Raw genomic sequence first — 72089 nt, forward strand, 5'->3', positions numbered from 1 at the left:
ATATTTGTGTATTGTGTTATTTGCATGTGGTTCAATATAATGATCAAATATGAAAAATGAGCTTCACACATCGGGAAATACTATGATATCTATTTTATTTCTGCCTTTAAGAATGCTCCATTTAGTTGTCTGTGTTTCATCCTAAGATCCACTCTAATGTCATAATAGTTATTTTATACCTTAAACCTAGAGACTCAAAACACAGATGACTCAAACAAGTATTTTATATCAAGAAATTATCAATTACTGAATTACTGTACAGAATAAATGAAGCATAGTGCAACCCTCAAAACTCAACTCTAAAAGTAAGACCTTAAACTAAGAGTATTCAAACAATAAGCCAAAATGAAACTCTAAACAAAAAATCCTAACAGAGAATGATTTCTTATTCTAACCATCATTTCTCGCCTAAACTAAGAGTATTTGAAAAATAGATAACAAAGGGGGAATGAGTTCAAACTCTAATAAGGAAATATTGATATAAGTTCATGAATAAAAAGTTTTCTATTATGAATACAAATCGGAGATACAATTTACTAATCATTTTTTTAAAAATTCCTTAAAGTGCAAACATGCTAAAGGCATTAAATTTTTCAACCAATATTTCTTATCTCAATAACAATTTCATATAAAATAAAAATAAAAAATCAATGATTTTAAAATACTTTTACTTTGGTTATTAGATATCAAATGGTGTCCAAGTAACTAAGATTTTACAAATGGGTGGCTAGTCTAAAATATTATTCCTTAGTTTTTAAGGTGAACGAAATCAAACTCTACTAGTATTAATAACCTATAACCAAACTCCTACAAGCTAGTTCAATGCAATTAGATTCTCCACCAAAGAAATGTAAAGGTCTACAATAATTCCCTTTTAACTAGGGTTGAACAACTTAAAGTCAAATAATTTTGTTTCATTCTTTTTCAACTTACAAAAAACATAATATCTTCATACTTTTATGTTATAAATAGTCTAAGATGGTTTAACATATTTTTTATGCAAAAATATATTTGATCCATGTAGGGAAAAAAAATAATACTTTAAATAATTCAAAATAGCATATATATATATATATATATATATATATATATAAAGAAATGTTTTCTTTTACAAAATTTATATTGATTTAAGAACAAGAGTTCAAGTTCCTAAAGAATTTAAATCTTGAAGAACTTACTCATCGCCTAGTATAACATAAGTAAAAAACAATTATGATTATTAACTATCTATTTAAAATCATAATCTAACATTCATAGTAATATTTTGTGTTAATGTTATGATTCTTACTAGCATTATTATATTTATTAACCAATTTCAATTTAAGTAACGAGTTTTTCAATTCCCAATTTAGGTAAAACTCGTCATCTCAAAGTTTGTTTCTCTGAATTTTCTCTTTTCCTTTCAATTCCCAATTTAGGTAAAACTCGTCATCTCAAAGTTTGTTTTTATGAATTTTCTCTTTTCCTTATATATACACACACACACACACACACACGTGTGTGTGTGTGTGTGTGTGTTAGGACATTGAATCTTATACTTTGTTTGTTAGCAATTTTGTTCCTATTTATCTTAGCATAAGAAACTTTTTAGATAGTGACTTACTCTATATTAAAGATTCGATGTTGTCGTTTACTCAATCATAAAGTCATAGATAAGTTTAAAAAGGTTTGTTTAGTGACAAGTTAGGTGATTGAATAGTTGGAGTGGATCAATTATTTTTTAGCTAAAATGCATTATTTCAAGTTGAAGTGAGCATCATATATTGAAAACTTATAAAGAAGAGTTTGGTATGACATGTGCCATAAAGTAAATGTTATTTACAAATTTTAAAAATAAAAACTTTCTAAAATAGTAAACATTAAATGTTGAAAACTATTATAATATATGAAAAGGTATAGTCAAAATCAATTATTAAAATTGATGCGATCGAAGCAATGATAGAAGGAATGTAATTTTTTAAAGAAATGGATTGTGGCTATTTCTTATATTTCCTCAAGTATTATGACACAATTTATCAAGCAAAAATTGAAATTGAATAATTATAAATTATAAAAACTTAAAAGAAAGGAATTTAGCGAGATTCTTAATTATAATATAAATGAAATATGCTAAAAAAAATTAAATTATAAAATAAAATAAAATTGAAATATTTTTTTTAAATATAAGTGAAATATTTGAATGAATATAAGTGAAATATTTGGAGAGAGAGAGAAGAAAAAAGAATGAGAAAAGAAAGCAAGTGGGGAGCCTTGGTGAGATAGATTGTGATGATGGACGAGAGGGGGCTCTGGAACCACCAGAGGAGAGAAAAGATTGTGGCCTCGTGAATTTGTATCTTTATGGAGAGATGATGAAATAGTGGAAGGCAATTGTTTCATGGGAAAATTATAATCTTCCAAGTGGTATAATCCTTTAAACGGACATGAAAAGTTAACATTTCCTTTTATAATTTTTTTTCATTGTTTTTTTCTATTTTATATAGTATTTACTTTATTATTTACAATGTTATTATTAAAATATTAATCTAAATATTGTTTTTATTTTTAATAATAAATAATTATTTAATTATTTATCTTATTTAAATTATAATAGAAATCATGATAGATATATATATATTGCAATTACATTACATATAGTATATATTTATATAAATTTTATTCATATTTCTTTAAAAATAAGTGATTATTTACAACAATACATCAAATAATAATACTAATATCAAATGTTAATAAATAATAATATTAAAAATACTAATATGTATAATAAATATCTCATGATTGTGTTAAAAAAAATACTAAAATGTTCAAATAATAATTAATAGAAATAGTAATCTTAATAATAAATAAATAAATAAATAAAAAGAATAAAATAAAATGGTAAATAAAAATTAAGAAAAGAAGAAAATGATAAAATAAAGAAAAAGGACAAATGAATGATATTTTTGTCTTTTTATCCATCGTTTTTTTTTTTCTTTTTTTCTTTTTTTCTTTGTTATCATTATTTTTTTATTTTCTTCCATTTTTCTTGGAAGAATTATGCTATATTTTATAAGAATCCAAATTTCATATTTTAACCAAACACATGATATGATAAAATTATTCCACAAATATGCATTTAGTTATAACGAAATATTTGAATGCAATGTTTTTGTGAGGGATTTTTTTTTAATTGTGAGACAAAAATAAAATTAATAAATTTAAATTTTGTCATTGGCAAATGTTGTTCTATTTTAGCAACAAAAGAATAGGAAGAAAACCTACAATTCTAATTTTTGTCCAAATACCGAACAAATCTCAAGAAATGGTCAATTTTCTAGTGGTACCTTTCATAATTCTAACAATCAGAATTTAAAAACAAAGAATTTGGCTACTAGATAGACCATAAACAATAGTGGTACCTCCTTTGGAACTTTCAAGCCTCAATGTCAGATTTGTTCTAAGTTCAAGCACACTGCTTTATAATGCTGGTATCGGTTTAACTTTGATTATCAGCCAAAAGATTCTAAACATTCCACTTCTAATGTCAGATTTGTGACTCTTGCTAATTGGCTAAAAGCCATCGTTTGCCATTTGAAAGGTCCACTTTTAGAGCAATAAAACCATTTGGTCTCATCCATGACGATATTTGGGGTAGTGCAGCTCCTATAGTTTCTGTTAATGGTGCTCAATATTTCCTGTTGCTAGTTGATTATTTTAGTACATTCTCATGGTTGTATCTTTTGAAAACTAAAGATGAAGCTTTATATGTTCCAACGTTTTCAAGTCATGGTTGAAAGATAGTTTGATACTAAAGTTCAATGTGTTCGGTCCGATTAGGGAGGGGGGTGAGTTTTAGGCTTTTAAGAATTATTTAGCTACAAATGGTCTTCTTCATCAAGTCTCTTGTCCTTATACTCCTCAGTAAAATGGAAGAGTAGAAAGGAAGAATCGTCATGTTGTGAAAGTTGATCATTCTTTGTTAATACAAGCTGGTATGCCTCTCAAATATTGGTCATTTGCATTTCAAACTGCTATTTTTCTCATAAATCGACTTTCCTCTAGTGATGTTTCAAATTGCCATTTTTGCTAATACAATGTGATTGATGTCCAATGCTTGGCTAAGCTTGCTCCATAGTGGTTAATTTTGGGAAGGAATTTTATACAAGGGAGTTGTCTTTGTTAGAATAATTATGGACTCACATATATTAATAATTGTTTATGATTAAGCTATATATATATATTCAATTATTTAGTTATAAAGTATGGGTCACGTTGTGTGTAAAACCTAAGTCACATGTGTCTTACATGATGGGCCTAAGACACATGTGGCCCAACAGCCAATGGGTATGGTCCCTAAGGCATAGATGAAATTAATAAAAAGGACAATGAAACTGAAGTTGTGTGTCTTAAGTTTTCTTTTCTGAAAATACGAAACGTTTCCTCTCCTACCTCTCATCACAAGAGAGAATGCAGAAAGGTGGTTTCCTCCTCTATTGCCTTAGAAGAACCATACTTCTTCAAGGTCGAAAATGGATTCAAGTTTGTCCACGTTCTCTCAAATAATTGACATGTTTTCTTTATATGATTTAACATAAGATTTTATTTTCTGGGTTGATAATGGACTTGACAACAAGTGGTATCAGAGCCACACATGTTGAATCATTAAGAAATGTCTGTTGATTCAAAGATACATTATTTTTCTCTCATATGGTGGATTCAGGGCAAGAAATTTCTTGATAGAATATGGGAATTTTTTCTAGGTTCATTTTCTATATATATATAAGGTTGTAACATGATAGGATTGTTTGGCAATTGGAGAAGCCTGCAACACCCTTTTTGGCATTCATTTGGTGATCGAAGAAGATGATTTCGATCCAAAAGATGATTCTGATCCTCGGCGTTCCCTACGACGCCGTTTTGACGTTCGTTCGGTTCGTTTATTCGTCGAGGTCAGTTGCCATCTGTTTTTGATTTCTCACTTGTTGAAATGTCGGTCGTCAATTCGATGACTTCCGTTTTCCGCCTCCACTAGTCCAACAGTTGATATGATAATGTAAAACAAACTGTAAATAAAATTTCAGAGAAGACATATTGTTGATGTTTTGATGCATGTTAGTTTTAATGCATCATACAATGTGTTGATAAAAGAGTGTGCCACATTATTGTCTAACTAATAATTGACATAAGAAACTAAGGCAGGCAAATTGTCCGTTACTAATGATCTCTGAGCTTTACTGCAAAATGATAGTGTTTCCTAAAGAGTCTAGCAACTAAAAGGAAACACAGTTCTTAATGTTCTTCATATATCCTCGACATTAAAAAAAAAAAAAAAGTTGTAACATGACAATGAACATCAAATACACTGATGAATATCCTTATTGGTCGATACTCAAACCAACCAGAGAGCAGATTTCTGTATTCCATTCTGTGTACCACATTAAATAGATGGATTTAGCCTTTTCTTGCTACATTTGTGTTTAATATTTTAACCGAACACATGATATGATAAAATTATTCCACAAATATGCATTTAATTATAATGAAATATTTGAATGCAATGTTTTTGGGAGGGATTTTTTTTACTTGTGAGAAAAATAAAATAAATAAATTTAAATTTTGTTGTTGGCAAATGATTTTCATTTTTATTATCTTAAAAAAATGTTGTTCAATTCTTTCAATCTTGTTCACAAAAATAATTTTAATTTTATTTATAGAAGATAAATTTAGTTTGACCTTCTTAAAAAAGAAAAAAAATTGATTTAAAGTATTATAAATTGATATTCTTAATAGGTGGGACTGACAAAGGACTACATCAAAGTTTAATGTAGAGTTTTTACGATTTTAAAATACGTCTGTATACGCATCAAACAATTCTTCTCAATACCTACTAACAATAGAAATGAACATCATGCATTGAAAACTTGTAAAGGGTCTAGCATGACATGTTTTATAAAGTCAATATTATTTAAAATTTTTAAAAAAATTAAAATAGTAAACATTCAATGTTGAAAAGGTATAATCAATTATAACATGTTAAAAAATATATATATATTATCAAGAATTCTCCAATCTTGTTGTTCCACCGTATACTTTTCATACCCTTTTCTTACTTGTTTTTTAATTTCTACCACATACTTTTCGTACTTTTTTCTTATTTTTTTTCTTTCTAAATGGAGCTAAAGCTAAAATTAAGGTAAAGCAAAATCAGCTGCCAAAAATCTATTGGATTATGATTTTAGGTTTTTAACCCAGCTATGATCAATGTTAAAGAGAAATTTTCCCAGACCCGAAAGAAAGGTGTGACTATGATAATATGTGGTATTGCAATTGCAGTTGGAAAAATGGAACAAAGAAGTGAGGTTGTGTTATTAGCTATGATTAATTTCATTGCCTTGCTAAAAAAACAACTAAGCTCTTCCCGGTTTCTACGACCATCCACCAGGTATGCTATTTATGCCATTAATAGTACTAGTTTAGATACAAAACATACACTTCTTGTCTATCTATTACTTTTTAAATCGAAGAGAATTGAACACCAATAACAGGGAGAAGATAAAATTGAAGACTTTTATAACATTAATGGGTCTGAACCGTCTAATCCCCCTTCAACATAATACTAACACAGGTTTATTATAAGATGGGTTCATGAACATGGAACAAACACACACGCTTGTGTGTCTATATATCTATATGTGGAACTTATGCAAAATGACTAGTAGAAAGTTCTATATATTTTTTCAAGCAAACTAAAATCTGGTGACGTCTTCAGTTGGCATGAACTCGCTCTCCAGTGAGGCTGAAAATGGTCCAGAAATCCAAGGCTCAAAGTAATCTCCCCCGAAAGAGTGATGGATAGTCTCATCATCACTCAGAAGATATCCCCTGGAAATTCTGGGTAGGCTAATTCAGAAGTGGACCAAGGGTTGACGATTTCTTGTGAGGCTGAAACTGGTGTAGGAATCGAGCTTAAGCTTGTGTTTGGATCAATATTGTGGTTGAGATGAAAGAGTTGTGTGGCATGTGGGCGATCCCTGGTGCTACTTTGTGGGTCAAGAATATTCTCATCAGTACTTCTCCAAGGCTGCTTCTTCAAATGGCTGTACCAGCGGTTCTTGACATCATTATCGGTTCGCCCTGGAAGATGAGCTGCTATACTTTCCCAGCTGCAACACAACACAAACTGATCAAACTATCATATCATATGATAATGGAAAAGTATGAGGATGATTCTCATTACCAATTCCCATAGAGCGACTGGAAGCAGATGATGGCGTCGTCTTCCTCTTGGGAGAAGTTCCCTCTCTGGACATTAGGATCCAGATCGTTATTCCACCTCTCCCTATAACTCTTACCACTCCCGCTCAGCCCTGTCAGCGTTGCGATATCTGGCCAATGTAGATCGGGATTTCTGCTTTGACATTCAAAGACCCTCTGGTCTTCTTCTTCGGTGGTCCATCGCGGTGTCTGCTCCTCTGGTATCATGGATTTCCCTGCAAAGATGGAAGAAATTAACCCAATAAAATTTTCATGAAACATACTACAAGAAAAATAAATACAATGACTGCTTAAAAACCAGGGAAGCGCCATTGAAAAGCAAGCTGTCAAGAGGAGATTGAGACCTTGAAGAAACAAAGTGATTGATATCCAATGCTTGGCTGAGCTTGCTTCATAGTGCGCAGGGAAATTTATAGAAGAGAGTTGCTTTCATGTTGTCAGTTTGAGACAAACTGAAGTGAAATTTACAAAAGAGAGTGTTTCGTGTTATCAGTTTGAGACAAACTGAAATGAAATTTACAGAAGAGAGTATTTCGTGTTATCAGTTTGAGACGAACTGAAGCGAAATTTACGGGAGTTGGTTTCGTGTTATCAGTTTGAGACAAACTGAAGTGAAATTTAGAGAAGAGAGTTGCTTTCATGTTATCAGTTTGAGATAAACTGAAGCCATCTCATTGAGGAGAGATGCCTTTAGAACAGTTTTGAGTTGAAATTTTCTCATTGCACATGGATGGGATACGCCAAGACAATGGGATCCGTTAAGAGCATGGATTTAGCTCAAACTGACGCCAACCCTACATGGTTTTGAACATGCAGCTACAAACATTTCAAATATTTAACAGAAGATTTGTTCTCAGGTCAGATTGAGACAAACTGACGCCAACGGACACAGTTTAATCAATCAGATTTGTTCTTAGAATTTTTCTCTTAGTGATTAGTTATTATAAGTTGCATACTAGAGTTGAATATACAGTAGTATACCATCTTTCTCATCCAACGGGCCTTGTTAGAGTTGAATATACAGTAGTATACCAAAATTAAAGCAAACTCCTTCTGTCGTTTCTAGAAAAGCTAGCAAGCAAAAAAAAAAAGTTAATTTCCTATCTCCAAACTGATTTACAACTTTCCTTTCACAAGAAAAAATGGAGAAATTAACTTAACCCAAGGAGAAGATCAGTTCACATGTGGCAGTTTTCGAAGCTCTTGCGAATGGAGGATATGACAAACCCCATCAAAGACATGTGTGCTTTTAAGTCAGTCATGAGTTTAGCTCTCTAGTCTTTTTCAAGGTTTAAAATATGAATAAACATAATATATCGGTAGTTAAATTTTATCGATATATAAAAAATTAATAAAAATACTTAAAAAAATTTCAAAAAATTGATAAAATAAGAAATAATACACATATTAAAGTTATTTTGTAAGTTTAATGGACATAAATACGATTAAAGATAATATTTATCAAATTTTTATAAAAAAATTAGTCTACATTCCTTTAATATATTTATATTCATTTATTTTAAAATTTTTAAAATGCTTTTATTAAAATATGTTTTATTATATTTTAAATGAAAAATTAAATTAATTTATACAAAATATTTTATTCGAGAACAATTTCTAAAATTTTATTAAAAATATGTGGTAACAATTTTTTCTATTAATATTAATTTATTTTAATAATTTATCTTATCAAATTAATTTTAATTTATAAAATATTATAACTTCCTTAATATTTTTATATTATAACAATTTTTTGGGTAAAATTATATTTTTAATATTTTAAAATAAAAACATTTAAAATTAAATAAAATTAAAAGGATAAATATAAAAAAAAAAAATTTAAGAGTGAAGTGATAATAATTTTGAAAAATAGGATTAATGAGGTAAATATGAAAAGTAGTTAAAAATAAAAGGATAATATTAAAACACGGGTGAAATATGGGTTATTGGATTGTCAAAAAATTTAAATTTGACAGTTGGATCATCAAAAATTTAAAAGTTCAAAAAATAAAATAAAAAATTGGAAAAAAAATCAAATTTTCAGCCGATATATATATATATATGGCCGTTCGGCCATTTTGCCCATTTTTTTTGTCCAAATTCCTCTCAACCGAGGCCAAAATTGTTTCAGCCACCTCCAATATCCAAAATATCATCGATATTTCGGAAATAATATCTGATTTTTTTCATCACTGGTCTTTTTCACTTTCATCATATCTAATTTGAGACGTTTTGTTTGAGACCAAATGGACATGGTTTAGTGTCTTTAGTCATTTCACATAATATTTTGCAGTACAAAAAGTTTGGTTCTATTAGGAGATAATCTATCAACCTATTGGGATTAATTTGATCGGAAATTTGTGGTATCTAATCTAAGACCCGATATGTACTGTTATTTTGTTTGATTTTAAAAACTGTTTTTAAATTTAAAAAATTAAAAAACAAAAAGCAAAAAACAAGTTTTGGATAAGTTTTTTTTTTTTAAATATATATATATATATATATATATATATATATATATATATATATATATATTGTAAAAATATTATAAATTCAATTTATATAACATTAGTTAAATTAGTTCAAGTCTTACTAAAAATAAAAATAATTTTGTAATTGTAAATAAATTATAAAATAAAAGTAAAACATGAAAAATAATATCATAATAAAATTAATAACCTTATTAATGAATCAAATACATTAAGTCTTGTTTAATTTGGAATTTATTTTCTAGTGAAAAAAAAAATCAGAAAAATATGATTCTATGTAAAAGATAAACAATACAGTTTTTATGGACTCATTTTTGTCTATAAATTTTTTATATTAATTGGATCACTATTTGAACCTTAACTTATTTTAAAAATTACTAAATTGTTAATGAATCTAACACATTAAAGTCTTACTTGATTTGAAATTTATTTGCTTAATAAAAAAAATTTTAAAATGTGACATATGTAAAGAAGAACCTAACCAAGTCATTTAAAATAAATTATCACAATAGGACTCTTCCTAAAAATATAAGACTAATAGAATAAAATAAAATAAAATAAAAATAATTTATAATAAGACTCTTCCCAAAAATATAAGACTAATAGAATAAAATAAAATTATTTACACTCTTCCTACATAAATGATATGGAAACCCAAACAAATCGATAATAGGTAGTTTTAACATATTCATTTATAAGCACAAATGAGGGGTGATTTTTTAGATTACCCCTTGAAGAAACAATGAGATTGATATCCAATGCTTGGCTGAACTTGTTTCATAGTGGGCATATGAGGAGGCAAATTTATACAAGAGAGTTGCCTTCAGTTGATGATCCGTTTGAGGAGATAAACGAAAGCCATCTCATCGAGGACACATGCCTTTATGTCAGTTTGAGTTCGAAATTTTATCATTGGAGACAATGGGTCCGCTGCGAGTTGTAGAGGCAACTTTCTTTGTTTTAAGAGCATGGACTTGGGTCAGATTGAGGGGATAAACTGACGTCAACTGACATGCAGCTACAAAACTTTAGAAATTAAGTTTTAGTGACTAAGAAAAAGTGAAGAAAAATAAAAAAATAAATATTAAGTCAATAAATTATTATATAAAGATTAAATTATTTTAAAATATATAAATTTCAAACTAATTTTGATTATATTTGATTTTTTTTTTTTTCATAATGAAACCATATAGAAGAAAATCATTTTTCTTAGTATTTTTTTTTCTTCTTAATACTTTCTGGAATCCAAACATAAACTTCATTTTTTGTGTAGGAGGAAAAAGATGAAAAATAAATTTTAAATGTAAGAAAAATACTTTAAGCTTAAATTTATACAAAATTTTAACTAATTTTAATTATATTTGATTTTTTTTATATTTTTCATAATAAAACCAAATAGAAGAAAATCATTTTCCTTAGTTTTTTTTTTTTTCCTTTTTAGTACTTTCCAAAAACCAAACATAGCCTTCATTTTTTTTATAGGAGGAAAAAGATGAAAAATAAATTTTAAATGTAAGAAAAATACTTTGAGTTTAAATTTATTTCTTTTCTTGATTATACTTTTCTTTCCTTCCAATTTTTTCTCTTTTTTTTTTATTTATTTTCCCTCAAACTTTACAAGATTTAAAAAGTCTTATATTCTATTTATATCACAAGTACTAAAGGAAAGAAACAAATAATAATAAGAAATCCAAAATCTTTTGTTTAGTTTATCATGAAAAATATGATAAAAAAATCAAATACAATAAAAATTATTTTAAAATTTATGTATTTTCCAATTCTTTATTCTTTATACATAGAAAAAAATTTGAAAAAATTATTAGTTTTTGGTGTGGACCAACCAATGAATTATATCTTCATCAAGGTGGGAAACTTCAATCTTTGTTTGAGATTGAAACTCAACCACATTATTAAAATGCTATGAGGTTGTAGACCCCAAAATTTGTCCCAATTTTATCTTTACATTAATTTTGAGCCCAGTTTTAAATTCCAATTATATATATTTTTTGGCCCACTCACCATTTAATAGTTTTTATTATTTTGTATATCATTTTATTTTATTTTATTACTAATACTTTTATTTTATTTTTATTATTACTATTATTTTTTTATTATTATCAATGTTTTTAGAACCGGACCGGTCATTGAACCGGAAAAGTTACCGGTTCACGGTTCATTGATCGGACCGGCGGTCGAACCGCTATCGAATCGGTGACGTCATAAATATATATTTTATTATTTTATATATTATAAAAAATTAAAAAATTAATAAATTCTATGTAAATTTTGACAGCATCTACTTTGTTTGTTGAGTTTTGTCATAAAATTTTTTACCTATAGAAGTCATCAATTATCATATATGATATCTATAACACAATATAAGATGTTATACATTCACAATGTCAATAAACTCAATATTTATCAAATAATCAAACCATTACTATCCCATAATAACCAAATTATCAAAGAGTTGTTAACTTAACACATTGTCCATAATAGATAATACAAATGTCAACCATAGGTCCACAACACTTAAATAATTACTCAAAATAAAAATATAACATGTCAATGTTTGAATATTCATGAAGTTTTTTGCATACTAATAAATATAAAATTCATGTCTTCATTCATTTTGGAAATTGGAATATGGAGATCGAACATGAGCATTTGGAAAACCAAAGTTCTCCACATCAAGCCCTTCTATAGCCACGTCACCACCATCCTCATCATCTACAAAAATATTGAATATATATCAACAATAAATCATCTTTAAAGAAAAAAAATATATAATTATTGAACTTTTATAAGTTTAAATATTTTATTAACCAATGTGAGAACTTGAACCTTCCACTTCATTTATTGGAATTGACCTTTCTTCATATAGAAGATTTTCCAATTCTTCAACATCTAACTCTACTGGTTGATCGTCATCAACTACCCAAAAATCAGTCTCATCAATGCATGCATAGTAAATTGGATCATAGATTCTTTTCTTGTTATAGAACCTAAAAAAAAAAACATATTATTATTCATAATTGTAAATAAAAGAATTTAAAATCAAAACAACTAAGAAATCATTTATACCGATTTTTTAGGCGCAAATTATAATGAACGTATACAAGATCATTAAGTCTTTGATGTTCCAATCTATTCCTTCTTTTGGTATGTATACATTCAAAGACACTCCAATTCCTCTCACATCCAGAAGACGATGCAGTTTGGCTCAATATTAGAATGGCTAACTTTTGCAAATGTGGTGCATTGTATCCATGTAGCCTCCACCATTCATCTAGTTACCATTTCACATTAAAAATAAGAAAAAAATAAAAATAAAACACATTAGCAAGTTTAAAATATTAAATAGTAAGTAGGTAACTAATAAAAAAGAATAAACATACTAATAAATGAAAATAATATTTTACCAGGTTAAAGTACTTCACGTGAAGAATAAGCAAGTTCTCTTCCAAAACTTCCCAATCGATCACGAAATAACTTCATTTCATTCATTGTTTCAAGCTTGCCTTTCAGAACTTTCTGATCAATAACATCCATAACACCTCCAATAACATTTGGCTTATTACAAAAGTTTTCCTGATCATATTGGAAACATGGATTCCACCAATAAGCTGCTGAATGAATGCTTTTCTTTAGTTGTTGATCCCAACGTTGCTTTATGATCTCTGTATAAGGCTTGTATAGTCTTTCATTGTAGTTAAACAATTTCTTGATGCCCAAACGAACCCTATACATGCCTTCATACACATATCCCATCGAAGGCCTCTCATCACAATCAACAATACGCAATAAGCGCATTAGTGGAGACATAAGATTCACAACAATCAAACAATCATTCCAAAATCTATTATCCAAGATGATGGAAACTGCAACTTTGCTTTTATAATCCTTTGAATATCTAGAGTCCACAAGAAACTTACTAGTCACCAAAGCTTGCAAGTCATGTTTTTTATCATGAAGACTCTTGAGTGCAATGAATGTAGTAGCAAAGCGAGTTGCACCAGGTCGCAAAATCTCTGTCCATCCTTCTCTTTTTCTCAACCAACTTAATAAAGTAACATGATTATAAACAAAAATTGTCACATTTGATGCACGTTTTACAAGTTCAGCAACATGGTCCATCTTACTAATATCCTTAAAGATCAAATTAAGACAATGAGTTGCACAAGGTGACCAATTAATGTGTTTATGCTTCTGAGAAATCAATCTCCCCACGGCCACATAATTTGCTGCATTATCAGTGACTATATGAACTACATTGAGTGGACCAACCCATTCAATCACCTCATCAAATAACTGAAACAAATTAGTTGCATTCTTGACAATGTCTGAAGCATCAACGGATTTCACAAACGATATTCTTTCAGGACAATACACAAGGAAGTTGATGAGTATTCTTTGTCTATTATCTGTCCAACCATCACCCATTATTGTACACCCAACTTTTGCCCAAATTGCATGATAAGAGTCCACAAGTAACTGAACTTCCTTCTTGGCATCCTTTAAAAGATTAACCCGTAGTTGATGGTAATTTGGACCTATATATCCAGGACCAATTGCAGATATAACATTCAATATTGGCTTAAAGTATAAGGAATTCACTGCATTAATAGGAATGCATGCATCATAAAAGAATCTCCCAATCGCTATATCCGCTCTCCAAATAGCTTCTTTCCCAGCTAGTACACTCATGGAAGGTTGAGCTCTTTGAGTATTTCTTGGTGCAAAATACTTATCCACTGTTGATTTTTTCCTTTTTCCACTTTCCACTATTAGCTGCCATAAGACTTTGCATTTCTTGAACCTCTTCTTCACTTTCTGCCATATCCCCTTCAAATTGTGACACATTAGGACCATAAGGATTTCTACATTCATATGCTTCTTGGGCTGCTTTCTTAGAATTCACAAACTCTTGCAAAGAATTTTCCATTCGAAATTTTACATCAGGAGGAACCGATTTACATGGACCAATATCTCCTTTCACTCCAGGAAGATGTTGTTTCATTCTATGAATACCCCCACCTTTTGTAATCTTTTTATAATACAAACAAATAAGAGTTTTCCTTCCATTTGCATATCTTTCTTTAGAAACATGCTCCCATGCAGGATTGATCTTACTTCTAGTTGATTGAGAATTGATAGTTGAATCTTAGATAGATGATGGAGTCAAGTTTGATTCCATTTTTTTATTTTTCTATCAAATTAGAAACAAAAATCTCACATTAACATAGAGAATGGAAGTCATCAACAATTTAATGATTTATAATCAAGTCATCAACAATTTATAACAATCACATATCAATTGGTAAATTTATCTAAAGGAACAACCGTCATTATAACAAGCATGTTTTGATCCAATTATAAATTTATCTAAATTTTAAATTAATTTTGTATAGATATATTGATGGGCAAACTCCACAAATATCTAAACAAGCATGTTTGGAGAAATTTTTCCACAAATATCTTGGAAATTATGCTTCTTTTTCAATGCATGCTTTCACATTTTCTCTATGGCATGCGTCAACATACATGTGGTCCAAAAGGGATCAATCTTCATAATCACTCGTATATAATTAATGTATGATATCATTATATCATTATTTTACCACTTCTTCATCAAAGGTAAGGTCATTTTTAAAATAAGAATTATTAAAGCATCCTATGCATTCCATCATATTATAAACTAAATCAATTTGCTTTAAGTTACTTAAGAATTCCTTATGAATAGGCAATTAATTAAACCAGAAGGCATGAATGCATGATGGCTTCCTTTCACATGTCTATCTTAGCATCATCACCTCGAATTATTATTATTAATAATCTATTAATCTTAATGAACTTGTATAGCATAGCTGCATAGCAAAGAAAACAGCTACTCACTAGGCAAACTCTAACGCCAGGGCGGGCTACCAACTGGGAGAGGGAGGGAGTTTTCTAATGCAGGCGATACCCGTGTGGGTGTCGTGGGCCGCTAGCGGGACCTGTGTGAGTGTCACAAGTCGTCGGCGGGATCTTTCTTGGTGTCATGGTAGGGATGCGTCGATGGCGGGCGGAGGAGAGGGGGTCAGCTACCAGTGTGCGTGTCGTAGGCCACTGGCGGGACCTGTGTGGGAGTTGTAGGCCGTCGGCAGGATCTCTCTTGGTGTCGCGGCAGGGATGCGTCAACAGCGGGCGGAGGAGAGGGGGGAAGCTACCAGTGTGCATGTCGTGGGCCGCCGGTGGGACCTATGTGAGTGTCGCTGCTGTTGCAAGCCGTTGGCGGGATCTATCTTGGACCCTTGGTGTAGCGGATGGGACGTTGATGGTAGGCGGAGGAGGAAGAGTTGGAGCTTGGAGGTTGCAGCGGCGCAGCCTGGAGATTTGGAGATTTTAGTTTTGTTAAATAGGACTCCAAAACGGCGTCATTTTGATGCTAGAAGCATCAAAACAATTTCGTTTTGATGTTGTTTAAAAAAAAATTAAAATCAATTGAACCGGTCTGTTCCCTTGGAATCGGCCGGTTCGTCCGGTTCACCGATTGGACCGCCGGTTCAAGCGGTCCAACCCTGGTTTGATCCCCATCCAGTCCAAATGATCGAACCGAACCGGAACAGTGACCGACCAGCGGTCGGACCGGCCGGTCCGGTCCGGTTTTTAAAACATTGATTATTATTATTATTATTATTATATCTATTTTTTTTCTTTTCTCTCTCATCTCTCTTCTCTCTTTCCTACTCCCCAACCACCCCACCCTCTTCTTCTCTCTCTTCCCATTCTTCCCACACAGCCGCCCCCCCTCCCCCTCATTTTCCTTTCTCCCCATTTTTATGTTTCTCCCCATTTTACCCCCAGTTCCCCCCCCCCCCCCCCCCCCAATTTTTTCCTCCTCTCTTCTCCCGCCTTTTCCCTCTTTTCCACCATTTCTCTGCTGCCCCGCTCCATTCTTCTGCGCCCCTCCATTCTTCTACTCTCTTTTCTCCACCCGAAGACACACATGGCCCCATGGATTTTATTTTTATTTTTTTCTCTCCATTTTTTTCCTTCTCTCTCCCCACACTCCACTTCCCTTCCCGGCCGGCCACACACCCACGCTCTCATCTCTTCCCTCTTCTCTCTCTTCTCATTTCTCCCTTTGGATTTTGGTTTTTTTTTTTCTTTTTTTTTTTTCCTTTTTTTTAGGTGGCCGAGCCTCCCATTTCCTCTTTTCCTTCCCTCATTTTTTTTTCTCCATTTTTTCTCTCGCTCCATGACAGTGGCATGACGCCGGTCGGCAACCCCCTTCCCATTTCCATTATTATTATTATTATTATTATTATTATTATTATTATTATTATTATTATTATTATTATTATTATTGTTATTATTATTGTTATTTTTATTGTTATTGTTATTTTATTTTATTTTAATAGTAATTGTTGTTTGTGAAATTTGGATTGTTGAATTAATATGAAATTTGGGGTTAATTTGTTGTTGGTAAATCAATACGTAATTCGATTTAATTTATTGTTAGTGAATTAATTTGAAATTTGTTAATTTGGGTTTGTGGATATATTGTATTTGGTGATTAATTTGAGGATATTTGGATTATATCAATTGCATATTGTTTATTTGGACTTGGGCCTATTGTTAAGTTGTTATTTGTTTGGGCTTGGAATATTATTTCTCTTGACTATGTATTTTTTTATGTAGGCTTGTTAATTGATATGAATTTTGGGGCCCATAATGTGGGTGGGATTTGTTGGATTATTTGAATATTTGATATGAGCTTGACCAATTTGAATTGTTTAATTCGGACATGGGACAATTTTGGTGTATATTAAACTAGGCTTAGATTATGAAATATTAAATTTAAGTCTAGTAGAATTTATTTTAATTTATCCCATTTTAGGTTTGATTGATTGTGTTTGTATTTTTTGTTATTAATTTGGATGTTCTATGTTAAAAACTATAGTAATTTGAGCTCATTTTAATTGATGAAATTTATGGGGCTAATTTGAAATTGGAATTTGGGTTTGAATATTTGTTTGAGATTTTATACATCTCTGGATATTTACATCTGTGTTATTCTTGTTTTTGCATGGACTCATTCTGCAATCTTATTGACTGAGTACGAATTGATGACATGTGGAATTTATTGTAAGTTTATTTGGGTACATATTTTATTTCTCACTTTTTATTTGGTGTTATTTTTATTAGTTTGTATAAATATTCATTCGCATGTATTTATTGAGTGTGTACAGAATTGAACATCGAACAAACTAAAAATTTTGTTTAAATGAGAGGAAGAAGTCAGTAAATGTATTTTAGTACAATAACAATTTTAAAATATTATTTTTAATAAAAGAAAGTTTTGTTTTTATTTTATTTTATTTTTTATTTATAAAAATTCAAAAAAATGCATTTAGAAAAATCCAAAAGAAATGTTTTTAATGGAATTTGGAAATTTGTTTTTAAATAATATTTGTCCAAAAATTTCTTTGTCTAACAAAAAAAATGTTTTTTTTTAAAAAAAAAATTCTTTTACTTAATTAAAATTGGATTAAAAGTCATTTTTAGAAATAGATGATTTATTTATTTATATTTATATTTTTACTTTTATTTTTATTTTTTCCTTTTAATTAAAATTTCTTTGCAAATAAAGTTATGTCATTTTAAATAATTTGTAAAAATCACTTTTTTAAATGAAAATGAATTTAAATGCTTTTGTAAATAAAATTGTAAAAATTCATTATTTTTTTAGTAAAAGCAAGTGAAAAATAATTTTTGTGCTCAAATTGAAATTTTGTAATGAATTCTTTTGATACAATAAGTGTAAAGAGTTTTTTTTTTTAAATTGAATACAATAATTAAAATTGAGAAAATAAATTATTTCTTTTTATAAGTAAATAAATGGAAATCATTAATTCAAAATCATTTTTAATAAATCCTTTGAAATTTCTTTAAAACTTTTTTTAATATATTTTATTTATTTAATTCAATAAATCATTTTGCATAATTCTCTTATTATTTATTTTGTGTATTTTTGTAATTAGATTTCATCATTGTTTTGTGCATATTAATTCTCACCATGACTTATATATTGATTATTTTTCTTGGTATCCATAATTAATTAATTAATTACCATAATTTCCTCAATTCCTTTAGTAGAGGTCGTACGTATGCGGGTTTAGAGGGGTGCTACGGCTTACCACCGTACCTTCCCAATAAGTAACCTGACCCCTGGACCTAGACTTAGTTTTTCACAGATTCGTTTTTTTTCTTTCAGGAGTCACACTTAGAGTTTTCTTTCTTATTTGATTTTTCCCTTAAAAAAAAATAAAACAAAAATAAGTGGCGACTCCAAGTATTTTTCTAAAAATCAAATTTTTATTAAATAAAATAAAAAGTGAGTTTCATCAAATGGTAACACATCGAGCAAAATATGGGGTCACAGAGGTTTTCTTCCATCTTTCCAGGGAATTTGATGATGGCAGCATAGTGGAGGAGAGGTCAACTAAAGAAGAAGACCATAAACTCACTCTTTATAGAAGAGAGTGGCCTTGAGTTGATCAGTCAACAAAAGAATAAGTTGACTGGCAGTCATAAAAAGTTCATAAATTGAAAATTTGAAAAGTAGACCATGAAATCATCTAAACATTGATTTCAATCCCCACCCTTTCTTTCACTCTCCGTCTTTCTTCTTTCTTATCTATCATCCGACATCCTACTCATCTGCCTCATGATTACTTCCTTTTTCTTCGATGGAGACAGAAAAGGTTTTTGGTCTTAACACGAATTCACAAAATCATCTCGATGCCTTTTGTATTGATAAATATTATAAATATTTATAATTTCTTTTACTGAATAGATAATTTTTTATTATTTTATACATGTTAAAAATTAGAAAATGAAAAAATGAAAAAATTAAATTATTTTTAATTAAATTATACATGTTAAAAAAATAATTTTTTTTTCATTGATTGGTTCCCACCAAAAACTAAAAGAAGTGGAATGCAGCTGTGTGACCATAAATTTAGTGGAACTTAGATGCTTTCTCTACCTCTTTCTTTAATATCAACTTCAAATATCATCAAATTTTGTGCTATAAATTTAATGTTTTACCAACATTGTTTTTAGGATATCTAACTATTTAATTATAAAAAATTATCAAAATTATTCTTTCTTTTTCTATTGTCCACTTTTTCTTTTTATAATTATTTTTTCCCTTTTTTCTTTTATTTTGTATATTATTATTATTATTATTATTATTATTATTATTATTATTATTATTTTCACTTTACTATTTATAACAATAATATTAAAATATTAATACAAATATTATTTTTATTTTTCATAATAACTAATTATTAGATTATTTATCTCTAATTTAAATTATAACATAAAACATGATTTAATACCATATTTTAAATTTTAAATAATAACAATCAAACTTTAATTAATCACTATTAAATAAAACTAAAATAATTTTATTAGTTAAATAAATAATTTTCGATTTTTAAAACCAAACCTATTAAATGATATTAGAATAGGATTATGATATTTCTTGATTTGGGAGGAGCATAATCAAGAAATAAATCATGAAAACAATATTTAGATTAATAATTAAAAATAAAACTAAAATAATTATTTTTTTTCATTGTTTTTTTCTATTTTATATAGTATTTACTTTATTATTTACAATGTTATTATTAAAATATTAATCTAAATATTGTTTTTATTTTTAATAATAAATAATTATTTAATTATTTATCTTATTTAAATTATAATAGAAATCATGATAGATATATATATTGCAATTACATTACATATAGTATATATTTATATAAATTTTATTCATATTTCTTTAAAAATAAGTGATTATTTACAACAATACATCAAATAATAATACTAATATCAAATGTTAATAAATAATAATATTAAAAATACTAATATGTATAATAAATATCTCATGATTGTGTTAAAAAAAATACTAAAATGTTCAAATAATAATTAATAGAAATAGTAATCTTAATAATAAATAAATAAAAAAGAATAAAATAAAATGGCAAATAAAAATTAAGAAAAGAAGAAAATGATAAAATAAAGAAAAAAGACAAATGAATGATATTTTTGTCTTTTTATCCATCATGAAATTTCTATCAATTTTCAAAGTTTTCAATCCTTTACTTCATATTACTCCACTTTCCACATGCACCCTAAAACATAATTGTCCTGTTTTTTTTTTTTTTCATTATTTATTTATTCTTTTTCTTGGAAGAATTATGCTATATTTTATAAGAATCCAAATTCCATATTTTAACCAAACACATGATATGATAAAATTATTCCACAAATATGCATTTAATTATAATGAAATATTTGAATGCAATGTTTTTGGGAGGGATTTTTTTTACTTGTGAGAAAAATAAAATAAATAAATTTAAATTTTGTTATTGACAAATGATTTTCATTTTTATTATCTTAAAAAAATGTTGTTCAATTCTTTCAATCTTGTTCACAAAAATAATTTTAATTTTATTTATAGAAGATAAATTTAGTTTTACCTTTTTAAAAAAGAAAAAAAAATTGATTTAAAGTATTATAAATTGATATTCTTAATAGGTGGGACAGACAAAACACTACATCAAAGTCAGGGATCAACTTTGATGTAGAGTTTTTACGATTTTAAAACATGTCTAAATAATTAAAAGAAGTGTATATGCATCAAACAATTCTTCTCAATACCTACTAATGAGCATCATGCATTGAAAACTTGTAAAGGGTCTAGCATGACATGTTTTATAAAGTAAATATTATTTAAAAATTTTAAAAAATTAAAATAGTAAACATTCAATGTTGAAAAGGTATAACGAACTATAACATGTTAAAAAATATATATATTATCAAGAATTCTCTAATCTTGTTGTTCCACCATATACTTTTCATACCCTTTTCTTACTTGTTTTTTAATTTCTACCACATACTTTTCATACTTCTTCATTTTTTTTTTCTTTCTAAAAGGAGCTAAAGCTAAAATTAGGGTAAACCAAAATCAGCTGCCAAAAATCTATTGGATTATGATTTTAAGTTTTTAACCCAGCTATGATCAACGTTAAAGAGAAATTTTCCCAGACCCACCAGAAAGAAAGGTGTGACTATGATAATATGTGGTATTGCAATTGCAAAAATGGAACAAAGAAGTGAGGTTGTGTTATATGATTAATTTCATTGCCTTGCTCAAAAAAACAACTAAGCTCTTCCCGGTTTCTGCGACCATCCACCAGGTATGCTATTTATGCCATTAATAGTACTAGTTTAGATACAAAACATACACTTCTTGTCTATCTATTACCTTTTAAATCGAAGAGAATTCTATGTTTGACCAGTGAACACCAATAACAGGGAGAACATAAAATTGAAGACTTTTATAACATTAATGGGTCTGATAACCGTCTAATAACCCTTCAACATAATACTAACACAGGTTTATTATAAGATGGATTCATGAACATGGAACAAACACACACGCTTGTGCGTCTATATATCTATGTGGAACTTATGCATAATGACTAGTAAAAAGTTCTATATATTTTTTCAAGCAAACTAAAATCTGGTGACGTTTTCAGTTGGCATGAACTTGCTCTCCAGTGAGGCTGAAAATGGTCCAGAAATCCAAGGCTCAAAGTAATCTCCCCTGAAAGAGCGATGGATAGTCTCATCATCACTCAGAAGATATCCCCTTGGAAATTCTGGGTAGGCTAATTCAGAAGTGGACCAAGGGTTGGCAATTTCTTGAGAGGTTGAAACCGGTGGAGGAATCGAGCCTGAGCTTGCATTTGGATCAATATTGTGGTTGAAATCAAAGAGTTGTGTGGGCTCAAACCCAAAGTAATCTCCCCCGAAAGAGTCATGGATAGTCTCATCATCACTCGGGAGATACCCCTTGGAAATTCTGGGTAGGCTAATTCAGAAGTGGACCAAGGGTTGGCAATTTCTTGAGAGGTTGAAACCGGTGGAGGAATCGAGCCTGAGCTTGCATTTGGATCAATATTGTGGTTGAAATCAAAGAGTTGTGTGGGTTCAAACCCAAAGTAATCTCCCCCGAAAGAGTGATGGATAGTCTCATCATCACTCGGGAGATACCCCTTGGAAATTCTGGGTAGACTAATTCAGAAGTGGGCCAAGGGTTGGTGATTTCTTGTGAGGCTGAAACCGGTGTAGGAATCAAGCTTGAGCTTGCGTTTGGATCAATATTGTGGTTGAGATGAAAGAGTTGTGTGGGCTCAAACTCAAAGTAATCTCCCCTGAAAGAGTGATGGATAGTCTCATCATCACTCAGAAGATATCCCCTGGAAATTCTGGGTAGGCTAGTTCAGAAGTGGACCAAGGGCTGGTGATTTCTTGTGAGGCTGAAACTGGTGTAGGAATCGAGCTTAAGCTTGTGTTTGGATTAATATTGTGGTTGAGATGAAAGAGTTGTGTGGCATGTGGCTGATCCCTGGTGCTACTTTGTGGGTCAAGAATATTCTCATCTGTACTTCTCCAAATCTGCTTCTTCAAATGGCTGTACCAGCGGTTCTTGACATCATTATCGGTTCGCCCTGGAAGATGAGCTGCTATACTTTCCCAGCTGCAATACAACACAAACTGATCAAACTATCATATCATATGATTATGGAAAAGTATGAGGATGATTCTCATTACCAATTCCCATAGAGCGACTGGAAGCAGATGATGGCGTCGTCTTCCTCTTGGGAGAAGTTCCCTCTCTGGACATTAGAATCCAGATCGTTATTCCACCTCTCCCTACAACTCTTGCCACTCCCGCTCAGCCCTGTCAGCGTTGCGATATCTGGATCGGGATTTCTGCATTGACATTCAAAAACCCTCTGGTCTTCTTCTTTGGTGGTCCATCGCGGTGTCTGCTCCTCTGGTCTTACCATCATGGATTTCCCTGCAAAAATGGAAGAAATTAACCCAATAAAATTTTCATGAAACATACTACAAGAAAAATAAATACAATGACTGCTTCAAAACCAGGGAAGCACCATTGAAAAGCAAGCTGTCAAAGAGGAGATTGAGACCTTGAAGAAACAAAGTGATTGATATCCAATGCTTGGCTGAGCTTGCTTCATAGTGCGCAGGGAAATTTATAGAAGAGAGTTGCTTTCATGTTATCCGTTTGAGACAAACTGAAGTAAAATTTATAGAAAAAAGTTGCTTTCATGTTATCAGTTTGAGACAAACTGAAGTGAAATTTACAGTAGAGAGTTGCTTTCATGTTATCAGTTTGAGACAAACTGAAGTGAAATTTACAAAAGAGAGTGTTTCCTGTTATCAGTTTGAGACAAACTGAAACGAAATTTACAGAAGAGAGTGTTTCGTGTTATCAGTTTGAGACGAACTGAAGTGAAATTTACAGAAGAGAGTTGGTTTTGTGTTATCAGTTTGAGATAAACTGAAGCCGTCTCATTGAGGAGAGATGCCTTAGGACAGTCTTGAGTTGAAATTTTCTCATTGCACATGGATGGGATCCGCTAAGAGCATGGATTTGGCTCAAACTGACGCCAACCCTACATGGTTTTGAACATGCAGCTACAAACATTTCAAATAAAATCTTTGGTGGACCACAAGAGGTAATTTTTAACAGAAGATTTGTTCTCAAGTCAGATTGAGACAAACTCACGCCAACGGACACAGTTCAATCAATCAAATTTGTTCTTAGAATTTTTCGATTAGTTATTATAAGTTGCATACTAGAGTTGAATATACAGTAGTATACCATCTTTCTCATCCAACGGGCCTTGTTAGAAGAAAATCTAAACACGCCAATAATTATAATAGGTGGTCTGGAACTGGTAAGAGAGGAAAATTTCAAACTTGAAGGACCAATTACACCACTATACCCAAAATTAAAGCAAACTCCTTTTGTCGTTTCTAGAAAAGCTAGCAAGAAAAATGGTTAATTTCCTATCTTCAAACTGATTTACAACTTTGCTTTCAAAAGAAAAAATGGAGAAGCTTAACCCATGAAGAAGATCAGTTCACATGTGGCAGTTTTCGAAGCTCTTGCGAATGGAGGATATGACAAACCCCATCGAAGGAGACATGCGTGCGTTTAAGTCAGTATCGAGTTTAGAAACCTCTCGTCTTTTTCACTTTCATCATATCTGATTTGAGACCAACCCACCCTTCTTTTTCTCCAGTTTTGTTTGCAACCAAACGGACATGGTTTAGTGTCTTTAGTCATTTCACATAATATTTTGCGCTACAAAAAGTTTGGTTCTATTAGGAGATAACCTATCAACCGCTTGGGATTAATTTGATCCGAAATTTGTGGTATCTAATCTAAGAGCCGAGTTGTACTGTTTTTTTGCTTGATTTTAAAAATTGTTTTTAAGTTAAAAAAAAAAAAACAAAAAAGAAATTTTGGATAAGTTATTTTAAAAAGAATTTTTCTATTTTGATTTTTTAAAAACATTATAAATTCAATGTATATAATATTAGTTAAATTTAGTTCAAGTCTTACTAAAAATAAAAATAATTTTGTAATTGTAAATAAATTATTTCACTATACCATAGACAATATTATATAGGACAAAAATCAAATACAACTATTGGATTCTCAAAATATTTCATAATTTCTCACTCCTTATATCTACAACCTTAATGTGAGTGCCCTCACTCCTTCGAGTTTTCTCACTCCTTCAAGTTCTCTCATTTGTCATCACAAGTTCATCTCCATCTCATAACTTTTTCGCTCATGACCTAAAATATTTATAAACATATTCCTAGTAACGTTTCTTATTCAATGAGGAAAAACTAATATTAAAATAATATATCTACTTAAGAAATATTCTATATAATACTTTTTACAAAAATGAATTTATATTAATTAAGAATTTGAGACACTTTCCAATAAGGGAGAATTGTGTTTTGGGCCTAGTTGGGCCCAAAAATTAACATTTGGTCCTCCAACCACCCATATTTAAGCCCAAGACCCAAACAAAGTATGAAAATTAAGATAAAGGATATTGTCTTTCATTAATTCCTAAAATACCCTTATCCCTTATATGCCTACAAGTGGGTGTGAATTTTAATTTTTTTGTGTTTTTTTTTCCTTTTCTATTCCCTATTAAATATTATTCATTTCTAACTTTTTTTTTCCTTTTTATTCCAATATATATTTCTATTTTATGTCAAATAAAAAACAATAATATTTTTTTATTTTTCATTTTTAAAGATATTGAATCTTTTTGCTCTTATTAAAAGCAATGATAAAAATTTTGGGATTTTTCATCCAAATATTTTTTATCTTTTTGTATTTATCTTTTAGTTTAATTTTCATTTTTTATTTTAAATTTATATTACCCTTTCATCTATATTTTTCTCTTATTTTTAATTATTTTTTATATTTTCTACATTAACCATATTTTAAAAAATTTTAAAATTAACTATCACTTCACTTTATTATATATATATATATATATATATATATATATATATATATATATATATATATCCTTTTAGCTTTTTAATTTTTAATGTTTTTATTTTAAAATTTTTAAAAAGACAAATTTGTTGAAAAAAATAACTAAGATATGAAGTTCTGATATTATATTAATAATTTTTCTTATCTAGATAGACTAATGCAAAGTATTTTGACCCACAACAAGAAAATTGTCAATACAATTTTTTAGTTAAACTTTAAAAATTAAGTTTCAAATAAAATATATTATATAAAATTTTATCTAAAAATTATTGAAAGTGGTATTTAATTTTTTTATTTATTGACTTTGAAACTTATCTAATTTTTTACTTGAAAGGTAATAGAACATGTTTACAAAAAAAAAAATAGTTTTTCATTTTTTTAAATAAATGAGTATAAATATATTAAAAGAATTAAAGATAATCTTAGTAAAAATTTTGATAAATATGATTATAATTTTAAATATAGATTCATTTGGATAAAATTTCACAAAAAAAAATTATAGTGAAAAGAAATAACATTGCTAAAACTACAAAAACAAAATATGCAATTACAAATTTTTGATGATGAAATTTAAAAATAAAATTCGAAACAATTCTTGAGTGAGAGAATTTTAGTGGGGGAAAAATCTTTGAATGGAAAAAAATAGGAAAATTTTTCAAAATCACTTGAAATCCTTAACAAAAAGTAGTCTTGTACACCCTTGTACAATTAGTAAATTTGTCTTGTACAGTTAGTGTAATACCTTGTATAATAACTCAAATAACTCAAAATTTTATTTCTTATGTGTTAATTTTTGTAGGGAATGTCTTAATGAAATAGTTTAGTAAAAAAAAACTATCAATAATCGTCTTAATATCAAATTCAAGTTGTTTAAAAATCATACAAAACTTATTAGGAGTCTTGTACACCCTTGTACACTTAGCATATTTCCCTTGTACAATTAGTATAATACCCTTGTACAATGACATAAATTTCATATTTGTCATAACTTAAACGTATTTTCAAAAAGAGGCAATATAGAAAATAAAAATAAAAACTAAAAAAATATTTTAAAACCAAACTCAAATATAATCTATATAATTTTTAGTTACTTGTTTTCATCTAAAACAAGTAAATATACCTTTCAACCCTTTTATATATATAAAAAAAATCAATCTCTACTATGTATTGATATAATCCACTTCTAAAATTAGGTCATATGAAAACATTTTAATTGAGTACTTAAAATAAAAACTCTCCATCCATCCTCATTTTAATCGAGTACTTAAAATAAAAACTCTCAATCCATCCCCTTTCTTTATTTTTCTTTTTCTTATTTTAATAAATTTTCAATTAATTCAAATCATTAAAAAAAATCCTTAATAAACGAATTTGTAGTATTTCATATAACTTATTACTAAAAGTCATGTTCAAAAAGTTGTTAAAATAAGGAAGGAAGAAGATTAAAAAAAAATTGAACTTTTTATTTTATAAAAGGTAAAAAAAAAACTTTAAAATACTTTTTAGTATAAAAAAAAAATTAAAATAGTGAATATATTTATTTTAAATGGTATTTTAATCATTAAATTATTTACTTCTAAAATGAAAACGATAAAAATAAATATAAAAGATAATTTTTATTTATTTAAATTAATATTTTTTTAAAAAGTATTTTCTAAAATAGTCTTTGAATCATTAATATAATTTTTTTATTTATAATTTAAAAATAAAAAATAATGTAATTTTTCAATTATTTATAAAAGAGTTTAAAAAAAATGAAAAATCCAAAAATTGTTAAATAAGAAAGAAGAGTGGCAAGTAGTAGAATAAAGACAAAAATGAGTCAAATGGGTATTTTTGTCAATTACTATCTCATATCCTTAGATTTAAATATGGGTGATTGGAAGACCAAATGTTAATTTTTGGGCCCAAAACACAATTCTCCCTTCCAATAATAATTTCCATTTTAGATCAAATTCCATTAAGTTAATATTTCATCTATTCACTCTTTTTGTATCACTATCCACGATACACATTTTAACCATAAATTCTAGTATTAAAGTGTTTACTATTGGAGGTTCTATTCAATGGGTTTACTAACCTCATTAATAAATTTAACATATTAAGTGTTGTTTAATTTAGAGTATATTTTTCTAGTGGAAAAAACTAAGAAAAATATGATTCTATGTAGAAGAAAAACAATGGATCCATTACAAACTAATTTTTGTCCATAAATTTATTGTATTAATTAGATTACTATTTGAGTTTTATGTTATTTTTTAAATTATTAGACTTGGTAATAAATTCAACATATTAAGTCTTGTTTGATTTGAAGTTTATTTGACTAACAATTTTTTTTTTTTGTAAAAGTATGATATATGTAAAGAATAAACTAACCAAGTCATTTAAAAATAAATTTTGGTTTATGGTTTTTTAATGTTATTGAGTTCTATGAATTTCTAATACTAATTAAATTAATTTTTGAGATTCCAATTATTTTTTAAAATTAATAAATTATATGTATTTAGTTTGATTTAGAATTTGTTTAGTTAATGAAAATTTTAGACAAGTTAAAAGAAATTAAAAAAAGCAAGTGTAAATTAAAGGAAGATCATATTTGAAGACTTTTATCGGTATTGGATCATTAAAAGAGAAGAAAAACAATATCATATTCAATTTTATTTGGTTTTTATGATATTTTAAAATTTCTCTATGTTTTCCTTTTGCTTTTAAAAATTGATGAAAATATTTCTAATTGTTCTTTAAAAACCGTTCTCTATTTACTTTGTTTTTAGAAATTGAAAACAGAGAATAATGATAAAATAGTATTATGAATTTTAAAAAATAGTCTCCTATTTTTTTAATCACACAACTAGACAAGCTCTAATAGAATAATAGTTTTTTTATAAATTAAAAGAATTTTAAAAGACAACATATAATGGCTCTAAGTATGATCCACACTGGATAGTAAATTTGTTGGATAATTAAGAGAAAAAATTGTGTGGATTAAGGTGATGATGGTCAAATGATGAGGTAGTAAAAAGTCACATATATAAGAGTTGAAAAGAATTGATTTTAAATGAAAAATAAAATTAAACAAAATTAGAATAAAATCTATTAATGAGAAAAATCTTGGTGAGGCGATCTTATAGTAAATCTAACTCCAAGGCTCAATTATGTAATCACTTTAAAAAATAAAATATTTTGAAATATGGTAAATACTGCATTAACAATTTTGGATATGCGACTCTTTTGGAATTTACGAATAATTAAAAAAAATTCATTTACATTTTGAATAAATATATGAAGTAATGTCTTGCACATTTCTATTTTTGATTAAAAAGAAGAAAACAAACCAATGATGGATGAAGTTTTATTAGTTTATTTGAATTTGATTCATTACAAATTTTCAAAAATCAATTTCAATTTTTAGAAAAGTAGTACTTTTAAGCCATTTAGATTTTTTGGTTTTTCATAATAATAATAGTTGAATCACTTAAAATTGTTTCTCTACCTCACTCTATAGTTCTCATCACGCCTCTGCACTAGGGTGTAATTTCGGTAGGTTGGCCCAATTCAACCTAAACCCAACCTAATTGTAAGGCATATTTGGGCAATTACTTTTGGGTTGGACTTGAGCTAAGTATTTTCAATCCGAAATCAATTTGGATTAAACTCAAGTTAAAATTTGAACAATTCAAGCACAACCCAAAAATATATATATCTTTATAACAATTCGAGCCAAATTGAACCAAGGTTTAAATATATATATATATACTTTTTGTTGTTATCTTGAACTTTTTTTATTTCTTATTTAACTTTTCATATAAATATATAAAATTTTAGAAAACATTATACATAGATTTCAAATTATGTAACCCGACTAACTCAAACTCAATATGAGTTTAGAAAAATGAGGTTGGGTTGGACTTAGCTTAAGTATCTCATGATTGGGGTTGGGCTGGTTTGTGAGTAAGAAATGATTGCAAGGTTTGGTGAGAAAATCTTTAGTTTCCTTGGCCAAAATGGAATCCTTACCTTCTTGTGATCATTATTTGGTTAGAAAACAATATGGAGTTTCAAATAATTTAACCTTCATATCAAAGGGTTAAAATAAGTAAAATGAATTTAAAATAGCACATTAAAATAATTTATTGACTTTAAAACTATTTTTTATTTTCCTTCGTTTTATCTTTTCTTCTATTTTTTTATTTCTTTTTCTTACATTTTCCTTCCAGTTTTTCAAGAACCAAACCTAGCTGAAAGGATTCCTAATAAGTGGGATGAAGAAACTAAAAGCTCTTGAAAATGAGATTATTGATATTATAAAAGTTTTATTTAATATAAAAAAACTTACATACACAAATCAAAATAAAGCTTTTATCAGCACTAATATTTTCTTGGCTTCCAATTCAAAATCATAAATGATTAAAAATATATTTTTTTTACATTCTGAACCAATAGACTTAAGTCATGATAAACAAATGATACATGAAGTTTTATAAATTTATTTGAATTGGTTGATCAAAATATTTCAAAAATCAATATTAAAAATAATTTAAGCTATTGAGACTTTATTTTTTGTTGTGTATAATAATGAAAGGCCCTGATGGCTTTGGATTTTTATCTTGAAGGTGGTTATAAGAATAGTGCTCAATACTCATTATCTCATTTTCCTTTTTTCTTTTCTTTTTTTTTCTTTTCTTTTTTGAGCTATAATCTCTTTCATAATATAATTAAAACTATAAATAAAATTAAAAACTAATAATGTAAGAATGGTGGATTTATTTACACTTATTTTATTTTATTTTTTTATTGTACGCGAAATTACTTTTTATGTCGTTCACAGGAGGTTTTATTTGTTATATTTCCTTCAAATGGATGGTCACAAATCATGGGTTTAACCCTTCAACATAATAGAAAACACATGTTTATTATAAGATGAATAATTTCATCGTGAGTACAATAAGCCAACCATTATATTATGCAGAAATTAATGGGTCTAACCCTTCAACTTAATAAGAAGCCCAGGTTTATTATAAGATGCATTCATGATCATGCAGCAAACTCAATGCCTCTTCTCCAAATATTCCCACCTCTTCCTACAACTCGAACTACTCCTCGCCAGCGCTGTCTGCTCTGCGATTTCTAGCCAAGATAGAGGGCGATTTTTCGTTTGGCATTCGGTTTTCCATTTGTTTATACATTCAATGAGCTTGAGGTCTTCTTCTTCGGTCCATGGCCGTGTCTCCGACCCACTCGCTCGCTGTGAGCTTTCCATTACGGATTTCCCTGCAGATATGGAAGAAATTAACCCAATAAAGCTGTTTCCATGAAATATACTATAAGAAAACAAATAAATAAATACAATGACTGCAAAAAAAACCAGGGAAGCTCTCCCCAGTGAAAGCAAGCTGTGAAGAGAAGATTGAGACCTTGAAGAAACAACGTGCTTGTTATCCAATGCTTGGCTGAGCTTGCTTCATAGTGGTCATATGAGGAGGGAAATTTATAGGAAGAGAGTTGCCTTCAGTTGATCAGTTTGAGGAGATAAACTGAAGCAGCATCTCATAGGATCCGCCGGGAGTTGTAGAGGCAACGTTCTTTGTTCTAAGAGCATGGAGTCAGGTCAGATTCAGGAGATAAACTGACGCCAACGGACATGGTCACCTTTTGCTTTCTCAGTCTATGAGATTAGTCAAGGAAAATGACTCAAGACAAAATAATTTACAGTTTCCGATGTAAAAGTTTGGTTCTAATAGGAGATCATAAGCTACCAACCCCTTGGGATTTGATCGGAAATTTGTCCTATGAAATCTAATTCATTGTTCTCCGGTCAGATTGAGGGGATAAACTGACGCCAACGGACATGGTTTTGAACATGCAGCTGCAGACATTTGAAAGAAAATCTTTGGTGGACCACAAGAGGGAATTTTTAATAAAACATTTGTTTGCAGGTCAAATTGAGGAGATAAACTTACGCCATCGGACATAGTTTAGTCACTTTGATTTGTTCTTCGGATTTTTCTCCTAGTAATTAGTTATTATAAGTTGCATACTAGATTTGATCGAACATCACCTTGAATTGTTTCTCCACCTCGTAGCTCTCACCACACCTCAACACAGCATGTTTGAGTGTTTCATAATAATTTTTTGACATAAACTTATATTTATAACACACCCAAGTCATATTTAAGGACGCTAACCCATAAAATTTACTTCTAACGAATAGTTTTCTATCTTTTAGTCATTGATTTTATATCATTTTACAACCATATTTTACACTTTAACAATGCTTTAAGGTAACCCATATTTTACGCTAACCCATATTTATTTTTGTCTTTAACAATGCTCCATTTACTTGTATGTGTCACATTCCAAGATCCACTTTAAGGTCATGATGATTATTTTACACTTCAAACTTAGAGACTCAAAATGCAAATGACTAAACTAGTATCTTATATCAAGAGGTTATCAATTACTAAATTGTTATATAAAATAAATAAAAACATGGTGCAATCCTCAAATTTGTTTGAAACATAGTACATCTTCACTAAAAATCAATTGTAATAAAATTAGTTGCAAAAGAAAATTTGTCTTAAGCTTGTTGTCCCCAACTATTGACTAGATGGTCTTCTGGGGTTGATCGAGGTTAGGGATTGATCACTCTGTCTATAAGACAAATTTCACCTCGCTTAGGTGCTTATAATACAAGTGATTGAGACTCAAAATGCAAATGACTCAAACAAGTATCTAATATCAAGAAGTTATCAACTACTAAGTTACAGTATAGAATAAATAAAAGCATAGTACAATCCTCAAATTTTTCTCAAACATAGTACATCTTTGCTACAAATCAATTGTAATAATAAAATTGGTTATAAAATAAAATTTGTCTTAAATTTGTTGTCCTCAACTATTAACTAGATGGTCTTATGGGGTTGATCGAGGTTAGGGTTTGACTCTATGTCTTTCAGATAAATTTCACCCAGCTTAGGTGCTTACGATACAAGTGATTGTCTCCTAGGATATAACGATCACTTTCTTGTAATAGTAGCACTCCAAATTACGAGAAACAATAAATCACTTGGTGATTTGTACTCTTTTGAATACAAAAAATTAAAAACTTGAAGCTAAGAAGGACTTGAAAGTTTAAGAGACTAGATATGAGAAAGAGTGGAGAAAGCGGATGAATGAAAAAGTGAATTTGAAAAGACAAGGGGGGCGCTTATTTATATATTTTGTTCGTGACTATTAGAAGAGATGTGTCTTTAAGACACTAGACAAATCCATTAAAGGGTTGTGTTGTAAGACACCAAACATACTCCTTTGGAAAAGGCTGTGTTTTTAAAACACTAGACACATCCTTTGAAACAAGTTGTGTCCATTAAGAAACAACACGTCTTCCAAGAGAAAAAAAGTGTCCTAAATTTCATTTACCTATATATAAATTCTAACACTACAGGCACTGATTACTACCAAAAAGTGCTATTTTGTAGACCTAATTATAATGGTTTTAAGCACCTTTGAGTAGTAATCATATTCATTTAACTCAATTAATTCATTAAGGTCCTTAGTAATTGGTTTTAACCATTTTGTGGCAAGTTTACATGTTTTTATCAGCTTATGAATCAATTCAAGCATGCCAAATGATGGAGGAGCTACTTGAACAAGTTATGGCAAAGCTTTTGGAAGCTCAAATTCATGAAGAACCAAGCTTTGGAGCCTGATAGTCCTTTGCCAAAGTCGTTCAAAGTATGCAAGGAAAGAGCACTGGAGACAGGAAAAATAGAGTGAAGAAAACAGAAGAAAGCCAGCTACAGTCTTCTTTTGCACTTTTGGAGTACTTCCCGAAGTCCATTTTCTACATTCTATATACCATTTCAAAGATCAGGAAGTCAAGAATCCAATGCTTCAAATGGTGCGCGATTCGGAGTTGAAATGAAGAAGTTACAGCCACTGCAAGTCAATCAATCTAAAGTGTTGCGGAATCAGCCTTTTGTTGCGAGAATTTCGCAGCCTTTTTGCACAGTGCTATGGAATTCCTCCTGAAGCTACCCGATATATGCGCCACACTGGAAGCTGAGCACCTCAAGATGAAAGCCCACTTCGCAGCCCTGTGAGAAGAGCCGTTTGTTGCGAAATGATTTCGCAGCCCTTTTTGTGCATCTGCAAAATCTCGCAGACACCATTTTCTCCTGCGAAATGGTCCTTAGTGCTTCCCGATATTTGCCACCGACTCTTTTAGATCTTTTCTTCAGATATTTTTGTCTAAATTTCCATTCTTCTCCTTGTAAGCCACCAACCATAAGATTTCTTAGCTAGAAAGGTTGGAAAAACTCCTCTATATATATATTCCTTTGCATCCACTGTAATCAAATATCATATCATCATGTAATCCATCGATAAATATATAGAATATACAGAGCCTTGCTCTGTTTTTCCTTCTCTTTCATTTTTCATTTATTTTTATTTCTAGCCAATCAAACTCTGAGGATTTTTCCTCAGAGGATGAGAGGTTAGGCTCTTCGTCTCTTGGAGCTAAGGTAACCGGGTAAGTTTCCACATGCATAATTTGGAAGTTTTGTTGTTTTAGTTTTTAATGAAGAGAAAGTGTAACCCGTTAATGGTTTTTATCTTTTTAGTTAACTTAAAACGCCTTTAAATCACCTGGGCCAACACTTGGTAAGGCAAGTGATTTCCAATCATGGAAATGCACTAGTTTACCCCTTGTGAGCCTTTGGGAGGTGACTTGAAGGTAGGATTTTCTAGAATAGCCAACACTTGATAAGCTTTTGGACTCCAAGGAGACATCCATTAGTTATCTCTTGCGAGCTTTTGACGGGTAATCCAAGGTTAAAGATCATCTTGAATGGTAAGTGCTAGGTGAGAGGTACGAGCCATGGCAAGGTGCATCAGTGAGAGGGATTTAGTGTTTGAACCCATTAATGGGAAGCATCTGTACAATACCGGTTGGAGGAGGAACTATATGTTAATTCTCTAATGTGAGGAAAAGAAACAAGTGACCGGAACTCCCATTTTGTATGAGGAATCTGAGCCTAGTGATCTGAAACTCCAAGAAACACTTTTCTTTGTAGTTAAAATCAGTTACTATTTTTGGTTAGCTTAAAACCAACCTTTTTCATTCAAACATCTTTATGTTTTCTTTTAAAGCTAACCTTGAAATGAAAAGCCACCAATTCAGCTTTGAATTAATATCATTTACAAAGTGAAAACCCATCCCAGTGAACGATCCTAGAGCCACTATGCTATAGTAGCTTTGTCTTTGCTACCCTAGTATATGGTGTAATAGGTTATAAATTTTGTTGATTAATCCCTCAATCAAGGAGCACCAGCTGGACACGAATCAGCTGAGACACCAATTGGGCACGAATCAAATGGCGCCGTTGCCGGGGATCGAACCTCGAATCAAATGGCGCCGCTGCCGGGGACGAATCAAATGGCGCCGCTGCCGGGGACGAATCAAATGGCGCCGTTGCCGGGGATGGTGCCACTTTGCAGTGATATGATCTTTTGAGAACACTTGTGATCTTCATCACAAGTTTGGTGACTTTTCTTTTCCTTTTACTAACTCTTGTTATTTCTTTATTGTTCATATTTTAGTATACCTTTTATTTAGTTTTTAGTTTACCTTAATTTTCTTTCTTTGAATTGTTTTTCTTTTGTTTTCTTTTGTGTTCTCTATTTTTAATTCACAAATTGCTAGTTGTGCATGCCATATTGAATACCATAGCAGAAGAAGCCATGAACTTCTTGAGTTATGTGGCTGAAGTCTTAAGAGAATGGGGTGAACCAAATGCTAGAGATATGGGAAGAATGATGTCTCAACCTAAAGCTAAGGGTGAGATGTATATTTTGAATGATGGTATGAACATGAAGGCAGAGATTGCAGCTATGGAAAGGAGATTGGAAGAGCTAGAAATGACAAATATGCAGCCAATGCAAGCCATCTCTCAAACACCATTGCAATCTATGCCTTGTGCCATTTGTCTATCTTATGAGCACTTGGTGAAGGAGTGTCCTACCATTCTAGTCGAGAGGGAAATGTTTGGTGATTGCAACACCTACAATTCCAATTGGAGGGACCATCCAAATTTCTCTTGGAAACCACAACCACCTCAGTATCAGCAACCTGCTCAAGCACCACAACAAGCCTCAAACCTTGAACAAGCTATGATGAATCTTTGCAAGGTCGTGGGAGATTTTGTTGGAAAGCAAGAAGCCATCAATGCTCAAATCAATCAAAGAATTGACAGTATGGAGAGTACTTTGAATAAAAGGATGGATGAAATGCAAAATGATATGGCCCAAAAGTTAGATATTCTCCAAGATTCAATCTCAAGGCTTGCCAACCTCAACACAGTGCAAGAGAAAGAAAACTCTCCTTCTCAACCTTATCAAAATTCCAAGGGCATCCATGAAGTGGAGGCTCAAGAGGGAAAATCTTCACTGGTGAAGGAAGTTGAAACGGTTATCACTCTAAGGAGTGGTAAAGAGGTTGATCTGCCCACATGCAAGCTAGAGCATAAGGTAGAGAGTGAAACAGAGAAAGAAAAGAGGGAGGAAATCAAAGGAAAGAGAAAGGGGAAAAGCATAGAGAAAGATGACTATGATCTAAGTATAGATGAAAAATCACAGAGGATAGTCATCAAGGAAGAATTGATGAAGAAACACATGCTTCCACCTTTTTTCCAAGCTTTGTATGGCAAAATCATACAGAGAAAGCCCCAAGTGGGAGATGCAAACTTCATATGGGATCCGGGCAAGCTAAATCAGGATCAAATTTTTTGATGGACTTAGTCTTTTTAAAGACTAGCTAGTCCATATCTTTTTGTTTTGTTAATTTCTTGTTTTAATTTTGATTTCAATGCTTTAATTTTGATTTCAATGCTTTAATTCTAGTTTGTTTTGATGTAATATAGGTTTTTGGATGATCAAAATCAAGAGGAATTGCAAAGAAATTGAAGAAAAAAAATCGGAGCAAAATCGGAGCAAAATCGGAGTCAAACGGAACGAAAACAGAGGAGAAACAGGGGAAAAACAGGGGTCTGCGAGATTTCGCAGCCTCTGCGAAATCGAAATTTTGCTGCGAAACCAGTTCGCAGCCCAATTGCCCTCTCTGCGAAAATTTTCGCAGCTGCGAAACCACTTTTGGCACACGAGTGCCACTTCGCAGCACAGGAGCCCCCATTTCGCAGCTGCGAAAGCGACTGCGAACCACCAAAGCATGAAATCCTCCATTTCGCAGGGAAAGCTCCATTCCGCAGAGGATTTGGCAGCTGCGAAACCATTTTTGGCACACGAGTGCCACTTCGCAGCACAGGAGCATCCATTTCACAGTTGCGAAACGCATTGCGAAGTGGTAAAGCCTGATTTCGCACCAAAAGTCCCATTCCGCAAGGAGTTTCGAAGCTGCGAAGCCGATTTTGGCACACGAGTGCCATTTCGCAGCACAGTGACCCTCATTTCGTAGCTGCGAAATGGCTGCGAAGTCCCAAAAAGTGAAAAATCCCAATTTCACAACCGCACCCCCATTTCGGCAATTGTTGGACACATCTCGATCACTTCCCGAAGTTCAAATTATGCATGAAATATCTCGTTGGAAAGCTTGGGAAGTCAGGAGTCCATAGCTTCAAACGGTATTCGATTTCGATTTGAAACGGAAAAGTTATGGCTGTTTGAAGATGACTATGCAAACCATGAACGGAAATGTCGCACCTCCATTTCGCTACTGTTCGACACATTTTTGAAGCACTTCCTGGAGCTCAAATTATACATACGATATCTCGTTTCAAAGCTTGGGAAGTCATGAGTCCAGAACTTCAAACGGTATGCGATTTGGAGGTGAAATGAAGAAGTTATGGTCTTTTGAAAACAAGCGCGCAAAGCTGAGCGAGAATTTCGCAACCGAGACACCATTTGGAAGGGTGTTTCGCAGCTGCGAAACTACTTTTGGCACACGAGTGCCATTTGCAGCATAGTTCCCCTCATTTTGAAGCTGCGATACAGCTGCGAAATCAATTTTGGGCTGTGAAATCACTTTTGAGCTTCAGAATGGCTGTGAAAATGCTCCAAGCTTCAAAAATGGTCTGTGAACATGCCACTTTTCTGCGAAATGATCTCCAAACTTCGAAATGGTTGCGAAATCACCTCCAAGCTTAGAAATGGCCTGCAAATTGCGAAATTGACTTGTGAAATGGAGGGTGATTTGCAAAAACACTTTGCAAAGCCAAGGGAAGTTGCTAAAATGCCAATAGAGCCCTGCAACCATGCATATGAAGAGGAGAGCCCCGCGCACCCTAGGATCACACACACCAAGCCTCTCACTCCATTTCTGACCTCCTAAAACCATCAAATCCCATAGCTACCAACTGAGAGCTCCAGTTGAGGATACTATGCCACCAAAGGAGACTACCAGAACAGAGGTCAAAGTCCTGATCCAACCCATTCAAGAGGCCACCACAGACACATCAGTTCCACATGACCCTACCATTACTTGATCATCTCTTTACTTTTTGTCTCTACTTATTATATTCCATGTTTTGATGGCTTATATTCTGGGATTGGATGTGTTACTGATGATACATCATATATAGACATCATTTTTTGTATAAACTTGGCATTTTTCTATTTCCTCTACTCGCTAACTCTTATGTTTTCTTTGAAACATGTGGTTTCTCCTATACGACTCAGACTCCATGTCACTAAGGAGGTACCACTTCCTCCCTATTTTTTAATCGCTTTTGTCACATTGAGGACAATGTTCAGCTTGGTTGGGGGGAGAGTTGAGGAAGTAAGTATTGTTAATAATGCTAAGTTATTTTGGTAATTTAGTTACTTTTTGCTTAATTTTTAAAATTTTTGCTTTAAACTCCATGGATATTAAGGATTAACTCTCAAAATTAAATGAGAGAAGTCGAGTTTCAACTTGATTACATGAGTCTTAGAGTTTGTATTATGCTCTTCTAAAAGTTGATGAATTGTTGAAACTCCAATTGCATGCAAACTTATCTCTTCCACCTTAAGCTATTCGCACACACATACATTAGATTCCGGTTATAAGATGTGAAACTATCTCACCCTCTAAGCTTGAGAAATCATAATTTGACACCTTTAACCTCTCTTTAATAGTGTTGGGACACCTCATAAAGACCAATGAGTCTTTGAAAAAATAGAAAAAAGAAAAATAAAAAGAAAAAAAAAAAAAATAGAATAAACTTCTTTGCTTGCCTTGAAACCTGAGCATGGTCCGAAGGGGTGGCGAAAGCCTTTAAAACCTGGTGCTCTAAGTCTTTATTGGTTGGGAGTCACCGATCCTCTGCTTGTTACATGGGTGAATTGGTTAAGTTTAGTAAGTAAAAAGAATTGTAAATAAGAGGTGCGTTCCTAGCCTATCAAGAGATGGTTAATTTTGCTAAAGCTTAAAGAAAGACTTAGGTTGGGGGGAGATGATAGTTATCCATACTATACTCGGAAGCTAATCACATTAACACTTAGCTTTTAGTGGAAGAATTTGATTTGGATCTTTTGAGAGTGGAAATTCTTTTGATGCTTAAACTTGCATAATATCCATTCTTTGTACTCTATGATCAAGTGAATGCTTTGACAACTCTTATTATAGGTTGAGTTTCACATCTTTATTGATCCATGGATGTCCATCATGCCACTCATATCATTTTTTGGAGTGATTTGCATGATCCCTTTTATGTATATTATTATAGTTACTTAGTTTTTATCTCCTCCATTGCTAAGGGACTAGCAATGAGTCGGTTGGGGGGTGTGATTACTACCAAAAAGTGCTATTTTGTAGACCTAATTATAATGGTTTTAAGCACCTTTGAGTAGTAATCATATTCATTTAACCCAATTAATTCATTAAGGTCCTTAGTAATTGGTTTTAACCATTTTGTGGCAAGTTTACATGTTTTTATCAGCTTATGAATCAATTCAAGCATGCCAAATGATGGAGGAGCTACTTGAACAAGTTATGGCAAAGCTTTTGGAAGCTCAAATTCATGAAGAACCAAGCTTTGGAGCCTGATAGTCCTTTGCCAAAGTCGTTCAAAGTATGCAAGGAAAGAGCACTGGAGAGAGGAAAAACAGAGTGAAGAAAACAGAGGAAAGCCAGCTGCAGTCTTCTTTTGCACTTTTGGAATACTTCCCGAAGTCCATTTTCTACATTCTATATACCATTTCAAAGCTCAGGAAGTCAAGAATCCAATGCTTCAAACGGTGCGCGATTCGGAGTTGAAACGAAGAAGTTACAGCCACTGCAAGTCAATCACTCTAAAGTGTTGCGGAATCAGCCTTTTGTTGCGAGAATTTCGCAGCCTTTTTGCACAGTGCTATGGAATTCCTCCTGAAGCTACCCGATATATGCGCCACGCTGGAAGCTGAGCACCTCAAGATGAAAGCCCACTTCGCAGCCCTGCGAGAAGAGCCGTTTGTTGCGAAATGATTTCGCAGCCCTTTTTGTGCATCTGCAAAATCTCGCAGACACCATTTTCTCCTGCGAAATGGTCCTTAGTGCTTCCCGATATTTGCCACCGACTCTTTTAGATCTTTTCTTCAGATATTTTTGTCTAAATTTCCATTCTTCTCCTTGTAAGCCACCAACCATAAGATTTCTTAGCTAGGAAGGTTGGAAAAACTCCTCTATATATATTCCTTTGCATCCACTGTAATCAAATATCATATCATCATGTAATCCATCGATAAATATATAGAATATACAGAGCCTTGCTCTGTTTTTCCTTCTCTTTCATTTTTCATTTATTTTTATTTCTAGCCAATCAAACTCTGAGGATTTTTCCTCAGAGAATGAGAGGTTAGGCTCTTCGTCTCTTGGAGCTAAGGTAACCGGGTAAGTTTCCACATGCATAATTTGGAAGTTTTGTTGTTTTAGTTTTTAATGAAGAGAAAGTGTAACCCGTTAATGGTTTTTATCTTTTTAGTTAACTTAAAACGCCTTTAAATCACCTGGGCCAACACTTGGTAAGGCAAGTGATTTCCAATCATGGAAATGCACTAGTTTACCCCTTGCGAGCCTTTGGGAGGTGACTTGAAGGTAGGATTTTCTAGAATAGCCAACACTTGATAAGCTTTTGGACTCCAAGGAGACATCCATTAGTTATCTCTTGCGAGCTTTTGACGGGTAATCCAAGGTTAAAGATCATCTTGAATGGTAAGTGCTAGGTGAGAGGTACGAGCCATGGCAAGGTGCATCAGTGAGAGGGATTTAGTGTTTGAACCCATTAATGGGAAGCATCTGTACAATACCGGTTGGAGGAGGAACTATATGTTAATTCTCTAATGCGAGGAAAAGAAACAAGTGACTGGAACTCCCATTTTGTATGAGGAATCTGAGCCTAGTGATCTGAAACTCCAAGAAACACTTTTCTTTGTAGTTAAAATCAGTTACTATTTTTGGTTAGCTTAAAACCAACCTTTTTCATTCAAACATCTTTATGTTTTCTTTTAAAGCTAACCTTGAAATGAAAAGCCACCAATTCAGCTTTGAATTAATATCATTTGCAAAGTGAAAACCCATCCCAGTGAACGATCCTAGAGCCACTATGCTATAGTAGCTTTGTCTTTGCTACCCTAGTATATGGTGTAATAGGTTATAAATTTTGTTGATTAATCCCTCAATCAAGGAGCACCAGTTGGACACGAATCAGCTGAGACACCAATTGGGCACGAATCAAATGGCGCCGTTGCCGGGGATCGAACCTCGAATCAAATGGCGCCGCTGCCGGGGACGAATCAGGCACTAAGAGCAAAGGTGGTAAGAGATATGTCCTTGTTGTAGTTGAAAATTTCTCTAGGTTTTCTTTCATATGTTTTTTTAGGGAAAAATTTGAGACTATTGAGCATTTAAAGTCTTTGCGTACTAGAATTCAGGTGGAAAAAGGTCATCCAATTGTTAGGATTAGGAGTGATAGGGGAAGAGAGTTTGATAGTGTTGAAATTGATCACTTTTGTGAATTAGAGGAGTTAAACATAAATATTCAACCCTTAGAACTCCTTGACAAGATGGAGTAGCTAAAAGGAAGAATTGAGTTTTTCAAGAAATGACCAAAGTGATGCTTCACATGCATGATTCTTTCGTATATTTTTGGGCTAAAGCCATTGACACAACTTGTTATATTGCCAATAGGGTTTTTCCTAGGTCTAGAATAGATAAAACATGTTATGAATTGTGGTTAGGGAGAAAATCTAATCTTAAGGATTTTAGAACTTTTGGCAGTTAGTGTTACATTTTCATGAATAGGGAAAACCTAGGCAAATTTGATTCTAATTCCGATTTAGAAATTTTTCCAAGCTATTCCACCAGGAGCAAAGCCTATAGGGCATATAACTAGAATACCAAGTTCATCTAGGAATCCTATAATGTAGACATTGATGACTCAAGGGGATTCCAAGAAAGATGATAACTCTTATGATTTAACCTAGGAATCCATTAGCGATATTCCTGAAATAGTGGATGAGAGTATGGAAATCCTTGAAAGTATTCCTGAAAAGGTGGTTGACCCCAACATAGATGAACAACCACTTGAAATTACTAAGTCAAGTGAAGTGGAAGAAGGAGGCTTAATCTAGAGTACCTAAAAATCACCCTATCTCAAATGTAATAGGAAACATGGATGACTCCATGGTTACAAGGAGGCTTAATCTAGACAAAACGAGATAAGTTTTTTTTGCTATACCTCTCAATTAGAGCTAAAAAATGTGGAAGAAGCTTTAGGAGATGAATCTTGGACTATTGCATCACAAGAAGAATTAAATTAGTTTGTTAGGAATGATGTGTGGTACTTAGTCCCTAAGCTTATTTGTTTGAAGAGTTTGCCAAGGAGATTAGTGTTAAAAGAATGGAAGATTTTACCATATTTGGGTTGTAGAATTGGAAAGTCATAGCTTCTTTTTCCCTTGGAGGTTGGTTAAAGAGACAAGATTTAGCTTTGAGAAAAGATTTTTAAGTAATTGACTTTTTAGAGATTGAAAGCTCTTTTTAAGCTTAATATAGTTTTTATATTTATTTAATTAATTTTATTAAAAAAAAGATTATGACTTCAAAAAAACAACCAATCATAAAACTCTTTTTTAACTTATATACATGAAGTTATTTCATGTTCAAGAAAAATTTTAAAATATCAACTAATGCTTTGAAACTTATCACTTTGTTTTGAGGAAAGTTTTTGAAAAAAAAAAAACAAGAAAAGAAAAAGAAAACTATTCTAAATAAGACCAAAATTAATACGAAAGAAATAAAATAGAAACTAGATTGAAGGTAAAACAAAAAACGAATTCAAATTCAGCAAAAAAAATTTATATACCTCACAACATTTATTTTGAAGGAAAATAAAAAACTAGTACAAATTCACTAGTTTTTATTTTTATTTTAAATATAGCTTACCATACAGTTTTCGTAAACATAATGAAACTTTGAAAATAATATATGAAATTTTAAATAATTTTTATTATATTTGATTTTCTTTGATAATCCAAAACAAATAAAAAAAACTGATTTTTTTTTTTTTTTTTGGCTTTTGCCTAATGCTTTCTAAATGAAAAGAAAAACTTAAAACTAATCAATTATGGGTATATCTAAATAATATGGAAACCCAAAGAAATCGATAATAGGTAGTTTTAACATATTCATTTATAAGCACAAATGAGGGGTGATTTTTTAGATTACCCCTTGAAGAAACAATGAGATTGATATCCAATGCTTGGCTGAGCTTGCCTCATGGTGGCCATATGAGGAGGGAAATTTATACCAGAGTTGCCCGTGATCCGTTTGAGGAGATAAACGGAAGCCATCTCATTGAGGACACATGCCTTTATGTCAGTTTGAGTTCGAAATTTTATCATTGGAGACAGTGGGTCCGCCGCGAGTTGCGGCAACTTTCTTTGTTTTAAGAGCATGGACTTGGGTCAGATTGAGGACATAAACTGACGTCAACCGACATGCAGCTACAAAACTTTAGAAATAAAGTCTTTGGTGGACCACCACGCGAGGGAATTTTTAATAGGAGTTGTGTTCTCAGGTCAGATCGAGGAGATAAACTGACACCAACGGACATACTTTAATCACATAGACAATTTGAAAAGTCATAGAAGGTTGATAAAGTTGAAAAGTCAAAATGTAGACTATATAAAATCATCAGACATCGATTTCAATCCCACCTTTTCTTTCATTCTTTTTCTTCCGTTTTTATCCGACATCCTACTCGTCCGTTTGCATCCGACATCCTACTCATCCGTCTCATGGATTTCCCTTTAATTTCCTCAATATGGGCAAAAAGATTTTGGTCCTAACACAGCTGCCAAACTAAGCTTTTTCGGAAAAAAAAAAAATATCATTCTTGATTTATTTTTAAAATATTCATCAGGGACTAATTATGTTCATGCCATATTAGCATATCTACATATCATTTTCTTTTCTTTTTTTCATGACAAAATCATAATTAGTGAATGCGATTTTACCTCTAAGATTGAAACACCATATTTACTATTGTGGTTTTATTATAAAAATAATAATAAAATAAAGTTAAAAGATTATTAAGATAAATATTTAAAAAAATAATCTAGATGTAAATTTTTTTTTAAAAAAAATGACTTTTTTTTTTATAAACTCCCTAACACAAATTCTCACAAAATCATTCCTTTTCTTAAAAAGAAAATTAAATATTGATCAATTGTGTATAAATACAAGAAAAGGAAAAGAAAAGAGAAAAGGAAAGCATACTAACTATGAAGTCATGCATTCAATGGATTTTCATAAGGGGAGATTATGTAATTATGCACCAATTTTTATTTTTAATTTTTAATTTTTAGTTTGAATTTTAACCTTTGAAGTAAAAAAAATTAACCAATAAATATGCATTCAAAACTACTCTCTAATCCTCCTTCCCTCTTACCAACTATCACAATTTTTTCTTTTTTTCTTTTTTTATTTTATTTTTTTACTTTGATAAAGTGTTGCCTTTTATTTTTTTATTTTTTTTTTAAAAAAAATTAGCATGTGATAATCAACCATGTCATATGATTTTTTTTTTCCTTGTTTATAACATGTTCACTTTTTTGCCTTTTTTCTCAACGTGTTGGTTTCATAAAATATTTTTAATTTCAATTTTTTTTTCATTATTTCATTTTTTATATTTATTGATTTGAATTATTTACGAATCCACTCTAATGGTATGATGATTATTTTAATTACATTTCAAACCCTGAGGTTCAAAATACAAATGACTCAAACAAGTATCTTGTATCAAGAAGTTATCAGTTACCAAATTTTTATTCAAAGTAAGTAAAAACATACTACAATTCTCATAACTCAACTTTATAAATAAAAACTTTAAGTAGTAATTACTCATGTTTACTCAAGTAATTACTTTTGAGAAGTGATATGATAATATTTTCTTTCAAAAATGATGATGAGAAAGACAATAAAAAAAAATTGTGTGAAAAAATATACTGCCCCTTTACCCTCCTTTTTGGTAGGCATGGAAAGAATGTATAAAAGTAAATTTTATTTGGTTCCATCAAGAAAAGCATAGCTGGAAAGGAAAAAAAAAAAGAAATTGAAAATATATATATATATATATATATATATGTATGTATATATTTGGTTCTTAGAAAATTTGAGGGAAATATAAGGAAAAGAAAATAAGAAGGAAAAGTAAAGAAAAATAAAAAAATAGATTTAAAATCAATAAATTATTTTTATATGTTTCTTTAAACCCATTTTACTTATTTTCTTTTATTATATAAAGATTAAATGATTTTAAAATATATAAATTTCTAACTAATTTTAATTATATTTAATTTTTTTTTCATAATAAAACCAAATAGAAGAAAATCATTTTCCTTAGTATTTTTTTTTTTCATTCTTAGTATTTTCCAGAAATCAAACATAGCCTTCATTTTTTGTATAGGAGGAAAAAGATGAAAATTAAATTTTAAATGTAAGAAAAATACTTCGAGTTTAAATTTATTTCTTTCGTGGTTATACTTTTCTTTCCTTCAAAATTTCTCTCTATTTTTTGTTTTTTTAATTTTCCCTCAAACTTTACAAGATTTATAAGAAGTCTTATATTCGATTATATCACAAGTACTTAAGAAAAGAAACAAATAATAATAAGAAATCCAAAATCTTTTGTTTAGTTTATCATGAAAAATATGATAAAAAATCAAATACAATAAAATTTGTTTAAAAATTTATGTATTTTCCAATTCTTTATTCTTTATACATAGAAAAAAAAAAAACCAAATTTGAAAAAACTTTAAATTCTTCTCTTTCTTTTATACATATAACACAAGATTGATCAAGTCCTATGAAGGCTTCATACTATAGTCATCACTTCGCAAACTACCATATGCTCAAGACATTTTCAAGCAACAACAACACGTGGTGACAACAATGAATATGATGATCCTTGCCCAATTTGTCTCACCTAAGATTTGATGAATTGAATGGGTGACTAAGCTCACCCTCACCATAAACCAAAGAAATCACACACTTACTGAAAATTAAACATTGAAATTGAAAACATAAATAAAGATGTAAGATTACAAGTACACTTAGAGGAAATAAAGTTCTCCGTCCTTTATTTATCACATTCTCCTACTCTTAAATTGTTCTACTTAATGCTTCTCTTTTCTCTACGACCTTCATAGCTAGCCATTTATAGAATGTGGAGTGATGTTGAGGAGTTGTCAACTTGGAGGCAAATGGAATCTTTTTTCCTTGAACAACTTACTATATGAGGTGACTTCCTAAGATTGTCAAGTGTCATGCATGCGATGGTAGTTGGGGCTTTGATGACAACTTTGAATCATATCCCGAGACATTGACAATGGTCATAGAAAGCTTTGCTCGAAGAGGAATGAGAGATGAAGGGTGAGAATGGGAAGAAGTGATTGAGATTTGGTGATTTAAAGTTCAAGTCTCCACTAAGGAGAAGAGATGCAGAGTGAGAAATGAAGAAAGAGATATTTGGGAGGGTTGTGAGGCTGCTTAGGCTAGAAAAAGTATAAAATAAAATAAAATAAAGCTTAAAACTATAATTGGTTGCTAGGCTCTCAGCCTAGCAAGCCTAGTAGCCTAGAAACCATTAAGCCTACCAGGATGATTTGTTTTTTTTGCATTCTTTTATGGTTTTTGAAAGGGAATTAGTGGGGTATTGAGTCATCTTCCTTCTAAGGTTATTAACAATTCCAAATTGCTCCATTTAAGCCACCTTTTGCCACTTTTCCTTGAAAAACTCATATAAAATTATCAAGACACTTTATATTGAGAAAACGTGATATATTGCGTGCTATTGTGCATGCAATGCCATGAGTTTGCATAATTTAATTATGATAAATAATGAGCAATTTTACACTAATCAAAAGGGTATAAAATGGAATTTAGGTTAAAATAGAAATTCCAAAGAGAAGAAATGAAGAAAGAACCAGCTCAAAAATAGAGTCTAGTTATCACTTCATTTATATGAGAGTTTCTGGCAACACACTATATAGGTGGCAGAGCACTAATGCAGTGCTTTATCATCCCCCACAAGCTGATGTGATTAGAAAGGACTGCCAACTTATTCCTAAGTCTTTGAAAGCGTTGTGTAGGAAGAGGTTTGGTCAATATGTTAGCCAGCTGTTCCTATGATGGAGTGAAATGAACTTGAAAAGACTTGTTGACAACACACTCTTGAATAAAATGAAAATCAATTTCAATGTGTTTAGTCTGAGCATGGAGAATAGAATTAGCACCTAGTTGAGTGGCACTAAGATTATCACAAAGCAAATAAGTGGGCAAAGGAAGAGAAAAATGAAGTTCAATAAGAAGTTCAGCAAATTAGTACAGAGGTGTCAGATTTGGAGCTAGAGAATCCCCATTGAAATAAGCAACTGCTAAGCTTGTTGTACGAAGCACGAGGACTTTGTTTTAGACCATAAAGTGACTTGTTGAACTTACAAACATGAGTTGGAGCAGTAAAGGAAATAAAACCAGTAGGTTGCTCTATAAAAACATCTTCAGCCAAGTCAACATTTAAGAAAGCATTGTAAACATCAAATTGCTTTAAAGATCAAGAGAAGGTAAGAGCTAAGCTGAGCATAATCCGCACAGTCATGGACTTAACAACGGGGCTAAAAGTTTCAAAATAATCCAACCCATGAGTTTGATGAAAGCCTTTAGCCACAAGGCAAGCTTTGTAGCGTTCCACTGACCCATTAGGTTTCAATTTAACCTTAAAACCCCATTTATAGTTGATAACCTTTTGTTTAGGCTTTGGGGAAACCAAATTCCAAGTGTGGTTGTTCAAAAGTGCTTAAAATTCAGTGTCCATAGCCAACCAATGAGCATGCCTTGTAGCTTGGTTATAAGTAGTTGGTTTGAAGAGATCCAACTCAGATGAAACACCACAATCAGCAAGTAGGATTTTAAGCTTATAAATTCCAACCTTGGAGTGAGTAACCATCGAGTGTGTATTGATAGGGCCATGCAAGTCAATAGTAGGATTAATGGGTGATATCTCTATTGAGTTCATGGCCTGAGAGTCTTGTGAGGAAGATAAAAGAGAAGAGGAGGATGGAGAGAAAAATGATATAGGATTATGAGGAAGAGAAGATGGATGAGAAGACAAAGGAGAATGAGAACAAGAATCTAAGGGTAGAAAAAAAGGAAAAAGAAGAAAGTTGGTGAGTTGAAGAGGAGGAAGAAGGAGAAGAGGAAGCATGAAAAGGAAAAGACAACTCATTGAACACAACAGACAAGAGATATAAACACAACTAGTGTCCTTTTGAAGGCAAAGGTAACCCTTATGATGGGAGCTAAACCCAAGGAAAACACATTCAGTAGAGCGAAATTGGAGCTTATTTTGATTATAGGGTCGGAGAAATGGAAAACAAGCACAACCAAAAACACAAATTTAGGAAGGGCGGGAGTGATAGAGCAACTCAAATGGTGTTTTAGTTGGAAAGAATCAATGTAGGAAGCCTATTAATTAGATAAACAACAGATTGAAAGGCATAAGGTAAAAAAGATAAAGGTACGGAGGCATGAGCAAGTAAGGAGAGGTCTTTTTCAACATCACGATTCTTTCGTTCAACCTTCCCATTTTGTTCAAGAGTAGAAGGACATGGATGATAATAAATGATACCTAGGTTGTTAAGAAATGGTTTAAGGGGTTGCAATTGAAGAACAGAAACTATTTTTGAAAGGTTGAATTTTCACCAACGTTTTTCTGATTGTTTTCTAAAGAATAAATAAACAATACATACTTTCTTTACACAGAAAATGGAATATTACACAGAATAGGTAAGTGAGATTTCCTTCCAGCCTTGATTTTCCACAGTACAAATATGGAGAGTGGTGAGTGGTTTTCCTTTCTGGCAGATTGCATTATCAATTGGCTGAGTTGGAGTTTCCTTTATCAGCCCCCCGCAAGCTAGTGAGTGGTAACTTGTGCACTCCTAGCTTGAATCGAAAGACTTGGAATGAAGTCTTAGGGAGTGCCTTTGTGAATATATCAGCTACTTGTAAGGACGATGGAAGGAAATGAGTAATCAAAACTCCACTAGCAACTTTTTCCCGAACAAAATGATAGTCCAACTCAATATGCTTGGAACGTGCATGGAAGACGGGATTTACTGTCATGTGAAGGGCACTAAGATTATCGCATAGCAATTGAGGAGGTTCACATAATTGAATGCCAATATCATGGAGAAGGAAAGTAAGCCAAGTTATTCCTGCAGCACTGGATGCAAAGGATCGATATTCGGCCTCAGCACTTGATCTAGAAACTGTAGGTTGTCGCTTTGAGGACCATGAGATACAGTTGGCTCCCAGAAAAATACAATACCCATATGTGCTTCTTCTTGTGTTTATGCATCCCGCCCAATCAGCATCACAAAAACTAGTGAGACGAAGATAACTTTGCTTGAAAAACCTGATTCCATGCTCCATGTTCCTTTCAAATATCTAAGGATGCGTTTGACAGCTCGCAAGTCAGCTTTAGTGGGTGCTTGGAAATGTTGGCAGGCCTTGTTTACTGCATGCACAATATTAGGCCTTGTGAAAGTTAAATATTCAAGGGATCCAACAAGTTGCCTATATCGTGTAGGATTAATAGGTTGTTCATCAGAAGGTGTGATGATGGACTTAAGAGCCATGGGTGTGTTGATATAAGTACACTCCATCATTTTTGTGTGCTCTAGGAGATCTCTAGTGTACTTTGTTTGAGAAACAAACAACCCATTAGGAAGATATTTAACCTCCAATCCCAAAAAATAATGTAAAGATCCTAAGTCCTTGAGAGAAAATTCACTACTCAAGGTGCTGATGAGGTCACTAATGATGTTGTTATCATTGCCTGTGACTATAATATCATCAACATAGATAAGTTGCAAAACAATAGACTGACCTTTGCGAAGAATAAATAGAGACGAGTATGCTTTACCACAATAAAACCCCAGATGAAGAAGACATTGGGATGGTCTATCAAACCAGGCCCTTGGAGCTTGCTTAAGGCCATAAAGAGAGTGATTCAATTTGCAGACATGATTCGGAAGGTCCTCATTTATAAATCCTGGAGGTTGTTCCATGAATACTTCTTCCTTTAGAAACCCATGTAGGAAGGCATTCTTAACATCCAATTGCCTCATTGTCCACCTCAAGGTTACTGCTAGTGAAATGATCAATCTGATCGTAGTATGCTTTATAACTGGGCTGAAGGTCTCTCCAAAGTCCAAACCCGGTATTTGATAAAAACCTCGAGCAACTAATCGTGCTTTGTATCCATCTATGGTTCCATCTTCCTTCAGCTTTGTTTTAAACACCCATTTCGAACGGATTCTTAAGCATTAGCATAGTCTAAAGCAGTATTTGTCAAAGGATTAAAGAAGTACTTAATGAACCATATGAAATCGAGATGAAAATTAAATTGTTTTGCATGGGAGGACGTGGACAAATATAGAAATTGTCATTTCTTTTCACCATCCACATAATAACTATGGCTATGTTTGGTTTTGGAAAATTTGAAGGAAATAAAATAAAGAGGAAAAATGAAAAGAAAGAAAAGGCATAAGAAAATAAAAATAAAATTCAAAATCGATAAATTATTTTTTTATGTTTTTTTAATTTAATTTTATTTATTTTCCTCTATAGTATAAGGATTGAATAATTTTAAAATAGATAAAATTTAATTAATTTTAATAATATTTGGTTTTCATTTATAGTTTCATCAAGAGCTTTATACACGGGTGTTGTTCCTTCTTCACAGAGTGCATCATAGATAGCAAAAAATAATGTCACTAATTTCCTTCATTAACAATAAAGGAGATTAATAAGAAGCAACAAGCCTTAATCTTAAATTAGAGTATTTCTTCTTACTATCATATCAAAATGCATCATAGATGCATGTTAACTTCTCATGCCAACATCATATTATTATTATTGTTTTTAATAATTCCCCTTGCACAAGGGTTGGCTGTAAAGGTTTCACATCAATGATCTAAAAATCAAGGATGCCCAAGCTGTCTCAAGCACAACCTTTCCTCTTCCCCATCTCCTCCCCTCCTAGAAAAAGAAAAATAACTCCCTTTTAAGTGAGCCCAAATGACAGTGTCATGAATGCCATATACATTGCATCAAGTCTTGTTGCAAGAAATTATTAAAAAGTTCACTAAGGCACAGCATCTAAGATTTCATAACTAAAATTTCAAACTTCACCATCCTTAGGTCAGTAGGGAAAAACAAATGTTCTAGATAGATAGCATATGGATTACCACCAGTATTAGCTTTAATATGGGTTGTCAAGGTGTCTGTGAGAAAAATGAAAACAAAACACACAACTCAATCTGCTACATGAGTTAATGATCTGAAATTATAATGGAAAGAATGGCTAACAGTAACAATTATACATAAAGACACATATCTGAACTGAAGATATTAATTGACCCAAAATACCCATTCTTATGAGAAGAAGCACACACATTACAAATTAAAATGAAGAAGAATTGTTTCAATTTTCTTGTTCTTTGATGATGACCTCATCGACTTTACAATCATAATATGCAAAATCAGTTACAAACTCTTACTGCGTTGGTTGATGGATAAACTATTAAGATATGTGGAACCTAATTATTATTATAATGGAATTCATCCTAATGCATATTGACCTTATGCAGAAACAACACGCGAGTTGCATATGGATTGACAAAATTTTATAAGGGCATTTTAAGTTGAGATATTTTAAGGATTTTACACATATATTTTGGTTATCCTAATTTTGTTATATTTAGGAAAAAATATAAAAAGAAAAACCCAGAGGATGAAGCGTTTGTAATTCTCTTGTAATTTCTATTTAATCATAGTGAAAATCTGAAACGGTTGTAAGTGGGTATAGCTATTACATTGAGAGTGAACTAGTATAAATCTTATGTGTTTTTATACTTTAATTTTTCATATTCTTTTATTGTTGTTTTTGAAAAATTAGGATTATGGCGTGTTAATTAAATTTCAATCACATCATCATACTTTGAATAAAAAGAAAATCCAATGTACCTACATAGTGACAAATAAGATCAAACTCTAGTGAGTTCTATAAAAGTCCCCTTCAATTCCATCCACATGTAAAAATGCATACAAATCTCTAAGATTTAACTCCCAATTGCAAACCACCCATTGCTTCGATCAATCTCTGGATTGCTTGATAACACAATAGGAAAATAACTTCAATTAAAATTTGAAATTATCTATCAAAAAACAATTAATTTTCGTATTTGAAATGAAGTTGTTTTTTAGAAAGATAACTTGTGTCATAAATTTGAAAATAGATTAAAAAAATGCCATATTTTAATAAATAAAATTTTTTTAATTGTTATATATATTTTTTTAAAACATTTGTGATGAACGTGTATCTATAAATCTTGGGCTTTATAGAAAGTAATGGGTATTTATAGATAGGAAGGACTTGAAACGAATTTATGAAAATCAATCGAATGCATGATTTCATAGCTAGTTTGCTTTCATTTTCTTTGTTTTCCTTTTCCTTTTTCGTGTTTATACAGATTTGATCGGTATGTAATTTCCTCTTTGAGAAAAGGGATGATTTTGTGAGAATTTGTGTTAGGAGCAAGACCTTTTTGTCTATACCGAAGAAATCAAAGGGGAAGTACCGTGTCGGATAAAGACAGAAGCAAGAAGCACGAGCGAGAACGAATGAATAGGTGGGGATTGAAATCAATGTTTGGATGAGTCAACAGTTGTGCTGATCAGTTGTGGTGGAGTGAGCAGCAAGTGAACAGCAGCTATCCTTTGTATTTTATATATATATACTAAAGGGCATCAAATTCCTTTCTAATGTTTGAAATATATAAATGAATCAAATTCAAATAAACTAGTGGATTTTGAATATTCAAATGACCTGAAATATAGCTGGAGGATCTCATTGTCCCCAGTGAGAATTTTCAACTCAAACTGATACCTGAAGGAAACTCTCTTCTACAAATACACCATACACCATACACCATACACCATACACCACTGTACATGAAGCTCAGCCAAGGACTCAATCTTCTCTTCAACTACAGTTAAATTTCCATTTCTTCTATAAGAATTTGATTGAATCAGAATGTTTATATGGACTTAAATAGTAGAAATTGAAGAAAATAAAGTTGGATTGGAGATTTAGGTAACAACATTTTCTATTTGATCAAATCTCCAATATAGTGGAAGTGGAAATTCTGACGCAACTCCCCAAAAATCCCAACAAAAGACAACTGAAAAAAACAAGAGGGAGAATGTAAGAACGTAGACTACTTGTCATTTCTTGCTTTTTAAATCTAAGAGAATCCTATTTGTCTGACTAACGAACAGACAACCGTTATATTAAATTGTGTAGAAAGGATAACAATTTCATCAGTGAGTACGATGAGTCAACCATGATATTACATTGTGTAGAAAGGAATGGATCTAACCTTCATAATACAAAACACATGGATTCATGAACATAGAACAAACATACACCCACATATGGATTAATGGAGATAGAACAAACATACACCCACATACATACATATTAGTCGGTAAGTTCTGGCCAAGCTTCAAATAAAGGAGACCAATTTCTGGTGATTCGTTCGGTTGGCATGAGCGCGTACTCCACTGAGGCTGAAGCCGGTCCAGAAATCCAAGGCTCAAAGTAATCTCCTCCGAAATTGGTCTCATTTGGATTAACGTTGGGAATGAAAGAAGTAAACCCGGCAATCAAAGAGTGATGGATAATCTCATCACCCCTAAGAAATTCTTGGTTGGCTTCATCAGAAATGAACCAAGGGTTGGCGATTTCTTGTAAGGCTGAAATGGGTGTAGGGATCGAGCTTGAGTTTGGAATATTCTGGTTGAGATGAAAGAGCTGTGTGTCAGAAATATTCTGAAGAGTACTTATCGCAGACTTCTTCTTCAAGTAGTTGTTCCAGCGGTTCTTAATAGCATTATCGCTTCGCCCTGGAAGCTGAGTAGCTATATATGCCCACCTGCAACGAACTCTACCTCAAACTCAAACTGACCACACTATCATATCATATGATAATGGAAAAATATGACGATGATTATTACCTATTCCCATGAACACACTGGAGGCGGATAATGGTGTCGTCTTCCTCTTGGGAGAAGTTCCCTCTCTTGACACGAGGACTCACACAGTTATTCCACCTCTCCCTACAACTCTTACCACTCCTCTCCAGCCCTGCCTGCATTGCGATATCTGGCCAACTTAGATGGTCATTACTAGTTATACAGTCAATGAGCTTCTGGTCTTCTTCTTTAGTCCATGGCCGCCTCTGCTTCCGTAGTCTTGCCATCATGGATTTTTCTGCAAAGATGGAAGAAATTAACCCAATGAATTTTCCATTAAACAAACTACTGCTAAAAAAAACAAGGGAAGCCCTCCCCGTTGAATAGCAAGCTGTAGTTGAAGAGAAGATTGAGACCTTGAAGACACATTGTAATTGTTATCCAATGCTTGGCTGAGCTTGCTTTATAGTGGTTAATTTTGGGAGGGAAATTTATACAAGAGAGTTGCCTTCAGTTGATGATCCGTTTGAGGAGATAAACCGAAGCCATCTCATTGAGGACACATGCCTTTATGTCAGTTTGAGTTTGAAATTTTATCATCGGAGACAATGGGGTCGCCACGAGGTGTAGAGGCAACTTTCTTTGTTTTAAGGGCATGGACTTGGGTCAGATTGAGGAGATAAACTAACGTCAACCGACATACAGCTAAAGCTTTTGAAATAAAATCTTTGGTGGACCACCACAAGAGGGAATTTTTAATAAAAGATTCGTTCTCAGGTCAAATTGGGGAGATAAGCTGACACCAACGGACAATTTAATCACTTAAAGACTTGTTCTTAGGATTTTGGATTTTTTTCTTAGTAATTATATACCAAACTGACACCAACAAACACAGCGGTTTTATTGGAAACAATTTTTAAAACTAAAAAGTTAAAGAAGTAATTACTTAGTGGCTATTTGGCCATGTTTTTTTAATCTTGTTTTTTAAAACTGTTTTTTATTTTTTAACTTAAAAACAATTTTTAAATGTAAGTTTAAAAAAACATAGTCAAACAGACTCATGTTTTACTTTTATTTTTTAAAAACCGGTAAAAACAACTTACTTGTTTTCTAAAAATTATTCTCTATTTCACTTTAGTTTTTAAAATTGCTTATAGAAAACAATAGTAAAAAAATGTTAAAAAATTATTTTTAAAAATAAAAAACTATTTTTACATCACATGGTCAAACAAACTCTTATGTTTCCTCAAATAATTGCTTTAAGTAATATGACAATATTTTATTAAAAAAAATATGATAAGAAAGAAAAAAATAAATAAAAACTTGTGTGAAAAATTATACTACCCCTCTATGTGGGCATAGAAAGAAAATATAAAAGTAAATTTTATTTGGTTCCCATCATGAAAAGCATGGAAGGAAAGGAAAAAAAAATGAAAATTTTTATTTGATTTATCATAATATATATATATATATATATATAATTTTCCCTCAAACTTTTTTATTTTATTACAATTTTTTATGAAAGGAGATTATAAAATAGAATACTTACAAATAAGATTGAAAGATGAGTCATAATAATTGTCAAAACTTTATACATACTAGTAAAATAAAACGTGTCATGCACGTTGTTAAAATCAATTCTTTTATGTTTTGTTAAAAAAAAATTATAGGAGGTAAATGAAAATCACACATAAATTTAATTTAAAAAAAAAAGATAGAAAAAGGAAAAATAGTTTAAAAAAAAAAAAATTTAACCACAAAATAACTTATGTATCCTTAAAAGAATTAATTAAAAAACTTATATCAAAACTAAAATATATAAAATTCAAATTAATAACTAAGTTACATCAAGAAGCAATACATAGAATAAAAGCTATTATTCTTGATATTTCAAGAACTCTCAAGCCTCATCTTGGTAGATTGGATGATTTTACAATTTCAATGTCTATTGTCATTGGTAACAAATTGTCATAAGTGGGGTTATTCGTGATCAACATTGCAACTGAGAAGATCTTTCTCACCATTAGTTTTTGATCCTTTACAAGCACTTCTTCATCACACAAAATATCACTCAAGTTAATGCAAATAACGTCTTTACATAGAAACATACCACATTGGACATGTAGTAACTTCTAGTATGTATTGTTAATAATGTGGTCCAAAAGATTAGTTGGTTTTTGAACTATATGGAAAATACATTGGATAATGAATCCATCTTTTCGAAGAAACCCTCTTGTGTAATCATGTTACCATAAATCGATTTCAATTGTTAATATTGGCAGATCGGAGGGTTGGCTACGTCCATCAACTCCCCTTGTGTTTGAATGTCGCGGGCGATTGGGTGAATGCAAGGTTAAAAAAAAATTGAAAAAACCTTTAAATTCTTCTTTTTCTTATATATATATATATATAAAATAATTTTTTTTAAAATGAAAAAATCATTTAAATTAATCCTCATTTCTCCTGTCTTTACCTTTTTCCTTGTTATTTTTTTCCTCAATTCTCCATGATCCAAACCCAAACTTAAACTTTTCTTCAAATTTGTAGTCTCTTTAAGCAATCGCAACTTGTTATTTATTTTAATGGGCTTGGGGCTTGGGCTTAGGCTTGAGCTCCACAAGTTGAATCATGCTTTGTTGTTTTTATTTTTTCTTAGTCAAAATAAAACAATTTTTATATGATCAATCACCCTTGTTTTAATAATTGATGGGATTCAAAAAATGCCAAAAAGTCACACACCAACTATATGATCAAACCAAAATGGGCCATAATGTAGAAATACTGTGCTGGTTTGGACCCCAATTCCTAGGTTGAACCCAACCTAAAAATACAAATGGGTTATAATGTTGTGCTTGACCTAGCTTAGGTTCATGGCTTGTAAACTCTACCCAGTCCATGTCGGTTGGGCTTGGAATTGTCACTTTTGCTTTGCAATATTCCTATAAGATGAGAAATGTTTAATGGTTAAATTAATGGAATACAGAACATTAATTGAAAATTCATTTCATTTACAATTCATTACCATATTTGGGTTAGAATTACATAAAAACAAAAAAAAAACAAAATTAAGCCAAAAAAAGCAATCATTTCTTAAAGATATTAAAAATAAGATGTGATAGAGGTGGTACAAACATATTCACCAAAAAAACCATTTCTTATGAGGCTGAAACCGGTGTAGGAATTGAGATCGAGCTTGCGTTTGGATCAATATCGTGGTTGAGATGAAAGAGTTGTGTGGCATGTGGTGAAGGGAATTAAGTCAAATTCCCAACCTGTGAGAAACAAAAAAAAATAGAGAAAACATACGCCAAAGAAAAACAATTACACACACAAGACAATATTTACGTGGTTCGACAATTTGCCTACATCCACGGAGTTGCAGGGATATCACTATTATCAAAGAAGAATACAGAATACTTCCAAAGCGGCTACAATATTTTCTCTCTATATATAACACGGCAACCACACCACACTAAAAAACCCTAATTACAAAAGGCAGTTCCACAATGGGCTAAATGGGCCCAAAAATATTGCACCACTTGGAGACTAGTTCAATCACCAATATCAAATTGCTATCCTCCAAGAAACAATCCCTCATCCCTGCAACCCATCCTCCTGTCCTCAAGCTAGAAGACCAATTGAAGCTACGCACAGCTTCAACTTCTCAATAGTAACACTCTTAGTCAACATGTCTATCGGGTTTTTAGATCCACAAATCTTCTCAAGTATTACCAGTTTATCTTCAACAAGGTAACGGATAAAGTGATATTTTGTTTGTATATGTTTCGACTTTGAATGAAAAGCCGAATTTTTGGCAAGAAAAATTACACTCTAATTGTCACTGTGTAGAATGCCCATGTCCTGCTTCTTACCCAATTCATCTATGAAACCATGTAGCCAAATCATCTTCTTTCCAACTTTAGTTGCTACGACATACTCAGCTTCTGTAGTAGAAAAAGTAACAATCTTCTATAGATTTAAAGCCCATGATATAGTTGTACCACTTGGAGTAAAAACAAACCCAATAGTACTCTTTCTACTATCAATATCATCAGCAAAATCAGCATCTACATAACCCTGCAGTTTGAAACTTGCACTTGTGAAGCAAAGACATGTATCTAATGAACCTTTCAGATATCTTAGAATCCACTTGACTGCCTCCCAATGCTGCTTTCCAGTCCTACTCATGAATCTGTTCACAACTCCCACTTCATGTGCAATGTCTGACCTTGTACACACCATAACATACATCAAGTTGTCAATAGCTGAGGCATAGGGCACCTTGCTCATATGGTCCCTTTCTTCTTCTGTCTTCGATGACTGTTATTTGCTTAGTTTGAAATGACTACCCAAGGGTATGCTCACTGGTTTAGCTTCATTCATGTTGAACCTATTGAGAAATTTTTTCACATACTCTGACTGTGAAAGCTTCAATGTACCATTAGCCTTCAATGTACCATTAGTTCAATCACCAATATCAAACTGTTATCCTCCAAGAAACAATCCCTCATCCCTGCAACCCATCCTCCTGTCCTCAAGCTAAAAGACCAATTGAAGCTGCGCACAGCTTCAACTTCTCAATAGTGACACCCTTAGTCAACATGTCTATCGGGTTTTTAGATCCACAAATCTTCTCAAGTATTACCAGTTTATCTTCAACAAGGTAACGAATAAAGTGATATTTTGTTTGTATATGTTTCAACTTTGAATGAAAAGCCGAATTTTTGGCAAGAAAAGTTGCACTCTAACTGTCACTGTGTAGAATGCCCATCTCCTGCTTCTTACCCAATTCATCTAAGAAACCATGTAGCCAAATCATAGCTTTTTTTATTTGTTTGAAGATTAGGCCAAGAAGATTAGTATTAAAAGAATAGGAGATTTTACTATATTTGAGTTCTAGAATTGGAAAGTCATAGCTTCTTTTACCCTAAGAAGTTGGTTAATTAAAAGATAAGATTTAGCTTCAAAAAAAGATTTTTAAGTCATTGATCTTAATTTTATAAGTCGAAAGTTCTTTTTTAAGTTTAATAGAGTTTTTATATTTATTTAATTAATTTTATTAAAAAAAGGTTATGAGTTTTTTAAAACATTATATGGAAGAAAAAAATATATAATTTTTTCATAAAAACTCTACTTTTTTTTGGCAAAAGTTATTTTATGTTTAGTGAAAATTTTAGAAGAACTGTATCGTGGTTTGAAAATTATGACTTTGACTTCCACTAAAGTTTTTATTTTAGAAAAAAAAAAAAAAAAGCTATAGTAACCAAAGGCTTCAATAAAATTAAAAATGAAAGAAAATAAAGTTTTATTTCAAAATCAATAATTTTTTCTTAAGTATTTTTACAAATTTACTTTTTGTTTTTTGTTTTTATATAAATATATGAAATTTTAAATATATTTTGTTATATTTAATTGTCTTTCATAATTTTTAAGATAAACCTAATAAAGAATTTGAATTCCTTCATTTTCTCCCTTTTCCCTAATATTTTCACTAATTTAACTAAGACTATGTTTGATTTTAGAAAATTTGAGGGAAAATGTAGGGGAAAGAAAATGGAGAGAAAAAACAGAAGGAAAGAAAAAGTAAAAGAAAATAAAAAATAAATTTATTTTTTTTTATTTTTTTTTATTTTTATGTTCCTTCAAACTCATTTCACTAATTTTAATTCACTAATATAAAGATTAAATAATTTGAAGATGCATAATTTTTTTACTAATTTTAATTATATTTGAATTTTTTTTTTGGTATTTTTCATAAGACAACCAAACATACAAAAATCATTTTCTTTGATATATTTTTTTTCTTTCCTTGGTACTTTTTGAAAACCAAACATAACCTTATAACTTTTTAAGATTTTATGGGAAATGCCTTAAAAAAATTATGTATATATAAATAATATGGAAATCCAAAGAAATTGATAATAGGTAGTTTTAATTACCATATTTTATAAGCCCAAAAAATGTGATTTTTTGAGGTTCACTAAAATCAACATCACTAATGAAAATTAACTTTTATCGCATAATGTTTTATTGTATTTTCTTTGGTGAATGACAAAGAGTTTCTAATATGTTTTCAAGAAAAGATTGGTCATTAGCTATAACAAGTAATCAATAATCACAAATTAAGGTCATTTCTCCAAGTAATTAACTGTAGATAGATATCGTTACGTAACGTAAAACCTATGATTAAAGAGTAGTTTACTTAAACATAAGTGATATTTTGGGAGGGGTGAAATTCAATTCAAGCAAACTAATCCTCCATTTTTATGCATATTTGCATGTGTAGTTGCCATTGATAGATGCTCAAGTTTGCTGGTTTTTAAGTTTGCTTCAATGGATAAGTAGGAAAAAAGTTGATATTATAACAAAGCTCCTTTTTATCTAAATTGCCAATTTGTAGTTGAGAAAGGTATAGTTAAAAATGGTAAATTTTATTGTATGAAGTGATTCTATATATTTATTTTATTTTGTTAATATTGTTATATATATGTATATATTTTGCTTTGGGTGCATTGGCATTAGGGTAAGACTTAGGACATTGTTCTTTTACCATTTTCCTTTGATTATAATAATGTTTTTTATGATGTGAAATTATTGTGTTGATTAAGCTTTTCAAGTCATCTAATATAATAAGACAATGATAGGTTTTTCCATTGGCTTTTTTAATTGGTGTGTTAGTAGAAATGATTGAGGTATGAAATAAAGATGGCAAAATAGGTAGAAAAAAAAAATAGTGTGAGAAAAGTTACATTGTGAATTTTTTTATTGGAAAAAAAATCTTTAAGTGGGAAGTTGGGAAAGGAAAAATTAGAAGAAAATTAAATTAAATTTTTTCTTTGTTTCTATTCCTCCATGAGGAAAAATAAATAAGATGAAGGAAAATAAAATAGGATGAAAATTATTTAGAAACTTATAAAATTTTAATTTCTTCATTTTTAAGAAAAAAAAGTGAAAAGTAAGTTGAAAAAAATGTAAGAAAAATATTAAGTTTAAATATATTTCTTATTTTCTTTTAACTTCTTCCTTTCTTTCTCTTTGTCTATATATATTATTAGGTTAATGATTATTCTAATCAAGTTTTGATGATTACAAAATAAGGTTAAGGTTCCTAATAGTTCAAGTCGAGTTAATTATTTTAGGTATTCTTGAAAATTTGAAAAAAGTTCAAGCAAATAAAGAAAATTAATACCTTGAGAACTTGAGCTTTTTAAAAACTTAAGAAGATCTAGGATTGTTCGTAAGTTTGATTCTTGTTAGTGCATTTGAGTTATGAATTTTTTATGTACTATAAATTTCAAAAATAATCTTTCATTAAACTTAAATAGATCACATTTTCTTAAAATTAGATGATTTCATGATTTTGATGAAATCCTAACCCTAATTCTTCTTAAACTCGCTTTAAAGGGTTATTTGAAATTGAGCACATGTTACCCAAGGTTCCTAACCTTGATTTGGAGTCATTTATACACTTTATAGTGTAATCGATTAAGGCAGGGGAGAGATCGATTGAGTCAATTGAGCTTGATCTGTTGGGGTGCTTTTTGTATACTCTATTGTATTTAGTAATGTGTTTGAACTAGTTGCTCAACTGGTTGTGGTCTTGAACCTCAACGGCTAGTGAATTGGTCAAATCGATTGGCCAAGCGATAATTTGTTTTTTTTTTTTAGGGTTTTGAGGATTTTGAACTGAAAACATATAAATTGAAGTGTTTAAGAACATTTATGTAAATAAGACTCACTACATTCAAATTGCTAAACTAACTTTTTCTCTTATTCAAAACTCTTACAAATGCATTTATTCTTATCCTTCCTAATTTTACTTGTTATACTAGGATTGGAGAATTCATTTTATAAGTGGTGTTTTTAAGTTAGATAGATCACTTGAAGTATTTGTAAAGGTTCATTGGAATCTTGGAATCCGAGAGTGCATACTAAAGGCTTGAGGTTCACGCTTTAAAGTTACTAAAACTCTCACTCGATTAAGAGTTGAGGAAAGTGGACGTAAAAAACAAATGAAATAAAAAATACATATCTAATTCAATTTAGTAATTAAACTCATGGAATCTCATCCATGTTATAAGAACTATTATCACGAGTCCAAAATGATGATCATGTCTTAAATATTTACAACATTTGAAGAGAAAGAAAATGGGAAAGAAGAAGTGTAGGGTATGTTTGTTGACTATTTTTAAAAGTAGTTTTTTATTTTATGGAAAAAAAATGTTTAGAAATCAAAGAAATAAAACAACTTTTGTTCTTAAAAATAAAAAATAAGATGTTTTCAAAGTAGTTGTTTTTTTTTTTAAGGGTTGTTTAAAAAATAATTACACAAATATAAAAAATGATTAAAATGAATTATTATAAATAAAAGTTTAAAAAATGTTTTAAAAGATAAATAATAGGTTAAAAATATTTTAAGTTTTCGAAAAAACTTTTATTTTACAAAGCATCAGGGAAATCATTTTCATTTTTATTCTTAAAAACTATTTTTATTTGGAAATACCCTGTCCTAAAATGATCTTGTGTGCTGTCAAATGCCTCGATATTGGGCTCAACCAAACAAGTCCATTGAGAGCCCGAGACCGAGCCCGAGCCCAAACCCAAACCCAAATAAAATAAAAATAATGCCCATCTCAATGTCTCAAATTAGTTCCAGTCCAAACCCAAGATAACAAAAGAAATAGAGTAAAAGTCCAGAGCTCATATAAATGTAAACTCAAAGCCCAATCATCTTAATCCAGATATCATCTGAGCCCAAAGCCATATGAAAATCAAACTAAGCCCAAAAATAATGCAATTTAGACCCAAGCCCAACATCAACCAGCAAACTCAAATCAATAACCAAAGCCCAATTCAATTAAATCATTAAAGTTCAAATATCCTAAAGTAAAAGTCGGGGTGACAATGCACTTAGAAAACAATTCTACCTTAAAAACATTTTAACTTAGACGTGTAAACACAACATTATAAAAGTTGAAAAATCACTTGTAATGCTTTTGAAGCACTTGATAGATGATTGAAAACAAATCCACAAAATAGATCTTCAACCAATATAATTTTCAAACTAATGTATTTCAACCAACCAACTATTTACGTACGTTGGAATTTTTATTTTTATTTTAGTCATAAAAACTGTGGCTAGTAACTACAGTTTTGATTTTTTTTTAAAACATAAAATTGTAATTTGAATTTTTTTTTTTTCAAACATCAAATTGTAGTTAGTAAAATCTTCAAAACCGTAATACTAATTATGATCTTAAGTTTATATTTAAAATGATAGTTGAAAACTACAATTTTAACCATTTAAAAAAATATTCAAAACTTTAGTTGGTTAAAGTCGTAATTGATAATTATTGTTTTGATTATTTTTAAAAATATTCAAATCATAGTTATCAATTATGGTCTTATGACTTGGATGAGAAGCAGTAGTTTAAAAATTATTTTAGGAGGGAATTTATTTTATGGATTTTTGTTTCAAATAAATTATTTTTTGCCCAAAACTTGCCAATCCCACTCTTAAATAATCTAACCCATGATATAACTAAAGCCTAGGATTTATTCAAAAATAAAAAATAAAAAATAAAATCCAACACGCAAACAAACCTAAATTATCCCCTTTGCAGTTACAAATGGTAAATTTTGTTGATGTAGTGATTCTATATTTTTTATTTTAATTTTATTATTATTGTTTTATATATATACTTTTGGTGCATTTGTGTGAGGGTAGGACATAGGATATTGCCCTTTTACTATTTTCCTATGAATATAATAATCTAATAATATTAATTTGTTCAATTAACAATAAAAGAATTAAAAAATATGTATTTTTAAAACATTTTATTTTTTATTTTTAGGAATAAAAAATAATTTTCTAATTTTTAGTTTTCAAACATATTTTTTCTTGAAAAACTGAAAAGTATTTTGGAAACAGTTACCAAACAAATCATTTTTACATGATGGATCCTACAAACACCCCAAAGTCATATTACATCGGCGTAATCAAACAGGAATGAGCCATAATGCAAAAATACTGGGCTGCGTTGGACACATATTCCATGGCCGAACCTGACACGACCCGAACATACAAAAGGGATCCGACGTTGGGCTTGACCTGGGTTGGGTTCATGGCTTGTAAGCTCAACGCAACCCATGTGGGTTAGGCTTGGAATGCTCACTTCTGCTTTGCTTAGTGAGAAGAAAAATTGTTCGATGAATCATTATATATTATTCATTTTCATGGAAACCAAAACCCCGTTCTTCTTGGAATTTTGATTCCCCCCTATATAATATTATGATTCATCTTTATTTTTATTTAATATACCCAATGAATATTAAATATGAAAGAAAAACCTTTTTTTTTTTTAATTATGAAGTGAGTTTTTCTCTTTTTTCTATAAAAAAGAAAAATAAGACGAAGAAAATAAAAGAAGAAGAATAAAAAAATAACAATTTATTTAGTTCGGTATTAAAACTTACATCCAAAGTTTAAAACGGAAAAGAACTCCTTTTATATTTTGCAAAATTTCTTATACAACAATTGAAACACCTATTATTTCCTTTGTTATTTTATTTTTCTATTTTCATTCTAACTACGAGATTTTTTTAATTTTTTTTTTAAAATTTTTATGATTACACACTTTGTTTTTCAACCTTTTTGTGTTTAAGGTTGCCTTAACATTTTCTATAAAGAGATTATTTCTAATGTACATCATGATATTTACAAAGCGCTCATAGGAATTTGATAAAAAATATATCAATATTATGACTTGATTTTCATTATTGGTTCTAATGTCAATATTCCTCAAATTTATAATACTTTTTATTAAAATAAATCTTAATAGGGATACTTTCTTTCATATAGAGAGGGAGCATGCAATTCGTTATTTAAATATACACGATTCTTAAATATAAAATAATAAAAGTTTAAATTTTTTTTTTAAAAGATAAAAAATAGATTAAAAATATTTTAAATTTTTGAAAAAACTTCTATTTTACAAAGCGTCAGAAAATCATTTTCATTTCTATTCTTAAAAATTATTTTTCATAACTGATTTGGAAATAGCCAGTCCTAAAATGATCTCGTGTGCTCTCAAATGCCTCCGATATTGGGCTCAACCAAACAAGTCCATTGAGAGCCCGACCCCAAACCCAAATAAAATAAAAATAAAGCCCATCTCAATGTCTCAAATTACTCCTAGTCCAAACCCAAGATAGCAAAAGAAATAGAAAAAAAGCTCAGAGCCCATACGAATGTAAACTCAAAGCCCAATCATCTAAATCCCAAATACAATCATCAAATATCATTTGAGCCCAAAGCCATATGAAAATCAAACTAAGCCCAAAAATAATGCATCTATCCCCCCGATTTTTTTTCTTTTGGAAAAATGAAATGCTTTTGGAATGGAGGCCAGACACATAAATAATGAAAATGACCAACGGTGACCGTCAAACTTGACATGCATGTGATGCCACAAAATGGATTCTAGGTCTAATATGCAAAAAAGCATAACATCAAACAATGATTTACTCAACTTATGCTATAAAATATCTTCTTTGAAATAGTAGAAGTAAATCTCATCTATCATAGAAATTGATCAACCTATAATCTTCTAGAATTTTGAAGTTTGAAAGTCATGGATTATATGATTATCTCTTATGTAATAAACTACTCTAAACCCTAAATTCTAAGCTCCAAACATATTGCTAACCCTAAATAAACCTTAAGACTTGTTTTTACCTATTACAATGTAAGTTCAATTTAAAATTTGTCTTGACCCATTACAATGTAGGTCTACCTGTAGACCCCTATTCATATATGGTTCATAACCTCATTGGATTACATTCTACCTTCGTACAATTAATTTAGGCCTTTTACTCATATATATCCTACAAGAAAATTGAGTATTACCCACCCACTTAAATTTGCTTTTGCAACATATTTACATTGTCGTAAATTTTTTACACACCTACTCCATTGAAAATTGAATTATTCATTGCTTATACACAACTTTTTACAAACAGTACTTGCAATAAAAAAATACCCGTTGACAAAAATATTTTTCATATGTCTTTTTGGAGGAATTTTTTCAGAACCAAGTTGTACATGTCTCGCTTACAGAGTGCACCCAAGGCGAGATCTGACTGTTGAATTTTGGAGGTAGACCATTGGTACCCTAGTGCACTGAGTTCGTCTTCGAGGAGGGTGGATCTATTTCAAGGACAATACTTGTCACGCTTCAACCGATAAGTTTTTCTTACTATTCATTATGTTCTTTGCTTATGTCTTTTGGGCTAATCCTTTGTTTCCATACCCTTAAATCAACAATCTTGAAATTTATCCAAATGGAAGCTTCCCTAGTTCACACCTGTCTTGACACCTCTAAAATTGATCTCTTCAACAAGACATTCTTTAAGAGATGGCAGGAAAGGGTTTTCTCTACAATCAATGTAGTGAACATGAGACACATTTTGACTGACCCCAAACCAGAAGATAGTTCTCATTTGTTACCAATCTGGGAAACTGGAAATAAACAAGTTAGACATGTTATTTTGAGTACCTTTTCTAATGAACTTTTTGATATTTATTGTCAATTTAAAGTTGCAAAAGAAATTTGGGATGCAATAAATAAAAAATATATTTTGGAAGATACAAGAACTCATAAATATGCCATAGAAAATTTTAGAAATTTCCAAATAATCGAGGATAGAGATGTATCATCTCAAATCCATGACTATCACTTGTTGATTAATGACTTAGTTATTGAAGACATTAAATTACCTGAACCTTTTGTGGCTAATTATTTAGTAGAGACTCTTACAAAGTCTTGAAAAGACTACCAAAATAACATGAAACATAAAAGGAAACAAATCTCCCTAAAGGATGTCATAATCCATATTAGGATTGAGGAACAAAACTGAAATATGGGCAATGTTGAAAAAGCTAAGGAATTGTCTTTTAAGGCTAGTGGATGGAAACCCTTGAAGATTTTAACTTTACATTGTAGTATCATCCAGGAAAAGTGAATGTGGTTGCTAATGCCTTAAGTAGAAAAACTCAATGTGTTTTATTTGGGTTGATAGTTTTTGAGTGGAAAATGTATGATTACATCAGTAAGTTCAATCCTTGTTTTGATGTACGTGATTCTGATGCATGCTTTTGTACTTTGGTAGCTCAGCCAACAATATTGCATAAAGTTATTGAAGCTCAAAGGAAATATACAAAGTTAGAGGGCACGCGCTCTCAAATTATGATAGGTGATGCAGTGGAAGGTTGGAGCATACATTCTAATGGTGAGATTTATTTCTTGAACAAACTTTGTGTTCCTAATGATGATTAGGTGAAGGAGGTAATAAAGGAAGCTCATCATTCTCTGTTCACAGTATACCCTGGAGAAACTAAAATGTACCATGATTTGAGGCATCAATATTGGTGGCAAGGTATGAAGTGGGATGTAGCTCAATTCGTTTCCAAGTGCTTAACATGTCAACAAGTGAAAGTTGAACATCAAAAGCCAACAGGGTTGTTACAACCACTGCCTATAGCAGAATGGAAGTGGGATCATGTGACCATGGACTTTGTGACAACAATGCAAAGAACTCCCCAAAGTAAGGATAGTGTATGGGTGATAGTTGATAGACTATCATCACATTTCTTAGCAATGAGGATCACTAATTCAGTCATTGCTTTGAGTAAATTGTATGTGAAGGAAATTATGAGGTTGCATGGGGTACCACTCTCTATTGTTTCAAATAGAGATCCTAAATTTACATCACAGTTATGTCAGTCCTTACAAAAAGCCTTAGGAACTAAAATAAGGTTGAGTTTGACATTTCATTCTCAAACTAATAGGCAATCAGAGAGAGTTATTCAAATTTTGGAAGATATGCTACGAGCATGTATGATGGATTTTAAAGGAAATTGGGTGGAACATTTGCCTTTGATCAAATTTGCTTACAATAATAGCTTCCAAAGTAGTATTGGAATGACACCGTATAAAGCACTCTATGGGAGGCCTTATAGATCCCCTATGTGTTGGATGGAATTTGGTGAAGCTAGTTTGATTGGGCCAGATTTGGTACAAGAGACTATGGACAAGATTCGAGTTATACGTGACATGTTGTTAACAACACAAAATAGACAGAAAAGTTATGTTAATCACAGAAGGAAACCCTTAGAATTCCATATAGGAGATCATGTGCTTTTATGTGTGACACCCTGGAAAGGTGTATTTCGATTTGGTAAAGAAAGCTTGCTTCAAGATATATTGGGCCCTTTGAAATCCTTCAAAAGGTTGGAGAGGTAACATATAAATTAGCCTTACTACCATAGCCGTCTGGTATACATGATGTGTTCTATGTCTTCATGTTGCGGAAGTATGAGCTTGATACCACACATGTACTAGATTGGCATGATTTGAATTTGTAAGAAGGTGTGACATATGAGGAAGGGCCGAGAGAGATATTAGATAAGAAATAACAAGTACTACAAACCAAAACCATACCTCTAGTGAAGGTGTTATTGGATCATCATGGAGTAGAAGGAACTACATGGGAGTTGGAATCAGATATGAGAAACAAGTACCCGAAACTTTTCATAGGTTTACGTCTTTAAATTTCGAGAAAAAAATTTTTGTTAGGGGGAGAGGATGTAATACCTAGTACTAATGAATTAAATAGGCAATCATGATTATCTTAGTACTTAACCTTAAACGTGTTCAATTAGATGTTAAAACTAGTTTAGTACTAATCTTGTTTAATTATGAATTAAACCTTGATTAAGGTTAAGCGGGATTAGTTAATGACTTAAGCATGCTTATTAGGTTCTTAGGGATTGATTAGAGTTATGAAAACCTAAAGGTCTAATGGGCAACTGTAGGTTTAATAATGGATAACTAGGAGGACTAAATTGCAATTTTGGGAAAGTTAAGGTTGGTGGTAGCCTCATGGCCTACCACCTTTTGCTTGGCTGCTTAGGGACCCTTTATAAGGGTTGACAACCCTTGTTTTGCAGCTTTGTCTCTACAGCAACTTGGGTTAGAGAGAGAATCTAGAGAGAGAAAGTGAAGAATTAAGGTAAGTAAGAAGTTAAATTTTGTGATTTTGGTATATTTGGGTTTCCAATGATATTTTGAAACAAACTAATGGTAAAGTTGTTTAAAAGTTTAGTGTAATTAGTTATAAACATGTTTTAGTTATAAATCATAATTAATTAAGGTTTAAAGTGTTTTAACTTAAGTATTTTATTGATGGAAGAATCAGTATAGATGTTTGTTTAGTTTGGTTTGATTGAAAATAAATTAGTAAAACATGTGATTAATTAGGTTATTTGGACACTTGGGACTTGTTAATGGGTTAGGCTTGAGGAAAATCAAAATAATTAATGTTTGGTAATTAATTGGGGAATCTTAATATGCATTGTAAAGATTGTTTAATTCATTTTAAACTTGATTTGGAAACTTGTGGGCATGTAGATTAGAGAATATGAGAATTAAAAATTAGCAATAGTAAGTTGTTAAAATTAGTAAAAAATGAAAATGTCATAAGTTTTAATTGTATAAATTTTCATGGTTAGGAAACCTAAATTATGTTGTTTTATTTCAGTTCCTTGTAATAGGTAAAGATTGCCTACATAAAAGAATCACAAAGGGGAAGTCGGTGTAAGGTAGAGAATTTATGTCGTTCCATGGTGTATCTTGGTTTTTTTTCTTGCAACATTTATTGAAATTTCATGTCATTTCTATGGTTTCATGAAATGTTTTAATGTGTCACTGCATCTCAGTTTATTGTACTAAATGTTGCAATGATATTTGAACATATATTGGTATAACGATTCATGGTTCAGTATTAAGGAAAGGGTTCATGATGTGGTTGCATTGCAAGAATGATATGGAATAACAACAGATGATATCTAGAGAATTGATTGATATGTGGGAAGTGTTTATATGAAGCTATAGGCACTATCTTTTGATTTATTGTTTATGTGGGACCATGGGTCCTTAGGTGAAAATCCCTAAAGCCCTCGAGAAAGACACTCCGATGTGGGTATATGGGGTTTGTCCTGCCCTTGGGTATGAGTCCCAGAAGACATGGGGTATGACTTACCATTGGGTGATAGTCCTAGAATAGTCATTATTATATTGACCGAGTATCTGTGGAACATTGATATCTGAAGTGTACATTGGTGGGGGTTAACATTTTATCAAGTGTGAAAGGATGAATAAAGAAAAACAGAAATGAGACCATCAACATCATGGATGCATGTTTAACATTATTACATATTTATTAATGGTTGTAAATTGTTTATCATGCATGCTATTATATGTTTAATTCAAGGTTTTTTTTTTTAAGGGTATGTATAGGATGGTTATAAACTTTCCTACTGAGTTGTGAACTCACCTTATCCCTTCCACCTTTAGATGCAGATCAGAAAACTTATACTGGAAATAATGTTTGAGCATTGCTTTTCTATTGATTGGATGTTGTTTACTTGCATTGAAAGTGTTCTGAAGCTTTGCCTTTGTATCATACGAAGACTAAATCTTTTTGAAGGAATGATGTAATGTATATTTGTCATGTACTCTTGTAGTATGGGCTACTCGTAGTGAACCATGAGGTATTGGTATATGTAAAGTAATGTAATACAAATTTTCTTTGTGAAACATATCATATTTTGTTAACTAATAGTTACAAAGTTTAATACAAGATATGTACCTCTTTATAACAGGTTTCCACATTATCTTTTTGCACAAAATCAAGCAGGAACTCAACATTTAAATTTTTGTATTCCCAAATTTTTGAAAACACTTATGCTGTATTTGAGTATCAATTGGTACGTTTGTAACCCTAGGTGTAATAGATTTAGTCATACCACGTTATTAGGATTCGTTAGACATGGATTGTTATATATTGTTTCAGCTTATTTTGCAAGGCTATATAACAGCCAAGTTTGTTCTTCAATAATTCAGAGCTGTTTCTACCATTTTTCTTAAATTTTCGTAAGTTTTTTCTGGTTTTTAAGATCCACATGCATCCCAAAAGTCATCCACTCACCTTAAACCCCTAGGTTAATACCTTCCTCAATGTCTAAATCATCAACCAAGAAAAGAGAAACAAATAATAAAATAATAGGTCGAAATGGTGTCTGACTATGCCTTCTCAAAAGAAAACCACGATAATGAAATAATAGGAGAAGTACGCAGAAGGCAGAAAATATCGTGCAAGAATGAACCATTAATATTTTGGACAAATTTTCACCGGAGTTAGGGGAGAGCGTATAGAATGACAAATGTCACAACCTGCTCAATAGCTC

The 72089-nt window shown here is 31.1% G+C and overlaps 4 protein-coding genes and 1 long non-coding RNA gene across 5 annotated transcripts; all 5 read right to left on the bottom strand.

The window, feature by feature from the left end:
• Positions 1-6847: 6847 nt before the first annotated feature.
• Positions 6848-7566, bottom strand: LOC109124143 (transcription factor MYB30-like). The gene is made up of 3 exons (XM_019225905.1): positions 7536-7566; positions 7217-7469; positions 6848-7142 (listed from the first exon to the last, which is right to left on the bottom strand). The coding sequence occupies exons 1-3, from the start codon at positions 7564-7566 to the stop codon at positions 6848-6850; spliced, it is 579 nt and encodes a 192-aa protein (XP_019081450.1).
• A 4697-nt stretch (positions 7567-12263) lies between these two features.
• Positions 12264-12636, bottom strand: LOC132255276 (uncharacterized). The gene is made up of 2 exons (XR_009467953.1): positions 12570-12636; positions 12264-12473 (listed from the first exon to the last, which is right to left on the bottom strand). It is a non-coding gene; the product is annotated as an uncharacterized LOC132255276 (long non-coding RNA).
• Positions 12637-13169: 533 nt separating this feature from the next.
• Positions 13170-14606, bottom strand: LOC109124144 (uncharacterized). Its single transcript, XM_019225906.1, has one exon. The coding sequence runs from the start codon at positions 14604-14606 to the stop codon at positions 13170-13172; it is 1437 nt and encodes a 478-aa protein (XP_019081451.1).
• Positions 14607-23051: 8445 nt separating this feature from the next.
• On the bottom strand, positions 23052-31468 carry LOC132252710 (transcription factor MYB13-like). The gene is made up of 3 exons (XM_059733778.1): positions 31393-31468; positions 23421-23670; positions 23052-23346 (listed from the first exon to the last, which is right to left on the bottom strand). The coding sequence occupies exons 1-3, from the start codon at positions 31466-31468 to the stop codon at positions 23052-23054; spliced, it is 621 nt and encodes a 206-aa protein (XP_059589761.1).
• Positions 31469-54287: 22819 nt separating this feature from the next.
• Positions 54288-55068, bottom strand: LOC104882000 (transcription factor WER). The gene is made up of 2 exons (XM_010663877.1): positions 54824-55068; positions 54288-54741 (listed from the first exon to the last, which is right to left on the bottom strand). The coding sequence occupies exons 1-2, from the start codon at positions 55066-55068 to the stop codon at positions 54288-54290; spliced, it is 699 nt and encodes a 232-aa protein (XP_010662179.1).
• Between the last annotated feature and the right edge of the window lie 17021 nt (positions 55069-72089).

This window comes from Vitis vinifera, chromosome 16 (assembly GCF_030704535.1).
Source record: "Vitis vinifera cultivar Pinot Noir 40024 chromosome 16, ASM3070453v1".
Lineage (NCBI taxonomy): Eukaryota > Viridiplantae > Streptophyta > Magnoliopsida > Vitales > Vitaceae > Vitis > Vitis vinifera.

Bases quoted from the DNA above. Each gene is read 5' to 3' on its own strand.
- LOC104882000 (XM_010663877.1), bottom strand. From the start codon at position 55,068: ATGGCAAGACTACGGAAGCAGAGGCGGCCATGGACTAAAGAAGAAGAC. The intron at 54,742-54,823 runs GTAATAATCATC...AGTTCGTTGCAG, and splicing joins CAGTGTGTTCATGGGAATAG to GTGGGCATATATAGCTACTC.
- LOC109124144 (XM_019225906.1), bottom strand. From the start codon at position 14,606: ATGTGTCACAATTTGAAGGGGATATGGCAGAAAGTGAAGAAGAGGTTC.
- LOC109124143 (XM_019225905.1), bottom strand. From the start codon at position 7,566: ATGGCGCTTCCCTGGTTTTTAAGCAGTCATT. The intron at 7,470-7,535 runs GTATTTATTTTT...CCATCTTTGCAG, and splicing joins CTGGTTTTTAAGCAGTCATT to GGAAATCCATGATACCAGAG. The intron at 7,143-7,216 runs GTAATGAGAATC...GTTGTGTTGCAG, and splicing joins CAGTCGCTCTATGGGAATTG to CTGGGAAAGTATAGCAGCTC.
- LOC132252710 (XM_059733778.1), bottom strand. From the start codon at position 31,468: ATGGAAAGCTCACAGCGAGCGAGTGGGTCGGAGACACGGCCATGGACC. The intron at 23,671-31,392 runs GTATAAACAAAT...CCATTTTTGCAG, and splicing joins AGACCTCAAGCTCATTGAAT to GGAAATCCATGATGGTAAGA. The intron at 23,347-23,420 runs GTAATGAGAATC...GTTGTATTGCAG, and splicing joins CAGTCGCTCTATGGGAATTG to CTGGGAAAGTATAGCAGCTC.